General features: G+C 47.4%; 1 protein-coding gene across 2 annotated transcripts; it reads right to left on the bottom strand.

Annotated features, from left to right (window-relative positions):
• Window positions 1-33,717: 33,717 nt before the first annotated feature.
• Window positions 33,718-71,538, bottom strand: spop (speckle type BTB/POZ protein). 2 transcript variants are annotated; one of them, XM_028987412.1, is made up of 11 exons: window positions 71,355-71,532; window positions 59,123-59,228; window positions 51,087-51,271; window positions 50,732-50,853; window positions 50,507-50,658; window positions 42,812-42,939; window positions 36,814-36,991; window positions 35,508-35,563; window positions 34,875-34,997; window positions 34,545-34,687; window positions 33,718-34,441 (listed from the first exon to the last, which is right to left on the bottom strand). In XM_028987412.1, the coding sequence occupies exons 3-11, from the start codon at window positions 51,162-51,164 to the stop codon at window positions 34,297-34,299; spliced, it is 1,125 nt and encodes a 374-aa protein (XP_028843245.1). In that variant the 5' UTR covers window positions 51,165-51,271; window positions 59,123-59,228; window positions 71,355-71,532; the 3' UTR covers window positions 33,718-34,296. The 2 variants fall into 2 exon arrangements, with proteins under 2 accessions (XP_028843245.1, XP_028843246.1); XM_028987413.1 differs by lacking the exon at window positions 59,123-59,228 and having other exon boundaries at window positions 34,297-34,441; window positions 71,355-71,538.
• Window positions 71,539-72,089: the final 551 nt, after the last annotated feature.

Raw genomic sequence — 72,089 nt, 5'->3', positions numbered from 1 at the left:
ATCAACTAGCAGAAATACAACATCTCTACTACAGTCCAACACCAGCGTAGACATCAACTAGCAGGAATACGACATCTACTAAAGTCCAACACCAGCCGGTAGACATCACCTAGCATGAATACAACATCTCTACTACAGTCCAATACCAGCGTAGACATCAACTAGCAGAAATACAACATCTCTACTACAGTCCAATACCAGCGTAGACATCAACTAGCAGAAATACAACAACTCTACTACAGTCCAATACCAGCGTAGACAGCAACTAGCAGGAATACGACATCCTACTACAGTCCAACACCAGCGTAGACATCAACTAGCAGGAATACAACATCTCTACTACTGTCCAACACCAGTGTAGACATCAACTAGCAGAAATACAAACATCTCCTACTACAGTCCAGTACCAGCGTAGACATCAACTAGCAGAAATACAAACATCTCTACTACAGTCCCAGAGTACCAGCGTAGGACATCAACTAGCAGGAATACAACATCTCTACTACAGTCCAACACCAGCGTAGACATCAACTAGCAGGAATACAACATCTCTACTACAGTCCACTACCAGCGTAGACATCAACTAGCAGGAATACAACATCTCTATACAGTCCAATACCAGCGTAGACATCAACTAGCAGAAATACAACAACTCTACTACAGTCAATACCAGCGTAGACAGCAACTAGCAGAAATACAACATCTCTACTACAGTCCAGTACCAGCGTAGACAGCAACTAGCAGGAATACGACATCTACTACAGTCCAACACCAGCGTAGACATCAACTAGCAGGAATACAACCATCTCTACTACAGTCCAATACCAGCGTAGACATCAACTAGCAGAAATACAACATCTCTACTACAGTCCAATACCAGCGTAGACATCAACTAGCAGAAATACAACATCTCTACTACAGTCCAACACCAGCGTAGACATCAACTAGCAGGAATAACGACATCTACTACAGTCCAACACCAGCGTAGACATCAACTAGCATGAATACAACATCTCTACTACAGTCCAATACCAGCGTAGACATCAACTAGCAGAAATACAACATCTCTACTACAGTCCAATACCAGTGTAGACATCAACTAGCAGAAATACAACATCTCTGCTACAGTCCAACACCAGCGTAGACATTAACTAGCAGGAATACAACATCTCTACTACAGTCCAACACCAGCGTAGACATTAACTAGCATGAATACAACATCTCTACTACAGTCCATCCCCACAGAGAGCGGGTTGGATGTAAATAGATGAACGTTCCTTCTTTGTTGTCCCAGATGCAACCTAACAATAATCACTAGAGGCTATCATCTTCTACACCTCTTCAGCATGCATTTTCACATCTATCGCGATAATTAAAACGCATCACATGACAGCAGTGGCTGAGAAATGCGAATCACATTAACATTTAATTAGTAAAACAAATTTACATCATGCAAAACAATTTTCCTCTCACTAAACAAAGTTACAAGCAGCAAATCGTACGGAAAGAACCAGAAGTTTGTGTTTGCTGACCGCTCATTTACGTGCGAGTTAGAATGAGCCCATACTCGACCCCGAATCATGGGAATTTGCAATCTTAAACCAACATTTTGTGAAGTGTGCAGATCTTCATGCTGCATTCCTTCCCCAGAAACAATTTATTAAGACGATGTTTTTCTTTGTCTTAATCTGGTTTCAAAAATGATCTCCTCCCAATAAACTTAGAAACAGTGATGTGCTTCTCCGAGACCTAATATCTATTTGCCCCAGCAGAGCAAACATTGCCTCTGCTCACCAAGGGTGATGGTTAAATACAGAGGACCATTCATTCACCGTGTCACCATGTGCTGAGCTGCAGTGTTTCACAAAGACAATCACTTCACTTTCACTTCCCACTGAGGTCACCAGAGAGTGGAGAAGATGCTCAGGCTCCCAGGGTTATGATCAAGCATGTTGTGGTTCCCTCTACTCTCTTTGAAAGCAGGTGCTTCATTGCATGAGGAATGTGTGGATTCCAGTTGACATATAAAGGACCTGGGGATCTTTTTGAAGAATCTTTCCCAGATGCTCCCAAAACACCTCATTAAAGCAGAAACATTATTTACATTTGCAGAATATTAAAATACATGTTTCTTAAGAAATGCAAAAGAAGCACACCTCTTCACCACCGCCGCAGAACCGCCCTCCTCAGCGCTTTAGCATGGTGCCCCAGACTGGGCTCTGGGATTCCAATTCATTATGGAGGAGCTCAGGCTTATTGTGATTAATGGTGCAGTCCGCAGAGAGAGAGAAGTTCCAGGGACCCCCCGACCAATCAAACCTGCACAGCTCACTCCGCCTCAGTGACACAGGTGTGTGTGTGTGTGTGTCTGTTTGACTAAGCTGTTAATTACCCTGTGCATGTTGGTAAGAGTCACACACACACACACACACACACACCAGGGAAAGAAAGCCAGTCCACCATATGTTCTTTCACATATTGTCTACTCACACACACACATTTCAGATTCCTCACACTGGGACTGCCCACTGACTCAAAACAGACACACTCCAGTGAGGGGGATTAGGGATGATTTGCAACACACACACACACACACACACACTTTGACACAAACATCCTTCTTTTCTATCCACACCACTGCTATGGACTTCTCTCCAATTAAATAAGCTGTGGCTGACACTCATAGTAATTCACTATCTCACACACACACACACACAGCGCTGTGAGCTCCTCCGCATCGTCCTCTGCAGTCGCCGTCGCATCAGCGCGCTGCTGGATCTGGTCTCCTTGACCTCTGCTGACCACCAGCTTTGTGGGGATTGGCTAATAAAGAACGGAAAAAGGTCAAAGCAGCGATGCTCAGCTCAGCGGAGTACAGAAGCTCGTTCAGATTTTCATCAATTCATGGTGACACACACACACACACACACGCAGATTACAGTCGCCGACAGATCTCCATGGCTGTGCATGGTTTGCGTGTGTGTGTGTAGACAGACATCAGTCACAGGATGGAGGACGTAAAGGTGGAGATGGAAGATGGAGAGGGTATTAGACAGGGATGGAGGGATGCTGACAGGGTGGAGGGATGAATACTGGGGGGTGGGGTGTTTATGAGGCCCTTAACATTTACTCCAGCGTCTCTATTAAAGACAGCAGAGCGGCGTGCAGCAGAACATCCATCATCTGTCTGAGGAGCAGAGGACAAGAGAAAGATCAAAGAAGACAATCTCCCAGGTTTTAAGAAAAAATCCAATTTATTATTGAATTCTTTCCAGATCACTTAAACAGCGAAATGAAAGTCATGAAAGATTTCATACAGCCACACCCAATAACCACTCTCTCCTTCCGAATAAGGAACGTTTCGCGTGCACAATGATGACAGAACAGCGTTTCTAGTTAAAATGTAAAGATTTTACAAACTTTTGTAAAATTTCTACAATAGTGTTATTATCAATCAATTATTAGTGATTGAAGTTATGTAACCCAAGTTATCTTAAAACTTGTACCACCAGTGTGGGGCTCCTTATCCCACCCAACACCGGCGTCCCCATGAAGACAGGAACACAAGACACCTTCTATGGTGACTTCTAAATAAATATTACAGTTTTAAACACCATGTATTCTGCACCTCGAGTCACCCAAGTTTGCCAGTGGTGGCCTAGAGGGTAAGGAAGCCAAATCCTGAACCACTGAGGTCCCCTTGATCAAGGTACTGTTAACCAATCACGGTCCAAGGAGACGCACGGGGAAGCGCTGGACGTTCATCCCCATCATCTTCACCCATGATCCAGATCAGGGAGAGATTCGTATCTCCTCTCCTTTCATTTTTCTGACTCAAGTGTTGCATCTCTGCAGCCACCTGCCAGCCAATTACGTGTGTGTGTGTGACCAGGTGGAGCCTCCGACTAACAGCATGTCCTGCTAATGCTAATGACACACACACACACACACACACACACACACACAGCATCCAGACGCATACCTGCACACTCACAAAGAAATGCAGATGCTTCTCCACTAGCACACACCAGATGCATGACCACACACTAACATACACACAGAACAAATGCAGACACAACGTCAGACTTGTGGAGGACAGAAATGAGCACGGGGGACAGAGACGTAACGAGTAAACGAGGCCACTGGACACGTCCTGAGCAGAAAAGGCTTTATTATAAGAAAACAAAGATCAGACTCCATGGATCAATGGGAGATGGTTACTGAAAGCACTGAACGATCGTGTAAAAACCAGGATTATGTCCACGTTTTACCCTCTCTGTGTCTGTGTGTGTGTGAGTGTGTGTTTGAGTGTGAGTGCAGTTGTGTGAGTGTGCATGTGTTTGAGTGTGAGTGTGTATGTGTGTATGCGTGTGTGTACATGTGTTTGAGTGTGAGTGCAGTTGTGCATGTGTGCGTGTGCGCGTGTGTGCGCATGTGTTTGAGTGTGAGTGCAGTTGTGTATGTGTGTGTGCATGTGTTTGAGTGTGAGTGCAGTTGTGTATGTGTGTGTGCATGTGTTTGAGTGTGTGTGTGTGTGTGTGTGTGTAGACTGAGAGATAGATGTCCCTCTAATTCCCCCATATGTTGTATATCTCCCCGCCCGTCTCCACCGCTGCTGAGTAATTAGTTACGTCCTGTCACCCGCGCCGCCGCCGCCGTAAAGCCGCCGCCCTCTTTTACCAGCGCGGTAATACACGCTCTTATTTACGAGGCTGACAGATTTAATATTTTAATTCTGTTTTATGGCCCGAACATGCAGCGTGCCGCACACTTTTTATCGGCTACATCGCCACGGTTACCAAGTGATGGACGGGACGGGTCAAATGGGGCGAGAGACGCTGGGAGGGGCGACTGAGGAGGGACATCCATCTTTCCAGAGGGAGGCACACATTCCAAGACTGTGTGCCTCTCCCCCCACTTTCCCTCCTGTCACCATGTCCCCTCCCTCTGTCCCCTCCCTCGTTTAAAGCCCATAACTCTGGGCCAGACAGTCCAGGTCCGGTGGCCGGTGCGAGGTCAGGGAGGCGGGGTCAGGGTAAAGCCCCTCTGATTCATGGTGTACCGGATGGGTGAGCTGGTCGATTCTCACCTCGGGCCGATTCACTGACCAAGCCAAACGTGCCGAGACGGGCGTGGTCCGTGTTCACTGAGGTTACAGTCACCTGTCCATTCCGACTAGTGGGACAGTGGTGGCCTAGCGGTAAAGGAAGCGGCCCCGTAATCAGAAGGTTGCCGGTTCGAATCCCAATCCATCAAGGTGCCACTGAGGTGCCACTGAGCAAAGCACCGTCCCCACACACTGCTCCCCGGGCGCCTGTCATGGCTGCCCACTGCTCACTCAGGGTGATGGGTTAAATGCAGAGGACAAATTTCACTGTGTGCACTGTGTGCTGTGCTGCCATGTATCACATGTGACAAATCACTTCACTTTTTTTTTTTTTTTTTTTTTAGTAGCCACCAGGTTCCCAGGGTCTTCTGGTACAGGGATGGTTCCTGCTATGATCAACCTCACAATCACATTCTAATATCCCACAAAACAAGTCTGGTGGATCTTATTTATTATAGAATGTTGAGGTCTCTTAATCGTTTGGATATTCTGTATGTGACAAATAATAATCCTGAACCCACAAACCAGACTGTGAAGCAGGACGAGATGAATCAGACTCTGCAGAACTGAAAAAGGTCAACGTGGCCAGATCACGGCGAGGTGGTGAGACGAGCACACGTCCTCCCGTCCCCTGAAACCTCACACACGGCCCCATGGGAGGAGGAAGACTCTCCTGAGATCCCCTTTATCAGCGCGGCTTCACAGCCGTCCAATCGGCCCTGCAGGGGATTGTGGGTAGGATGCAGAGGTGGCTCTGTAGTGTCACATGCATCAGTCACCCGAGGCAGCGCAGCTCCGTTTAAAGCTGTTACTGTCACCGTCACTGAGCAGCAGGGTCCAGCAGGGGGGTGTACAGGTCAGGGGTCACACGTGCCAGTAGTAACTGGTTCAGCCCCCCTGCAGTAAGAGGGGTTTGAACCCACCAGACCTCCTGCCTCACAGCTGTGTACTTCCTGTGATTAATAACGCCTTTTATAACGCATTATAACCCTTGCTGAAGGTATCATTACTGCAGAATCAAATCATCTAATTATTCAATAATCTGACCCCATAATGAAGGCTTCTCATGCTGTGTCCTGTTTATTAAACTGAATATTATAATAGAACATAAAATAACAGAGTAGAGCACAGAAGCATGAGACTCCACAGCTGCTTTCTGAAGGGTGGAGTGCAGGAGAAGACGGCGCCGAGGCGGTGCGTGATGCTGCCTTCATTATTTGTTGATTTGGACGAGATGATTCGCCGCCGCCGCCCGCCCTGGAACTCTGTGCCGGGGTAAGAATAGCGCAGGAATATTACACTCATCAGGGAGCTGTGATTGAATCCGGGGACGCTGCCGTCCTCAGACATTAACACCTCGTCTATCCACCCAAAGGAACAAAGGAAGGAAGTGAAGGGAGGGAGAGAACGTGGATCTTTTCTCCTGAGATGGACGCCTGACCGCTACCATTCAGGGCCCCATGAATAATTAATCGGGCCTTAATTAAACCTGTAAATGAAGGACTGGCCCGTGCTGCAGGAGGTCAGAGGTCAGCAGTAAAAAACCTGAACAACAGGACTCATCTGGAGCGGCCATCATTTAGAGCCCCCCCCACAACCGCAGGACAGATTCTGTCCACACGTGACTATAAAGACTAGAACAGAGAAGAATTGCTGGAACACTTAGCACTTGGATGCAGAAGAAGGAAGAGATGAAGGAGTGAAAGTCATCTTTGATGTCCATTTCCTAATGCAGCAGCTCTTTCTGATGAGACGTGGAGAGACTCAGGGTCTTTTGGGAGACGGGAAAATGTCAAGATGTTGGTCTCTCAGAAAGGGGATAATATCACCACACGGAGGGGTCATCAGGATGACATTTTAATGAAGATGAATCATATTAAACACTGAAGCACATGCAGATTATACAGCAGAAGGTCAGGATTAGGACAATACATTAAGATCTAAAGTCTCAGGACATCATGTGAGATCTGAGTGCCTTTGATAAGGTTCTGATTGAGATGATTGATGTCTGGAGAACCTTGGCTCCTGTGTACGTGAAGTGAAGTGATACACAGCAGCACAGCACACATTTACATTTACGGCATTTACCAGACGGCCGTATCCACAGCGACTTACAACCTGCTTCCATGTCACCATGGATGAAGTGGTCTGGTTCTCTAGGACCCCCAACTATGAATATAATCTTTTTATTCACTCTGTTCTAGTCAGACAAGAAGAAGGTTACAAGTTCATCTAAATCTTCTCTAAAGAGGAAGGTGTTGAGCTGCCGTGTGAAGGTGCTCAGTGACTGAGCTGGAAGTTCATTCCACCACCGAGGGGCCAAGACGGAGAAGAGTCTAGATGAGCGTCTTCCTTTTACCTTCAGAGATGGAGGGACCAGGCGAGCAGTACTGGAGGCTCGGAGTATACGAGGTGCAGTGCGAGGTGTAATAAGGGCTGTGAGGTAGGATGGTGCTACTCCATGTTTGGCTTTGTAGGCCAGCATCAGTATTTAGAACCTGATGCGTGCAGCTACTGGGAGCCGGTGGAGGGAACGTAGCAGAGGGGCGGTGTGGGAGAATTTGTGCTGTGTGCACAGTGCACACGGTGAAACGTGTCCTCTGCATTTAGCCCATCACCCTTGGTGAGCAGTGGGCATGACAGGCGCCCGGGGAGCAGTGTGTGGGGACGGTGGTGGATCGGGATTCGAACCGGCAACCTTCTGATTACAGGGCCGCTTCCTTAACCGCTAGGCCACCACTGACCCAACCACGTGTACGTGGGACAGCTGTTGGCCTAGCGGGGAAGGACACAGACTTGTAATGGTCAGGATTTATACAGTTTACAGGATTTAAAGGATCTACTGCTGACAGCTTGGTACCAGATACCACAGCAGATAGCTTCAGAGTTGGAAGAACCTGCACATGAGGCAGCAGGTGGTGATAATGTTGCAGCGGATTCCTGTAATCCGACTTTTTAAAATCCACGTTATTGTCCAAAAGAAGCCGAGCCGAGCAGCATCTACTGCGCCTGGCAGCGCGTGCAGAACGTGTGTCACTGCGGTGCCAGGAACAATGCGCGCCCATCGAGGGGAACTGGCCACGCCCACCCGGACACGATAATAAACACCGAATACCACTGGGAATCTGCAACTTGAACTTTGACCCTCAAGTTTTAAAATGTCAACCCGCTTGTCCTTCAATATCCCTCATTTCACCCATGACCTTGTCCCCGGTATCGACCGTCTGCTGCATCTTCTCCCACCTGCACCAAACCGCGGCATCTGCGGAGGAAAATACCCAAATACGTTTACGAGGCTCATCTACCGAGACAGAAGTCAACCTTTCAAACGGGGACAGAAGCCGCATTTTAATACAAGCTGTTTATAAAACGCAGACGAACTCGGGCCAGACGAGGAGGGAAAAGACAGATGGGCGAGAGAGAGAGAGAGAGAGAGAGAGAGACGGGGGTGAGGGAGATGCGGGAGAGACGGAGAGAGAGACAGGGCGGGGGTGAGGGAGATGGGGAGTGAGACGGAGAGAGACGGGGCGGGGGTGAGGGAGATGGGGGGAGAGACAGAGAGAGAGACAGGGCGGGGGTGAGGGAGATGGGGAGAGAGAGTGAGAGAGAGTCAGGGCGGGGGTGAGGGAGATGGGGAGAGAGAGAGACGGGGCAAGCGTGAGGGAGATGGGGAGAGAGAGAGACGGGGCAAGGGTGAGGGAGATGGGGAGAGAGAGAGAGACGGGGCAAGGGTGAGGGAGATGGGGAGAGAGAGAGAGACACGGGGCAAGGGTGAGGGAGATGGGGAGAGAGAGAGAGACACGGGGCAAGGGTGAGGGAGATGGGGAGAGAGAGAGAGACGGGGCGGAGGTGAGGGAGATGGGGAGAGAGAGAGAGACGGGGCGGAGGTGAGGGAAATGGGGGAGAGAGAGAGAGGAAACAACGACTGCATCACCTGAACTTTTTAAGCAGATTTGATTACTACTGCAAACTCCTCGTTGTTTCACCTCTTCGAAGCCTGAAGGGTTAAGTAGACGGTGGTCATTCAACTGGCCTCAGAAGGCACCAATAGTTCATCCAGGACCATGTGGACTCAGGTCATGAACCTTACGAACATTCCCCCATAATTCTTCACAGTCTGTGCTGCTGGGGTGTATTGAGTGAGCAACAATTCAAGCATGTATTTGAGGTGATTTGAGGTGATGTTCAAATTCCTTCCACCATGTCAGACAGATAGAGCCTCCTCTTTTCATGGAGGCCACGGCATTCAGTCTCTGTCTTGTCTGACCATTAAACGTTCCTCCAGAACACGTATTAAGTTAAAAGACAGCACAGAACCTTCCTCCCCACTTATTTCAAGGTTTAAGAGAATCTATGTCCATATCTATGTCCTACATGACATAGTAAGTAAGTGTGGGCGATATATAGAATATATACACAAGCCCACTATGACGGCCGGAACAACAGGGAGAAAAGTTGGGAGTGATAAATGAGTGTATCCACACACGCTGTTTTGGATTATTTTTGTGAACAAAATTTTGTCTCGTATCTTGGAAACTTGATGTACATCCATTCCACCCCAGAAAGGAACAGTTCAAAGAACATCCACGTCCATGATTAGTGTATCTGAGTTTGTGTTTATCTTGTTCTCCAGGAACCTGACCTATTGGTGCCTGGATCAAAAAAAAAAAGTGATTGTCAATTGTGATACACAGCACAGCTCACGGTGCACACAGTGAAATTTGTCCTCTGCATTTAACCCCTCACCCTGAGTGAGCAGTGGGCACCATGACAGGCGCCCGGGGAGCAGTGTGTGGGGACAATGTTTTGCTCAGTGGCCCCTTGGCGGATCGGGATTAGAACCCACAACATTCTGATTACGGGGCCGGTTCCTTAACCGCTAGACCACCACTGACCCAGGAGAACCGTCCCCAGAACCATGAGTGGAGATTACTTCACCCTCATATCGTGGAGTGCCAACTAATTCCAATCGAACACAATTAACCTCCAATTAAGGCCATGTTCTGTACGTGGGTGTCAATTACCGCACCACTAATTGTTTTTTATTGCAATTGTGCTGTTTTGATTATGGCTGCATCATAAAGTAATAAACCGTCCTGCTGACTTACAGACCTTACGCAGGTTGCCATCATTCACTGAATTATCAAATACTTACTGACATATTATGGTTCGAACTATCAGGTTCCAAATAGCAGCAAGATGAAGACGCTGTTGTGACTGGCGTCCTGGGAAGCTGCATAATGAAGCATTTCACATGGATCTCCTAACACCTCGGACCTGGTGGGAAAAGCCCAACACTTCCTTCCTCAGGAAGCAGTCAAATGCAAACCGCAACTGGGTGGGTAAGACACAGGCCTATGAAACCAAAAGACCATAATGTCCCAGGTTCAAAGTGTCCCTGAGCAGGACACTTAACCCTGAGTGTCTCCAGGGGGGGGACTGTCCCTGTAACTACTGATTGTAAGTCGCTCTGGATAAGGGCGTCTGGTAAATGCTGTAAATGTAGATATAACTGAAACCTCGTGTCCTACAGCGTGTCCTCATGGTTGAAGGTTCTACACCATGTGCTGAATGCAGCTCAGTAAATGGTTGGGATGGACCTCTCAAAACTGGACATTATCCAGTTTGCTTTTATAGATGCATGTTTCCCCCTGCAAGTACCACACAAATTTCATTGGGACATTTTTAAAATCACACAAGCCAATAGTTTATTCACAGACAACATGACGAAAATTATGTTATGACTAAATATCTTCGTCAAAGAACCTTTTTGATGTGATGAAGACGAGATGCAATGCAACGTAAACGCTGGTCATGTGACGATAAATATAACGAAATGTATAATGTAGTAAGGTGGACAGATAGCGAGACTAAATATGATTTACAAAATAAAAACTAGACTAAAATGTCTTTTTACTGAAGAAAACAAGATGAGACAAGATCCCCTCATTTAATTGAGTTGTTGTTATTATAATTATTATTATTATGCAGTATTTTTGTTTCCTGTGTCTCCCAACCGCTCGCACAGATGACGTAGCTTGAGATGGCTGAGCAGACGACTGGGAGAAAAAGACGAAGCGAACTTTGGACACATTCTTTAGTGTGTGTGTGTGTGTGTGTGCGCATGCTTGTGTTTGTGAAACACTGTGGCACAGCACATGGTGACCAGGTGACACGTGTCCTCTGTATTTAACAGTCACCCTTGGTGAGCAGTGGGCACCATGACAGGCGCCCGGGGACCAGTGTGTGGGGACGGGACCTTCATCAAGGGGACCTCAGTGGCACCCTGGCAGCTCGGGATTCGAACCGATTCGAATTTGATGACCTGCTAGGCCACCACTGTGCTTTATTTTCATTTTTTTACATTTATTTATTTATTTTAAATTGAAAGTGAAGTGTGTGTGTGTGTGTGTGTGTGTGTGTGTGTGCGTATTTGTGTGTGTGTGTTTCAGGTGGGTTCTGACTGGGGCTGTTTACTGAGGGTCAGAGATGAGAGCAAAGCAATTTGGGGTTTGAAATGAGTGATGTCCTTTCTCATTTGGGTGCCACGGAAACCAGGCTTCAAGGACCCACAGTGTGTCAGACCTCATCCAGTCCTGGAGAACATCAGGAACCACCAGCGGAAGGCAGAAATGACTTTATTCTATTTCAGGCTTATTGCAAGAGAAGGAAAGAATCATGCATCAGCATCATGATCAGAATCCTGAATCAGCATCATGAAGACAGCTGGTCAAGAGAAGACAAAGACATCCAAAATAGGACTTTGTCTTCTACAGTCAGGAGGAAGGGGAATTAAAATGGCCTGATGTTCCGATCACCTGATGGTGACATGAACACACAGATTAGGCGGCTACGACTGGTAAAGACGAGAGAAGATGAACTGAGACCAGCTCTCCAGCTTGATTTAAATGTGATGCCACATTTCCCTCCACCAGCTCCCAGTAGCTGCACGCATCAGGTTCTAAATACTGATGCTGGCCTACAAAGCCAAACATGGAGTAGCACCATCCTACCTCACAGCCCTTATTACACCTCGCACTGCACCTCGTATACTCCGAGCCTCCAGTACTGCTCGCCTGGTCCCTCCATCTCTGAAGGTAAGAGGAAGACGCTCATCTAGACTCTTCTCCGTCTTGGCCCCTCGGTGGTGGAATGAACTTCCAGCTCAGTCACTGAGCACCTTCACACGGCAGCTCAAGACCTTCCTCTTTAGAGAAGATTTAGATGAACTTGTAACCTTCTTCTTGTCTGACTTCTGTATAGAAACTAGAACAGAGTGAATAAAAAGATTGTATTCATAGTTGGGGGTCCTAGTGAACCAGAACTGACCACTTCATCCATGGTGACATGGAAGCACGTTGTAAGTCGCTCTGGATACGGCCGTCTTGTAAATGCCGTAAAATGGAAATTAAATGTAAACATGACTGATCAGTCTGGATTACATGACCACACAGGATCAAATTTTATTCTGTCTTGACCAAAAACACACATTAACTGTCATAGACAGAGTCTCAATGTAGACACACACACACACACACACACACACACAATGTGTGGCAGCACAGTAGCAGAAAGGGCTACTGTTCTGCAGAGCACACACACACACACACACACACTCCCTTCTCCACGTGCTGTGAAGCCTTCACACACTGAAGGTCAGTGTTCCAAGACAGATGCCCCCTCACGTAACGAGTTAGTGACACACACACACACACACACACACACACACACACACACACACACACACTGGCCCATACAAACTGAGAATGATATTTTGTGTGTGTGTGTGTGTGTGTGTGTGTGTGAGCGAGCCTTTCTTTACTCTTTACATTTATGTAAAACCTGCACCACAGAAAAGAATGTTTAGCGGCTGTAATTTGATACAGGATATTAATATTTATTGTTTTCATGCGTAGTTGACGTGTGTCCACGGCCTGTCTCAGCCCGCCTCCATCCAACCCCACAAGGATGTCTGCACATGCGCCTCCTGGACCACATCCTGGACAATAACATCCCACACCAGATCTTCTTTTACTTAAAATCCTACTTCCTCTCTTCAGCTGCTTCAACTGGTCTGATAACAATAATGATAATAATATTACTAATAATAAAAAGCAAAATAAAAATTAAATTGTGCTGAGCCCTGTCAGTGTGTTGCCAGATACACATTGTCCAGAATGTCCCCAAAATGCACACACAACTGTAGAAACTATTTTACTGGGGATAACTCACTGGGGGAAATGGGTTCCTTGTTATCTATTTATCTCCATTCATCCACTCTGGACAGGGATGTTTGAGGCTGTTGTACTTATTAACACTTTACATTCTGCAGATCCATATTGTGTTCACAAGATCACAGGGTCTTTGACAATTCATCAAAAAACTAAACCAGCCCAAGTTTCCATTTACATGTGAAGAGAAAGTGACGTGATTGTCATTGTGATCCACTGCAGCACAGCACACGGTGACATGGTGAAACGTGTCCTCTGTATTCATCCGTCACCCTTGGTGAGCAGTGTTGGGGAGTAATGTAATACATGTAACGGCGTTACGTATTTAGAATACAAAATATGAGTAACTGTATTTTGTTACAGTTACTGTTTAAATGAGTGATAATCAGAATACAGTTACTTTGTTGAAACATGCTGCCTATCGAGTTGTGCTACCTAGCGGATCTGCGCATGCGCTCTGTTTCAGCGCCCATAAATCCATGCTACCCCTGAAATTGTAAATAAATATGATTTAACTCACTATTACACCATGATCTTTATACTCTTACAGTAGCACAACAGAGCCAGCAGTGGCCGGGCAGGAATGCATTTCTTACTTAGAAATTCCGACGCCACTTCACATTTAAAGGGATGGGCGAATCTGACCATGCGATGCAAACTCTGTTTACCAGCAACCAAGCTGCTCTCAGCATCAAAAGACTCCACATCCAACCTTTAGAAACATCTGGAAGTAAGTTCTTTTAAAAAATTGATTTTTTTTAACCTTTTTTGTCCAAATCAGGAAGACGGTCATTGAAAATGCTACTTTAACTAAGTCATGGAACATGTTGGTGACCATAGCAGTAAATACTTTTCAATGGCATATTTTATGTTCCACTTTTCAGCTTTATAAATAAAGAAATGGTTAAGGCCTTTTTTTATTATCTGTGATTGCTACATTCATGTAGTTGTAAGAAGCATGACAATATATTAAGTAAGCCAAAGTATTCAGAATACGTTACTCACATTGAGTAACTTAATGGAATACGTTACAAACTACATTTTGGGGTATGTATTCTGTAATCTGTAACGGAAGACATTTTAAAAGTAACCTTCCCAACACTGGCAGTGGGCACCATGACAGGCACCCGGGGAGAGGTGTGAGGACAGGACCCTCATCAAGGGGACCTCAGTGGCAACTTGGCGGTTTGGAATTTAAACTGGCAACCTTCTGATTACAACGCTGCTAACTTACCGGCTAGGCCACCACTGCCACTGTAGTATAATATAGAAAAAGGCAACAAAGGCATGTTTAGGATTATGTACATTTACAGCATTTACCAGACGTCCTTATCCAGAGCGACTTACAGTCAGTAGTGACAGGGACAGTCCCCCCCTGGAGACACTCAGGGTTAAGTGTCTTAAGTGAATAAATCATAATTGAGTAAATACAACACAAATGAAGCCATGTGAATGATTCAGCACAGCAATATTCTGACTATTATTTTCAACACAGAGAAGGTTGCACATAAGCTGTTGTGTTTCAGAATGAATTCTACTGTTTTCGAGACCACAACCAAGAACAATCATGTTTACCAAGTTCTCTGTATGAAAAGAGTCCTACATTACCTCCTGTCTACATTCAGGAGAAGCAGAAATCTACATTTATCAAAGGAGATGGTGTTCTGAGATGATCTCACACATGAACAGAAATGGAGACCAGATAAGTATGGTGACTTGTGAGGTAGGGTCAGATAAGGTTTTTATCAATTGCCTTGCTGAAGGAGCTCCAGTCAAGGTCCATCAAGTGAAAAGTCAGCTGAGCTTAAAGTGAAGCAAAGTTCTGTCAGAATAGAGGATGGAGAACTTCATTGTCAGCTATGAGAATTCACCTAGAACACTGGGTTGGAAAGTGCCAGTTCCCATAGATGTCCAGCTTCACATGGAGAAACTTCAGATAAACATAAAGAGATGTTGCTGAAATCAATATTCCAAATCCAGCCAAAATCCACAGTAGCTCCAAGATCCTGGAAAAAATAGGGAAATCAGTAGGAACTATGGGACTGATGTTGGGATTGCAGAGTACTGTTCGTGCCTTTGAACAAGGAAACATAAAAGAGGGAGTCATGGGAACAGACAGCCATCTACAACCTTGTAGAGGACTTTAAGAGAAAAGACTCACTGGGATATATTAATGCAGCCTTAGATACAACACTTTTGACTCTGGAGGATGCTGAAATGGTCCTACCAATTACAGTACCAATTACATCCTTAGCAATAAGCACAATAAGAATGGTTATGGATGATGTGTATATGAGCATCCAGAATGATAGAGCAAATCTGCCATCAAATGCTGGAACATGGGAAAAAATCTGACATTTTATAATAGGACTTTTTAGGGAATCTGTTTTTGTACTCATACTCTTACCAATGAAATGAAAAGGACACAGACTTGTGGAAAAAAATGCTGACTACCATAAATATTATCTCTTTCACGAAGTACAGGCTAGAAGAAAGGCTATAGACTTTTCATCAGGGGACAGTTCTTGGAATGGAAGGAGCATCAAATTCTGTCTTGTTTACGAAGGTTCTTCTGAATTTTGCATGGAGGAATTTGTATCCTCAGATGAAAGCATTGGAAGAAAATGTTGAAATTTGAGAATTAAGAAACAAATGGCATTGATAATGAGGTGTGAACTTGATGTTCAAGACTCAGGAACAGTTTCATTGAGAATTATTCTCATAATGATGAAACTGATGTGCTGGTTTTGGAAAAAAAATAAACTACATGATCCGAGAACATGTGTACAAGGAGAAGATTTGATTCTCATTACATTAAATGAGACTTTAAATGTCAGATTGATAAACTGCAGACTGATGACGTCTGATGACGTTCACCATCTCTAAGGACAGAAAAACAACCCAGACCTTCGATTCCAGGAGATCAGAAAGTCCCCTCGACATAGACAAGTGAAGATGCATCACAAAGTGTAACCTTCATCTATGGGTCAGATTTAGATATCTCAATCATAGGACATTCAAAACCCAACCGCACTGTTTCAGGACAGGGAAGAGATAACCTGAAGGGAGTCGGAGGGCATGACTGGTATGTTGTGACTCCTGGCCATGATTTAAAGATCATTGACCACTACTCACCAGACCTTCTCATTGACACACTTTTCTCGCATTGTTTACAGATGTTTTCACATCCACCTTTTCATGCAGGCCAGACAAGTATCAACATCACAGCACTTTCAAATCCATGGCAACAGGTCAGAACATGCAGATGGATGAACACGATGGACGACACTGTGGTGGAAATGCATGGATCTTCCAATTTTTCCATTGGATGATGTGCTGTTTGGTGCAGAATTTATCTCTGGCCAGATCACTGTTCGGTCTGATGGAAGTGATGTTCTGGTGAGTGCTGTTACAAAAGGACTGAAAAGGACCAGAAATTCAGTCCAACCCTCACCGAGAACAGCGATGTCCATGCAATGTCAACCATGACAGCCCTACAACATCCATAGCCATGAGACACCCAGGATGGATCTCATCCACCCCCGGGGCTCCGCCGCTGTGAAGCTGTTTGACTATCTCAGCAACTTCTGCCCCTGAGATTGGACAGTCCACGCCCAATCACAGCGTTGAAAATATGCAGGGTTTGGAAATTCCAATATCATCAAAAATCTATAGGATGATTTAAAGATGGCTGTTCATGCTGAGATCAAATTTAACTGAACTCAAGAGATTTTGTATGGAAGAACATCCAGAATCAAGAATCAAATAGTAAAGGAGGCATCTAGAAGGTGTAATATTTACAAAAGGAGGATCGACTTAGTATTGATGAGATGTTTCTGTTATTGTTGTGGTCTGTCATGTTCCTAAGTCTAGGGGTCTCAGAAACGCAACAAGGGTGTGGAGAGGAGGAGGTCCACTGTTACACATGCAACCAAACAAACCATACAAACAGTGCTTTTATTCACAGTGAGCTAACAGGTACAATCAGGACAGCTAACCAACATTAAAACAGCCTAAAGGAAGGGACGGTCCAGCAGGGACAATCAAACACACACAAGTCAACAAAAAGGGCACATAACAGGCTAACCGCTAACAGGCTAACAACAAAGGGATCTATCACACAAAGCAACAAGACATACGAATGAGATCCCCAACGGAGCTCCATGCAGATCTCCGTGGACCCTGGGGACCTCCCAAAAGCATAAGGGCCTAGAAGACCCTGGGGACCTCCCGAACACAATCCAAAGTCTCTTAATATAGGTGGAGGTGACCAATGGCAGATGGTAGGTGGAGCTGAAAGGCTTCAACTCCTCCCATGAAGTCAACATAAAAGACACAGGATGCAAAAACACAGCCAGACACACAGAACACGTGGGAGCATACGTCCAGGGACGTAACAGGTCCATATTACATATTTTCTTTTAATCCAATAAATTTAGCATCATTGCTGAAATAAAAGTGTTTATGGAAAAAAAAGTGTAAGGGAAAGTGTTTCCATATAAGGCATGACATATATTAGAAGGAAGTTGCTCAGCTGATCATAAATAAAAAAAAAAAAATGAATAGGGTTTTTTTCATATGATTTCCCCCCCCCCCAAAACTGCTTAAGGACCTCAGTTATCCATCTCTATCTTTTTCAGATCTAAACAAGCAAAAACTAAGAAGTCCATATTGTTCTGGATCTCTTTGGTACCTTCACGATCATCTGACAACTCTTTGTCTTGTTGCTATGAGCCTCGCTCCTGTTGCCTCTCTTTCTTGTTTGTACAGATCTAGATGATTTCAGGTCCTCTTCATTTACTGCATATTTCCACAGTTCATTCTGGCAAACACATCCCATAATATCAACACCACCATTCACACATTCAGCAGATTCACTTTCATACAACTATCTGGTCTTGTTAAGTTGTCTCTGAGGGGATCCCAGATTGGGGCAGTGGTGGCCTAGCAGTTAAGGAAGTGGCCCCGTAATCAGAAGGTTGCCGGTTCTAATCCCGATCCGCCAAGGTGCCACTGAGGTGCCACTGAGCAAAGCACCGTCCCCACACACAGCTCCCCGGGCGCCTGTCATGGTGCCCACTGCTCACTCAGGGTGATGGTTAAATGCAGAGGACAAATTTCACTGTGTGCATTGTGTGCTATGCTGCTTTATTATTATTAGATAGAAGTAGATGGTGATGCAGCACCCAAAGGTTCAGTAAATTGTGGATACAGATGGTCAGACAGGGACAATATAAATTGTCTTTAGTTAAAAATAAATTCTCTTCCTCACAGAGAAAGGAAGAGGGACGTTGTCAGCATGGTCCAGGCCCATTAGGTTGCTGTACAGTCTGGACAGACTCCCAGGTTAGAGGACGTCTCCCCCCGATCCCATCCACCATCTGCTCTGTGCAGAAGGCCGGCCCGGGCGGGGCAGGTGGAGGTGGAGGTGGGGGAGAGGGGCGGAGGAAGACGGCCAGGGCAGGACCAGCGTGGTCAGGTGGGACATGGAGTTGTCTGGTATCCCTCCACCTCCAACCTTCAGCACCTGCCACCGGGACAGAGGGAGAAGAGATTAAAAAAGAGGGGGGATCAGGGGGCGGGGCTAACTTTAATTTTATGCTGTACATGATCATTCATGTTCATTAGAAAAGTTTGTTTGACCATCTGCTTTAGAGACCATGATGCACTGAATCGCTGGGGCAGATGTGAACATCACACACATACACAGAAAAACTCCATAAATTCATATAAGGGGGTGACTGGTCTGCATGACTTGGAACTTATCATGTAGATATAATGGCTGGTTCATGGAGAACATCCTGCAGCATACCAAGCATGAAAACAGAGACTACTTGTGACGTCATCATATTTCCTCATATGATGTCACATTAAAGAGCATCTCCAGGATCTGAATCCAGGGGGATCTGAAGGTCTGACAACTTCACCACTATTAATCACTGTTTCAGAAACCCTGGACATGGTTCCACTGGGTCATCAGAAAGGTTTCAATGCACAGACGAGGCTTTTAAAGGCTTGGGTCAGAGGAAAGGATGGAGCGATTAGAAGATAAAGGGATTTAACAGTAAATTTACTAAAAGAATTATTCATTTATCAAAGGAGGAATGAGCTGGAAATCAGAGAGAACCAGATCCTGGAGATCAGGGATCAATAAATGTCCAGAATTGGTTCAGAATTAGTCTTCTTTCCTTCTTCCCACCTGCACATGGACCTGCAGAGGAAAATCCAGGCTAATAACCAACCACAACTCTCCATATGCAGGAAAATAGTATTAACAAGGAACAGTTTATGCAGCCAAGGTCCTCAAGGTCCTGTGGGTCCACACATTTACCTCCATTAAAAAAAGGCTTTACAAATATTAATGATTTTTTAGGTTTATTAAGTTTAATCTAAAGTCACCAGAGTTACAATTTTCTCAGCAGCATCCAGAGACACAGAACCTGAAGAGAACCACAGAACCTATAATAACAGACTGAAATGATGAGCAGTTCTATAAACTGATCGGACTTTTAGAACAAAGGAGGCATATCATCATACATCATGTTTCATGTTATTGTATTATTCAAAAACTCAATCTGCTTCAGATATTAATCATGTTTACATTTACAGCATTTACCAGACGCCCGTATCCAGAGCGACTTACAGTCAGTAGTTACAGGGACAGTCCCCCCCCTGGAGACACTCAGGGTTAAGTGTCCTGCTCAGGGACACGATGGTAGTAAGTGGGGTTTGAACCTGGGTCTTCTGGTTCACAGTCGAGTGTGTTACCCGCTAGGCTATTACCGCCCATGTTTAATATGTTACACTATAATAGTTAACGTAATTTAAGTAATAACAGCGTAATATATGGATCTACATGTAGCTACAGTATACCAGCTGTTTATGTTCAGAAACTCTTTTATTAAATACGTCCGTATATGAATATTTTTCATTTTGGATTTTGATTATTCATTTTTATTTCTGATGCCTGTGGAGTTCTGCTCTGTTTCAGCGTGAAATTTGAACACAGAACCAGAAAACCAGCAGGTGGATTAACGGTGAAACAATCGGCGGCAGATTTAACTCTGAGGCCTGATAACCGGCGCACACGACGAGATGAAGAGGAGGACGAGATGAAGAGGAGGACGAGGGAAGCAGCCCGCCCGGCGGCGCTGGCGATTAGGCGGCTGTCGGCGGTCCCCTGCAGAGCGGCAATTAGCACTCATTAGCAGCCTGAGCGAGGGAGCGAGAGAGAGAGAGAGAGAGAGAGAGAGAGAGAGAGAGAGAGAGAGAGAGAGAGAGAGCAATAAACACATGAAGAGGAGGAGGAGTGCAGCGAGTTTGGGGACGACGCCCCGCAGGGTCAGTAACCGCAGCTGGGTACGGGTGGGGACGAGTGGGCGCTCTTTTTACCGCTGCTCGGCGCGGATGATTGACAGCCCGCCGGCGGGTGGGTGGCGTGTCCTCGGCCGTGTTCCGGCGTCATATCTCCCCTGGTGATTTGTGTTGTCTCACTTACTGGGACAGCGGAGGCGCGGTGAGGGTGGCGCTGGCGCATGTCGTCGTCGTCCCCCCCCCTCCTTAATAAACAGAATCGATTTTCAACCAGGGCCATGTGGTCCATCTGAGCGAGTGAGACATCAATAACCACGACAGACAACCTTTACAAGACCGCTGCTCCACCAGCCACTGGGCCGACCAATCAGCATCCAGCACCGAGCCGCCCCCCCCAGCCAATCACGTCCGACCAACAAGCTGCGCCCAGAAGAGCGGCCGAGGAACCAAACTACAAGCGACGGAACACCGTGGAAAAAAAAGTTCTCAAGGCCCAAACACTTACCATGTCCATCCGAACAGTCACACATCTCCACCCACAGGTCAACTTCACATGGACTCCAAACATGGTGATTTATGCATACACTGACCCCCCAAACCACCAGGCGCTGCTGTTTGGATCAGATCTGAACTGGCTTCTGCCTCGCCACCTGCTGATGGGAGGGGGGAAAAACGTGCAAATTTTCTCATTAATATGCAAATGCAGGCAATCAGATTTTCAGGTTGGATTGAATTAATCTCCGCCACCCCATTCGCTGGTGCTGTAATCACAAATTACGTGCAGGCGCCCGACAGGCGGCTACGGCCCCGCACCTCGGGGGGAATAACCCAATCAAGACGAGTGTTTATCCACGCCTTCGCACCCTCGACTCCGAGCACTCATTTATCACCGCGCACCACGCCGTCGTTACAGCCAATCACGGTCCGCCGGAGCCAGCGAGCCAGCGACGCGCAATACGAGCGAGGAAACAAATAAAGATGTGGAGGGGCTCAATTACGCTGTAATAACTGCGTAGTAACCCTGGCAGAAGGTTCCGGGCTGTTGATGAACAGGAAATGGGATCACAGCCGAGCGCCAATGTCACCTACGTGGGTGAAAGAATGTTTCTCAAGGCGGGGCGGGGCACCTGTCGCGCAGGAGCGAGGGATTGTGGGACACGGGAAGGTTCCCTGTAGAACCGACTGGAACAATAAAACAAAATTTTACATTTACGCCATTTACCAGACGCCCTCATCCAGAGTAGTTACAGGGACAGTCCCCTCTGGAGACACTCAGGGTTACGTGTCCTGCTCAGGGACACGATGGTAGTAAGCGGGGTTTTTCTAAAAAGGGGCGGGGTCTCACCAGGTGTTTTTTTATATTTAATGAAGAAAACTGGGACCAGTGGCGAGCAGAGGAAATAAATCGTGAACATTAGCGCGATGCTTCCTGAAAGCAGATCTTCCGGTTCTTCACCGGAGAACGCCAGCGGTCCAGCCGTCCAGGCAACTGTCGCTTGGCAACATGTTTAAGCCTCTAAACATATTTCCAGAGCGAAGTGAAATATGGGCTCACGCGGCCGCCGGTTTCATTAAGCGGGCAGAACGAGAAGGTCTGACAAACGGCCCCTCGCTGTTCGTCTCCCGATGCCCCTTCATTTCCACACTTTGCTGCTCTCCACCCGTCTGCGGCGGGAATATTAACCAGTCGTCTGTCGCTCGCTTCTGATATTATATCATAATTAGCAGGGGTTCCGGGCTGGCACGCTGGCCACGAACAGATGGCGCGCTAATTCTATTAGCACGCGTGGGAACGACCGAACAGCTTTTAGAGCTGGCCGAGCAGTGCGACCTTCAAGCCACAGGAAAGCCAAGCACCCCGCCCCGCTCCCGTCCTTCTCCAACCTTAACCGGCCAAAAACACCACCAGCACCACTCAGGAACACGCGTGGAGATTTAGCATGAAGATGTAGCGCTCAATATAACTCCAAAACAGCAGCAGCACTCCATGTGTTCTCCACCATCCAGCCATGACTCCTGTAACATCGACGTTCCTCTCCAAAGATCAGCTTTTATTAAACTGTGAGAAGACCCTGATGTTCTCCACCATCCAGCCATGACTCTCCTGTAACATCGACGTTCCTCTCCAAAGATCAGCTTTTATTAAACTGTGAGAAGACCCTGATGTTCTCCACCATCCAGCCATGACTCTCCTGTAACATCAGAGGTTCCTCTCCAAAGATCAGCTTTTATTAAACTGTGAGAAGACCCTGATGTTCTCCACCATCCAGCCATGACTCCTGTAACATCGACGTTCCTCTCCAAAGATCAGCTTTTATTAAACTGTGAGAAGACCCTGATGTTCTCCACCATCCAGCCATGACTCTCCTGTAACATCGACGTTCCTCTCCAAAGATCAGCTTTTATTAAACTGTGAGAAGAGCCTGATGTTCTCCACCATCCAGCCATGACTCTCCTGTAACATCAACGTTCCTCTCCAAACATCAGCTTTTATTAAACTGTGAGAAGAGCCTGATGTTCTCCACCATCCAGCCATGACTCTCCTGTAACATCAACGTTCCTCTCCAAACATCAGCTTTTATTAAACTGTGAGAAGAGCCTGATGTTCTCCACCATCCAACCATGACTCTCCTGTAACATCGAGGTTCCTCTCCAAAGATCAGCTTTTATTAAACTGTGAGAAGACCCTGATGTTCTCCACCATCCAGCCATGACTCTCCTGTAAAACCGACGTTCCTCTCCGAACATCAGCTTTTATTAAACTGTGAGACGAGCCTAATTTTCTCCACCATCCAACCATGACTCTCCTGTAAAACCGACGTTCCTCTCCAAAGATCAGCTTTTATTAAACTGTGAGAAGAGCCTGGTGTTCTCCACGATCCAGCCATGACTCTCCTGTTAAACCAACGTTCCTCTCCAAAGATCAGCTTTTATTAAACTGTGAGAAGAGCCTAATTTTCTCCACCATCCAGCCATGACTCTCCTGTAAAACCGACGTTCCTCTCCAAAGATCAGCTTTTATTAAACTGTGAGAAGAGCCTGATGTTCTCCACCATCCAATCATGACTCTCCTGTAACATCGACGTTCCTCTCCAAAGATCAGCTTTTATTAAACTAAGAGCCTGGTGTTCTCCACCATCCAGCCATGACTCTCCTGTAACATCGACGTTCCTCTCCAAAGATCAGCTTTTATTAAACTGTGAGAAGAGCCTGATGTTCTCCACCATCCAGCCATGACTCTCCTGTAACATCGACGTTCCTCTCCAAAGATCAGCTTTTATTAAACTAAGAGCCTGGTGTTCTCCACCATCCAGCCATGACTCTCCTGTAACATCAACGTTCCTCTCCAAACATCAGCTTTTATTAAACTGTGAGACGAGCCTGGTGTTCTCCACCATCCAACCATGACTCTCCTGTAACATCGACGTTCCTCTCCGAACATCAGCTTTTATTAAACTGTGAGACGAGCCTGATGTTCTCCACCATCCAGCCATGACTCTCCTGTAACATCGACGTTCCTCTCCAAAGATCAGCTTTTATTAAACTGTGAGAAGAGCCTGATGTTCTCCACCATCCAGCCATGACTCTCCTGTAAAACCGACGTTCCTCTCCAAACATCAGCTTTTATTAAACTGTGAGACGAGCCTGGTGTTCTCCACCATCCAACCATGACTCTCCTGTAACATCGACGTTCCTCTCCGAACATCAGCTTTCATTAAACTGTGACAAGAGCCTGATGTTCTCCACGATCCAGCCATGACTCTCCTGTTAAATTAACGTTCCTCTCCAAAGATCAGCTTTTATTAAACTGTGAGAAGAGCCTGGTGTTCTCCACGATCCAGCCATGACTCTCCTGTAACATCGACGTTCCTCTCCAAATATCAGCTTTTATTAAACTGTTAGACGAGCCTGGTGTTCTCCACGATCCAGCCATGACTCTCCTGTTAAACCAACGTTCCTCTCCAAAGATCAGCTTTTATTAAACTGTGAGAAGAGCCTGATGTTCTCCACCATCCAACCATGACTCTCCTGTAACATCGAGGTTCCTCTCCAAAGATCAGCTTTTATTAAACTGTGAGACGAGCCTGATGTTCTCCACCATCCAACCATGACTCTCCTGTAACATCGAGGTTCCTCTCCAAAGATCAGCTTTTATTAAACTGTGAGACAAGCCTGATGTTCTCCACCATCCAACCATGACTCTCCTGTAACATCGAGGTTCCTCTCCAAAGATCAGCTTTTATTAAACTGTGAGAAGAGCCTGATGTTCTCCACCATCCAGCCATGACTCTCCTGTTAAACCAACGTTCCTCTCCAAAGATCAGCTTTTATTAAACTGTGAGAAGAGCCTGGTGTTCTCCACCATCCAGCCATGACTCTCCTGTAACATCGACGTTCCTCTCCAAAGATCAGCTTTTATTAAACTGTGAGACAAGCCTGGTGTTCTCCACGATCCAGCCATGACTCTCTTGTTAAACCAACGTTCCTCTCCAAAGATCAGCTTTTATTAAACTGTGAGAAGAGCCTGATGTTCTCCACCATCCAACCATGACTCTCCTGTAACATCGAGGTTCCTCTCCAAAGATCAGCTTTTATTAAACTGTGAGACGAGCCTGATGTTCTCCACCATCCAACCATGACTCTCCTGTAACATCGAGGTTCCTCTCCAAAGATCAGCTTTTATTAAACTGTGAGACAAGCCTGATGTTCTCCACCATCCAACCATGACTCTCCTGTAACATCGAGGTTCCTCTCCAAAGATCAGCTTTTATTAAACTGTGAGAAGAGCCTGATGTTCTCCACCATCCAGCCATGACTCTCCTGTTAAACCAACGTTCCTCTCCAAAGATCAGCTTTTATTAAACTGTGAGACGAGCCTGGTGTTCTCCTCCATCCAGCCATGATTCTCCTGTTAAACCAACGTTCCTCTCCAAAGATCAGCTTTTATTAAACGGTGAGACGGGCCTGGTGTTCTCCACCTTCCAGCCATGACTCCTGTAACATCGAGGTTCCTCTCCAAAGATCAGCTTTTATTAAACTGTGAGAAGAGCCTGATGTTCTCCACCATCCAGCCATGACTCTCCTGTTAAACCAACGTTCTTCTCCAAAGATCAGCTTTTATTAAACTATGAGACGAGCCTGGTGTTCTCCACCATCCAGCCATGACTCTCCTGTTAAACCAACGTTCTTCTCCAAAGATCAGCTTTTATTAAACTGTGAGAAGAGCCTGATGTTCTCCACCATCCAGCCATGACTCTCCTGTTAAACCAACGTTCCTCTCCAAAGATCAGCTTTTATTAAACTGTGAGACGAGCCTGGTGTTCTTCACCATCCAACCATGACTCTCCTGTAACATCGATGTTCCTCTCCAAAGATCAGCTTTTATTAAACTGTGAGAAGACCCTGATGTTCTCCACAGTTCCTCACCACATTTTGTGTCTGATATCTTGCATATCTTCTATTTACATGAGTGCAGGGTGGAGGCGGGAGAAGAGCTTGCGCTAAACGCGCCCATTTTAATATCTCAGCCCCGCCCTCTCAGCGGCGAGCAAACAGACAGGGCGTCGTTCCGCAAATATCAGCACAGCGCCACCTCTATTTTTATCACTGAATATTACCTGCAAGCCACCACCACACCCGAGGGAACGCAGATCCCTGTCACCATCATCTCCGAATATTTATTAATACGCCACACAAGATTCAATTCAGAAGAGTAGAACCATCTTAAATGTTCTCTTGCACTGGGTCATCTGCAGAACACATCATGAGGTTCTATGGAGGAAGAACCTGATCGAGCAGAACCTAATTCTTGAGCTCCTGCACGTCGACAGAGAAGCAGCCATCACTGGATAATAGACTCATCAAGTCTAATAGGAACTGTCTGATCCACACACACACACACACACACACACACACACACACACAGAAGAAGGAGAAGAAGAAGGTTACATGGGACTTTCATGAAATGGATCTGAACAAATGAAAAGGAAGCAGGGTGAGGCTTGGAAGGCCAGTTAAGCACGGGTTCCTGCGGTCTGGAGAACAGAGGAACGTTGTGTGATTATGGGAGCTCTGAAACACTCGTGTCCAGAGAGACTCAATGAACAAACCTGCATACAGCAGAGAAACAGCTGCACGCACACACACACACACACACACACACACACACACACACAGCTGCATCTGTACTTGGAATAAGCCACGCCCACTGATGCTCATTAGCAGCCCCAGTTCTGAAATAGAAAAATCATCCATTTTCTAAAGCCGCTCCTTCAGTTCAGGGTTGTGGAACCTGGAGCCAATCCCAGAAATCTGAAATCTCTGGGCACCAGGCAGGAATAACGTTAGCAGTGCCAGCAACACACACACACACACACACACACACACACACACACACACACACACACACCAGGGCTAATTTGGACAGTGGGAGCAAAGTGGAACAAACTTTTCTACCGGTGGACAACATTTATAAGATTGTCTATTGTAACATTGTAAGTCTAGTGTAACCTTGTCCGTCTAGTGTAACCTTGTCCGTCTAGTGTAACCTTGTCCGTCTAGCGTAACATTGTCCGTCTAGCGTAACCTTGTCTAGTGTAACCTTGTCCGTCTAGCGTAACCTTGTCCGTCTAGCGTAACCTTGTCCGTCTAGCGTAACCTTGTCCGTCTAGCGTAACCTTGTCTAGTGTAACATTGTACGTCTAGTGTAACCTTGTCTGTCTAGCGTAACCTTGTCCGTCTAGCGTAACCTTGTCCGTCTAGCGTAACCTTGTCCGTCTAGCGTAACCTTGTCCGTCTAGCGTAACCTTGTCTAGTGTAACATTGTACGTCTAGTGTAACCTTGTCCATCTAGTGTAACCTTGTCCATCTAGTGTAACCTTGTCCGTCTAGTGTAACCTTGTCTAGTGTAACATTGTCCGTCTAGCGTAACCTTGTCCGTCTAGCGTAACCTTGTCTAGTGTAACATTGTACGTCTAGTGTAACCTTGTCTAGTGTAACATTGTACGTCTAGTGTAACCTTGTCCGTCTAGTGTAACCTTGTCTAGTGTAACATTGTACGTCTAGTGTAACCTTGTCTAGTGTAACATTGTACGTCTAGTGTAACCTTGTCCGTCTAGTGTAACCTTGTCCGTCTAGTGTAACCTTGTCCGTCTAGTGTAACCTTGTCTATTGTAACATTGTCCGTCTAGCGTAACCTTGTCCGTCTAGCGTAACCTTGTCTAGTGTAACATTGTACGTCTAGTGTAACCTTGTCTAGTGTAACATTGTACGTCTAGTGTAACCTTGTCCGTCTAGTGTAACCTTGTCTAGTGTAACCTTGTCCGTCTAGTGTAACCTTGTCTAGAGTAACATTGTACGTCTAGTGTAACCTTGTCTAGTGTAACCTTGTCTAGTGTAACCTTGTCCGTCTAGTGTAACCTTGTCCGTCTAGTGTAACCTTGTCCGTCTAGTGTAACCTTGTCCGTCTAGTGTAACCTTGTCTAGTGTAACATTGTCCGTCTAGCGTAACCTTGTCCGTCTAGTGTAACCTTGTCTAGTGTTACATTGTCCGTCTAGCGTAACATTGTCCATCTAGTGTAACATTGTACGTCTAGTGTAACCTTGTCCGTCTAGTGTAACCTTGTCCGTCTAGTGTAACCTTGTCTAGAGTAACATTGTACGTCTAGTGTAACCTTGTCCGTCTAGTGTAACCTTGTCCGTCTAGTGTAACCTTGTCCGTCTAGTGTAACCTTGTCAGTCTAGTGTAACCTTGTCCGTCTAGTGTAACCTTGTCCGTCTAGTGTAACCTTGTCCATCTAGTGTAACCTTGTCCATCTAGTGTAACCTTGTCTAGTGTAACATTGTCCGTCTAGCGTAACCTTGTCCATCTAGTGTAACCTTGTCCATCTAGTGTAACCTTGTCCGTCTAGCGTAACATTGTACGTCTAGTGTAACATTGTATGTCTAGTGTAACATTGTAGGTCTAGTGTAACATTGTAGGTCTAGTGATCGTGTGTGTGTGTGTGGTGTTTCTACACTGAACTGCATGTTACATCCAACCCCTCCCTGCTCTCCTCTGTGAAGCTGCTGCTCACCTGGAAACTGGACTCCATCCCGGCTCTACAGACAGGAAGTGGGACTCCACCCACCACGCGCGAATTCAGCCAGAGCCCCGCCCGGACATGATGCTTCTGCAGCTCGGCCATGTGAACATCAGCCAGGCCCATTAGTGTCATTAGTGGAAGAAACGAAGCAGCAGCAGCGACAATGAGGAGGAGGAGGAAGATCTCACACCTCTCTGTTTGTGATTTGGTGATGCTGCAGTTAATTAAACGCGGAGCAGCTTCATGATGTTCAACCACAACACCCAGTAGTCTCACACACACACACACACACACACACACACACACACACACACACAGGAGGAGGCGAAGTTCTGTGTTTGACGAACAGACAAAAATTCCATCAAACCCAGAAGCTGCTGCTGTTTTGCTGCCTTATTTATGTTTCACCTCCTTGTTCTTTTTTTCTTGTGATTTGCATTCAGTGTAAAGTTTTCATTAAAATGCAAAGTAACTTACCCCCCAGCCCCGCCCCACCCTGCCCCGCCCATTAACTTCACCCCCCCCGATCGTGACGCTCCCTGCTGCTCCACAGCGATCAGACTTAAAGCTTTGTTCTCTTACACTCGTCCCAGAACACCGCAGCTTTTCTCTCCTTCACATGGTTCCTGCTGACAAGAACCTGGTTCCCGAGTGGATCGTGTTGTTCTGCTCTGTTTAAACCCACCTGCCCCTTCCTGCGTGTTTATACCACTGTTCTCCATGCTGTGCTGTGGGCGGAGTTTACATGCTCTCCCCGTGTTGGTCCCCAAGTTTCCTCCCACCGGAATTCTACGCGAGGAGGACTGGCCACACAGGTGGAAATTTCCGTCTCACCATAACAGCTCCACTACCAGACTGTGATTAATGAATTCATCAAGCCACTAATTATTCTCTCAAATATCCGACTGGTGACCAGCTCATCACACCACATTAATGAGGGTAAACAGATGATTACAGGAACCCAACAGAACCAATGAGGAGCCTCAAAACAAACCAGCTGACATGCTGGAGAACTGCAGCAGGCCATCGTGGAGAAAGATGCATGGAGAACATCAAGACCATGCTTCCAATCAAATGATTAACATAAACACCGAATCACATGGAACTGAAAGCTCCGCCCACCACTACTTATTTTCAGTTAATAAGGGGGAGGAGTTAAATCTCCTGAAAACATCATATTACAGTGATGATTCCGACTCTCCACTCATCTTCAGCTCCTGCTGAATGTCTCCATCACAGAGCTTCTTCTCCACCGGCTCACACTCCTCAACCAACAGCTCACCAACAACACCGCCGGCACCAACACTGCCAACACAACGGCGCCACCAACAACAACGCCACCAACAGCGCCAGACTGCGACTGAGATCAGGCCTTTTAAGCAGGGGTCTGATGACTGCTACCTTGAAAGAACTTGGTACGTGGCCGGTGTTAAGCAATGAATGAATCATTTTAGGGACAGGATTTATAAGTAATATCGATGGAGCTGTTTGTATTGTTTCAAATCTTATCCCTAACAATTTTAGAATTAAAGAAGATGAAAAGAACATAATACTATGATTACTATACAGTATACCACCAACATCAGCACCACCATCAACATTTCCTTCTTGTTCTAAAGCTGTTCTACAGCAGCTCCGTCTGAACACCACACAGGTTCCGTGAGAGGATCTATTAGAAGATCGTACACAGAGCTGTGTGTTTTTGGGTGTTCGGTCATCTCAACACTGTGTGAGTGTACTGCTTCAGTTTGCATGGATGTGTCTCCTGTTTCTATGTGTGTATGTGTATGTGTGTATGTATGTATGTTTATGTATGTATGTATATGTAGGTGTATGTGTGTATGTGTGAATATATATGTTTATTTATGTATGTATGTATGTGTGTGTGTTTGTGTGTGAATATGTATGTGTGTATGTATGTGTGTGTATATATATGTGTGTGTGTGTGTGTGTGTGTGTGTGAGAATATGTACGTGTATGTATGTGTGAGTGTATGTTTATGTATGTGTGTGCGTATGTATATATGTGTGTATGTGTGAATATGTATGTGTGTGTATATATGTATGTGTATGTGTGTGTGTATGTATGTGTATATGTGTGAATATGTGTGTTTATGTATGTGTGTGTGTGTGTGTGTGTGTGTGTGAATATGTACGTGTATGTGTGAGTGTATATATATGTGTGTGTGTGTGTGTGTGTGTGTGTATGTGTGAATATGTGTGTGTGTGTGTATGTGTGAATATGTACGTGTATGTGTGAGTGTATATGTGTGTGTGTGTGTGTGTGTATATGTGTGTGTGTGTGTGTGTGTGTGTATATGTGTGAATATGTACATGTATGTGTGAGTGTATATGTGTGTGTGTGTGTGTGTGTGTGAATATGTACGTGTATGTATGTGTGTGCATATGTGTGTGTGTGTATGAGTGATTATCTATGTTTATGTATGTATGTGTGTGTGTATATGTTTGTGTATATGTGTGTGTATATATGTATGTGTATGTGTGCATGTATGTATGTGTATATGTGTGAATATGTGTGTTTATGTATGTGTGTGTGTGTGTGTGTGTGTGTGTATGTGTGAATATGTACGTGTATGTGTGAGTGTATATGTGTATGTGTAAAATCCCTGCGCATCTCCTGCTGCCTCCATCTTTCAGGTTGAATTGTGAGCGAGGTTTCAGATTAAAGCTCCTCTCTCCACCACAACAGGAGCCCGGCAGCCACCAATTACAGCCCCACCTGCAGCAGGGGGTGGAGGAAGATGCACCTGACACCATGACTGGAAAAGAGGGGCGAAGCGAACCCTGAGACGACACGGAGAGAAGAGGCAGCGAGGATGTGGTGACAGGAGGAGATCTGAGGAGTTAAATGGATGATGGAGGGAATAAAAGGGGGGGGGGTCTCAGCCCTCGGGGATCAAACAGGCTGTCAGCCGCCCCACAGCATGCTGGGGAAGAAAACCGTAGACAGCAAGACGCTCTCAAGAATGACAGATCAGACATCCCATAACCAACCACCCCATAAGGTTTCTGTTCTTGATGATTTGACCCTCCACCCAGGGGAGCCACGCCCACCCTGCAGACCTCCTGATTGGATCCTCAGGTGGAGGGAGGTGAACATCTCCTCCTCACTTCCTCCTCCTTCGTGTTTAACAGGCGATTATGCCGCTGCGTTTCTATCAAAGAGCGTGATGGTGCGCCGAAGATTAAAGGACCTCCGTCCTCCTCCGCCTTTCAGGTCTCGAGCAGGTACAGCGTCGCGATGGAGCTGGAGCGGAGGATGGAGGTGTGTGTGTGTGTGTGTGTGTGTGTGTGCTAAATCTCTGCTAAACACCAACTATGCAGACAACATTAAAGGTCCCCTGACATGAAGATGTGACATTGTGAGATGATTGAACATTAATACGAGTCCCCCTGGTCTGTCTCTGGTCCTGCGGTGGCTAGAAATGGCGGTCGGTGAAAAGAGCTGCTTCACCGTTCAGAGAGCAGCAGCTCAGAGGGTCGGATCTGGAATTTGTCCCCTTATGATGTCATAATGTCATTAATAAATACACGTGAACATTTATTTGTTGTATTTTATGTCAGCGTGTTTTTTTTTTCACGACTTCCTGTCTGTGTTTGGTGGACGGTGTTGATAACGGCGTAATTTTCGCGAATGTCCCCTCAACTTCTATTGGCCACTCTCTTCCTGGTCCCGCCCCTCTCGTCCTCATTAGCATTTAAAGCTACAGACGGTGGAACGGCGCGTCCTGGGACATCTCACTGTGGGACTGGATCAACGTGGCTGGAATTCTGCACCACGAGACTTCAGATGCGGAATTATTCTACCAACAAGACTGAAATAAAAAGGAAACAATTCAGAATATGGAACCTTATAAACAAACTGGAGTAGATCAGCATCCGTTCCAGGTGTCTATTTCAGAATGTTCATCACGTGGAGCTCCACAGGCCGCTCCTTCTCGTTCATCTCCGCCTCCACCTCCACCTCCACCTCCACCGCGCAGCAGCTCTTCATTAAAGTCGAATCTCGGTGTCGGTGATCAGTTTATCAGCCGAGCGCGGCCCCAACTCGCCGGGGAAATAAACTCCACCTCCTCCTCCACCCGCAGCTTCTCCAGAGGCCACGCAGCATCACACACCACACACCACACAATTAGCTGCTCCTCACACAACGTGTGTGTTAACGTGCGTGCTGAGTGTTTAGAACAGGTTGGGGGTTCTGAAACTGGTGACCAGACACCATCATGAAGTTTGGTCCGGATAGCCTCATCCGGCACAGAAATGTTCAAATGACTGTGTGTGTGTGTGTGTGTGTGTGTGTGTGTGTGTGTGAGACTTACTAATATGATCAGATCTGACTGGGCTCCTTGTCTCCCATTGTTCTTCCTTCCTCCACTCGTCTCCTCCTGAAGACCAGAAGAGCAGCAGAGCAGGATATCAATCATCGTCCTGCAGCCTTGACTGTGATATGGAGACACACAAACACACACACACACACACACACACACACACACACACACACACACATGCAGTTATAAAGATTCACTTTCATCAACCTAAAATTATCTGTGAAGCCTTGAGTGAGACGTGAACAACCAACCAGAGTCCATCAATAAACTAACAACCAAACATCCCAAGGTCCACGCCCCCACCCCCACCCCCCCCCACCCACACACCCCAATACCGTTACACACACACACATACCCCCCAACACCACTACAAACACACACACCGCTACACACACACACACACACACACCCCAATACCGTTACACACACACACACATACCCCCCAACACCACTACCAACACACACACACCACTACACACACACACACACAAACACCGTTACACACACACACATACAGATACACCAACACTTTACTTTACAGATGCTTTTGTCCAAAGCGACTTACAAGGAGAAGACACCAGCAATTCTCATTCGGTTTCCAACACTGCCACACACACAATAATGAGACGAGTGTGTTTTTTGTACTTTTTAATATTTTTGTTTGCTTTTTGGTTTTCATACAGAAAGTTCAGGTTTTAAATACACAAGTGCTACAAGGAGAAATTCTCAAATAAACTGTCACAAAAACAAAACTGCTATTTACATTTATTTCCCCATTTGAAGCTCTTCTCTCCAATTCCTCATCACTTCCATTTCCTGAAGAAGAGGGGATAAACAGGAAGCCTACAAGTTCACTTCCTCTACTGCTCTGCAATCGTCCAACCAGAAGTCAGTCCACAGGTCTCCTGTATAAAAATGGTCGGCGGTGCTGACATCTAAGGAGGGTCTGAGGGACACGTCAGGACGTCACGGAGGAGCAGGAATCTGCAGGAGCATGGGTGGTGACAGCGCCCCCGTCTGGCTGGACGCTCCCTTCTCGCTGATGGAGAGATGACCGGTAACAGCTGAAACTCCAGATCTCTTTTGGGCTGGGTCCACGAGAGGGTGTGGCGTGGGGGCGGGGTCAGGACCTCCAGGCGACGTGGCAGAGCGGAGATTCCTGGCAGAGGGAGGGCGGGGTCAGGGTGGGAGTGGCAGGGAGGGGCGCGGGAACTAGGACTGTTTGAGGCGTTTGCGTGGAGGTCCCAGAAATGGACACTGGGCGGAGGCCAGAGAACGGTACGCCTCCGCAACCAGGTGGGGATGAGACGCCACCATGGACTTCCATCCGGACGTCTCCATCACGTCAGACGCGTGGCTGGAACACAAACAGGGAGGTGGGGGAGGATCAACATAACGAGAGCACAGACAGGAAGTGAAGGGTGCGGTAGCCGCGGGGGCGGGGCCTGGGCACCACTCACTAGTTGATGAAGTCGACCGCTTGTGTTTTGAGCTGGTCGGCGCTGTGAAGGTCGGCGAGGATGAGGATCTCGGCGGCATTTTCCACCGACAGGCTGGTGCATAAAGCATCTTCACACATCACCTTGAGACGCTCCAGAGCATACTGCGCCGGGGGCGGAGCCGCACACGCAGGAGGAGACCGGGACAAGAGGAGAGGACAAGAGAATTAGAGATCCTGCTTAAAACACACACACACACACACACACACAGGGGTTCGAATCCCAAACCGCCGAGGTGCCACTGAGGTCCCCGTGATCACCGTGTGTTGTGTATCACACACACCTACTTACCTTGTCCGCTGCTGCCAGCAGGTCGTCGGCCATCTTGTCCAGGTTGGGGGCCTTCCCCGTGTAGATGAAGCCCATCATCTCTTTGAACACCTCGGGTTCCACGTCGTTTATCTCCACACGGTTCTATAGTGGAGATCAGAACTGAGGTGAGAACCGCAGCAGCAGCTGGAGTTCCTTTAAAACCCACTTCTGACACGGAGAGAAATAAAAATGGTTCCGGGGTCCGGCGTTCCGGCGTTCCGGCGTCCCGCCCGCAGGCCGCCCTGCGATCACTCATCAATACACACGTCTCACGAGGAGAAACTACAACGCAAGCACATCTGGCCACAGAATATGCATGATGCAATCTGAGGAAAGAGACCAGAGTTCTGTTCGAGCCCCAGACACACACACACACAATGTGCTCCAGATAAAGACATTGTCCCCTGGGACGTGTCCCTTCAGGGACGACAGCAGACCCACAGCGAGGAGAGATGAACGGATTCTGAGATCACAGCAGCGATGTAAATAATGTTTATAATAAAACCATCGTTGTCAGAAATAATTACACGCCAGAAAGGGCGGGGCGGGTAGTTAGTCCCACATAACTTCCTGTTTCTTTTTCTATTATAAAGTGTGAGAAGTGAAACTCACCTTTTTACTCTCTTCCATCTCGTGCTCGAACATGGCGCTGAAGACAGGAGACCGTGCTACACACACACACACACACACACACAATGCTCAGTGTATTGACATCTGCTGCACACCATAAAATCACCATAAAAATGAAGCAGTAAGGGGTCGGGGTTCTTCCTCTTTCACAAACGTTGAAAATTGCTGTGTGTGTACAGGTGTGAAAAATGCTGTAAACTAAGAATGTTTTTTAAAAAATTATTAATAACCGTTCATTAACAAAATGCTAATTGCACGCAAACAAAAGGAAAATCTAAACAATTACTTGCTGTTGTTGTTATCGGAACCTCGAAAATGGAACCTCGAAAAAGTGGCGGTGAAATTCGTGACAATATCTTCATAACGTGACTGAACAGAGATGAGACACGATGTAAATGCAGGTCATGTGATGATAATGCTTGTGGGGGCTCATAATCATACGGTGTTGGGAGGACGTGTCAAAAAACACGGGAGAAAAGCGACCACTGGAACGAATGTCGAGTATTCTTCAGTCTATAACGTAACAAGAATAATATAATAATAGGATAACCTTGTTTTAATTATGAAATGGCTTTGAGTAAAATATGTTTTTCTGTCTGTTCTGCAGCTTTAAGGAAGCCAAATACTCTGGAAGTATATTCATGTTCAGATGCACATTGCCGGTACTGCAGCAAGCCACTAGGGGGCAACTGCAATTGTTTTGGTTTCTTATTTCAGGGCTGCCTGAAATAAGAAACCAAGTCACATTGTGATTACTGAGATCAATTTTGTGATATGATAAACGCCACATACAATTACAATTACTAAATCTTTACATCACTGCAAATGTTATTTTCCCAATACTGCAGCCTCCTAAAATCAATCATAATAAATCAACAAGAATTTTTGGATAAACAGGAATATTGCTGTGTGTGTGCGTGCGTGCGTGCGTGTGTATGTGTGTGCATGTGTGTATGTGTGTATGTGTGTGTGTGTGTGTGTGTGTGTGTATGTGTGTGTGCGTGTGTGTGTGTGTATGTGTGTGTGTGTGTGTGTATATATGTGTGCATGTGTGTATGTGTGTGTGTATGTGTGTGTGTGCATGTGTGTATGTGCGTGTGTGTGTGTGTGTGTGCGTGCGTGCGTGCGTATGTGTGTGCATGTGTGTATGTGTGTATGTGTGTGTGTGTGTGTATGTGTGTGTGCGTGTGCGTGTGTGTGTGTATATATGTGTGTGTGTGTTGTGTGTATGTGTGTGTGTGCATGTGTGTATGTGCGTGTGTGTGTGTGTGTGTGTGAGTGCATGTACCTGCTAGGATGGCTTTGTGGGCCTGGAACTCCTGCCCGGCGACGCACAGTGAACAGTCGGTGAAACGTGACTGTTCCCACAGACCCCCCAACTCGTCCGCCAGCCTGCAGTCTGGAACCTTCACCATGTTCATGGTGTTCTGGCCAGAGATGTTCACAGAGTCCTGCACCACGCTCACCTGAACACACACACACACATACACACACACAGTCAAACACTAAAGACCACACACACTAAAACACACACATACACCGTATCACACAAAATACCTACAATATCGGAGCTAAACGTTGTATTTCCTCACTGTTCGAATCAAAAAGCAACTTTACCTACAAGCACACTGAACAAAAATCCCATTAACGCGGAATATGGAGGCGTGGCGTATGGAGGCGTATGGAGGCGTATGGAGGCGTGGCGTATGGAGGCGTGGCGTATGGAGGCGTATGGAGGCGTATGGAGGCGTATGGAGGCGTATGGAGGCGTATGGAGGCGCAGCGTATGGAGGCGTATGGAGGCGTATGGAGGCGTGGCGTATGGAGGCGTATGGAGGCGCGGCGTATGGAGGCGCGGCGTATGGAGGCGTATGGAGGCGTGGCGTATGGAGGCGCGGCGTATGGAGGCGCGGCGTATGGAGGCGTATGGAGGCGAGGCGTATGGAGGCGCGGCGTATGGAGGCGTATGGAGGCGTGGCGTATGGAGGCGTGGCGTATGGAGGCGCGGCGTATGGAGGCGTATGGAGGCGTATGGAGGCGTGGCGTATGGAGGCGTATGGAGGCGTGGCGTATGGAGGCGTGGCGTATGGAGGCGTATGGAGGCGTATGGAGGCGTATGGAGGCGCGGCGTATGGAGGCGTATGGAGGCGTATGGAGGCGTGGCGTATGGAGGCGTATGGAGGCGTGGCGTATGGAGGCGTGGCGTATGGAGGCGTATGGAGGCGTATGGAGGCGTATGGAGGCGTGGCGTATGGAGGCGTATGGAGGCGTATGGAGGCGCGGTGTATGGAGGCGTATGGAGGCGTGGCGTATGGAGGCGTATGGAGGCGTGGCGTATGGAGGCGCGGCGTATGGAGGCGTATGGAGGCGTGGCGTATGGAGGCGTATGGAGGCGTATGGAGGCGTGGCGTATGGAGGCGTATGGAGGCGTGGCGTATGGAGGCGTATGGAGGTGCTCTGAAAGGTGCTATTGGCCTGCTTCTCGACCATAAGACGTCTCCAAAGGCAACAAATTTACATCCTCTTTACATCCAACCGTGTAACCACGGCAGCCCAGGACCTCCACATCCAGCATGTTCACCTCCATGATCTTCTGGGACCAGCCGCTCGGACAATCAGTCGGCATAAAACCGTGAGAACTGTCTCAGGGAGGCTGATCTGCATCTCTGGACCTGCCTGCAGTTAGTCACCGTATCCGATATACCCGGTTCTGTTCGGTTCTGGCCGTGTGGATCGAGTGGCCCATGGCGTCTTATTGGTGGAATTTTACCGTGTGGAGATCGTGAGATCACCTCATGTTGCCGCATGATAATCCATATTGGAAGCATCTGTACACGCTTCCTGGAGGACGAAAACGTCCCAGTTCTGGCATGGCCACCAGACTCACCGGACCTGCTCTGGATCGGCGTACACGACAGCGCGTGAAGAGGACTGGACCAACATTCCACCGGAATTCCACACCGGATACCGACCGGTTTTATGGAGACAAAACCACAGTGGAGCGTTTATATTTCTGCTGAGTGTAGAACATCGGTCAGGACTCGAGAACCGGTGACGTGTGAGGAGCTGGATTTCTATTATTGTGCTGGTATCGGTCCAATACTGATACCAACATGGTATCGAGCATATTGATATTTCGGATTGATCCGCACATCCCTCCTACCCAAGATCCCTGGCGGCACTTTTTAACCAGAAAACCACCAAAAAACGCTATTCTAACGTAATCCACGCAGAATCGTCCACGTCCGCATCACGATGCATCGATTATGAGATTCATTTCCAAACTCCTATTTAGAACCACGTTGGTGGTACTGGTGGTTTCCAGAGAGAGAGATGAGGGGTGGGTTGTGTGTGTGTGTGTGTGTGTGTGTGTGTGTGTGTGTTCGTCTCACAGCAGTTCTCCACCATGCTGGTTTTGCCACCTGTTCCAGTCAACAGTGAACACATCCATTTATCTCACTGCAGGACGCTCGCGTTCACACACACACACACACACACACACACACACACACACATCACCATTTGTGGTGGACAGAGGAACCTGCCGCAGGATCTAATCAAACATATGAAGTTTCTTCTTAACCCACAAACAGGCAATTACCACAACCCTGCCCCACCCAGTCCCCTTCACTACCCACACTGCACCTGGGTTCCTCTTCTTGTGACTGTGGGGAGCAGGACAGGAACATGTGGAACTAGAACTAGAACCAAACCCAGCAGGAGGGAGGGAGGGAGGGAGAGCGAGACAGAGCGAGGGCAAGCAAGAGACAGAGGGAGAGCGACCAAGAGACAGAGGGAGAGCAAGAGAGAGACAGAGGGAGAGTGAGAGAGAGACAGTGGGACAGAGAGCGAGAGAGAGGGATAGCGAGCGAGAGACAGCGGCACAGAGAGAGAAAGAGACAGAGGGAGAGAAAGTGAGGGAGAACGACAAAGGAAGAACGAGAGAGAGAGAGAGAGAGAGAGAGAGAGAGAAACAGACAGTGGGAGAGAGAGAGACAGAGGGGGAGAGAGAGAGAGAGAGAGAGAGAGAGAGAGAGAGAGAATCAAGTCAATCAAGCCCCCCTGGAGAGTGATTAATGAAACCAGCTGTAAGGAACCAGGCTGTGCAACATACGCAGGACCCCACACACACACACACACACACACACAGAGCATTAATCACTCTTAATAGGCAGCCTTGCCATAACAAGAGAAAAGTGAGGAGGAAGAAGAGCATGTACACGACTAACTAAGTAAGAAATGAATTATTCATGTGAATTATTACACCCTCTACCCTAAACTTGTCCTCAGTGACGCCCCTTTAATGTAAATCATGCCCACCATGTTCGTAATGAGGAGGGTTTAAAAGTTCCTCCACAGACAGGTCCATTTACAGGCTCGGTGTTCTAGAACACACACACACTGACCACCAGTCTATGAATGTAGAACCCCAGGGTCAGAACCGCAGAAATAGAACCAGAATCATTTCAGCATCAACACATCAATCATAATGAACAAGAGATTCTACAGAAAGGGTGACTATTCATGCAGATGAGGTCAAAGGTCAAGTTTGTGACAGGTTCTGATGTTCTGAAGAGAAGTGGCTTCCTCCAGACATCTTCTCCTCACTGTGGAGGCAGGTGCCCTCACACCTGCCTGCTGCCGTTCCTGAGCAAGCTCTGCACTGGTGGCACCCCGATCCCACAGCTGGATCATCTTTAGGGGACGTCCTGGCGCTTATTGGACTTTCTTGATCACCCTGAAGCCTTCTTCACAACACTTGAACTTCTCTCCTTTGAGTTTTTGATGATCTGATAAATGGTTGATTAAGGTGCAATCTTAGTAAAAAGTGAAAGTGAAGTGATTGTCACACGTGATACACAGCAGCACAGCACACAGTGCACACAGTGAAATTTGTCCTCTGCATTTAACCATCACCCTGAGTGAGCAGTGGGCACCATGACAGGCGCCCGGGGAGCAGTGTGTGGGGATGGTGCTTTGCTCAGTGGCACCTCAGTGGTACCTTGGCAGATCGGGATTCTGATTACGGGGCCGCTTCCTTAACCGCTAGGCCACCACTGCCCCAAAGTAGCAGCAAGTTCCTTGGCCGTGAAGAACTTTTTGCAGGTAACCATGGTTAACAGAGGAAGAACAATGATTTCATGCATCACCGTCCTTTTAAAGAATCCAGTCTGACAGAATCATCTCCAGCCTTGTGCTCCTCAACCCTCTCATCTGTGTTAATAAGAGGAGCACTGAAATGATCTCAGCAGGTCCTTTTGTGGCAGGATGAAATGCAGTGGAAGTGTTATATGCAAATTACAATCATAAAAAACGATAGCAGCAAACTTGTGTTTGTGCTTACATTTACACGAATGTACAACTGTGTGTGTGTGTGTGTGTGTGTGTGTGTGTGTGTGTGTGTGTCGGTAACAAACTGCTGGCCCTTTGGTCTTCTGAATGAAGACCAAAAGAGAACACAACGTCTTTCCTTCCACCAGATGGACTCTGATCATCAGGACGGTTTTCCCGACTGAGAGCGCATACACACCAACACCACGTTACTGTAATGACACACACACACACACACACACACACACACACACACACACACACATTCAGAAACATTCCTAAATCTCTGCATCTCCCACTGCTTTTGTCTCGTTTCCTCCACCTCTTTAATGGCGTGTGAGTGTGCTGTTACAGTAACGTGGTGGTGCTGGTGGTGTTACACCGAGTCTCACCACAGCTGCTACACCTGGAGAGACTTGTGACTCAGTCGAGTGGCATATGGCTGCGCTGGGTGACGAACGAGGGCCGTCACCCACAGGAGAGAGAGGGGGAGAGAGAGACTCCACCCAGCTCTTCATCCTCCTCTCTCGGCGGCATGAGACCATCTGGAGGGGAGTCGAGCCAAACACTCCAACACAACAACTGTAAACAGTGTTTTCCTGCGCACACACACACACACACACACACACACACACAGAAGAGAAGCTGAGGACACCAGTAGCTCTCCGCTTTGGAAGGAGTTTAAACAGACTTGCATCCAACAATCCCCTCTACACCCAGCCTGGCTCTGCATGTGAAACGGGGAAATAAATTTACTCCAGTAGGAGCAGCAAAAACATCCAAAATGAAGAGTAAAAGTAGTCCTCCAAAACAGCACAAAAGTACGTAGTGATAAAACTCCTCAAGTGCTGAGTAACTGAATATCTCATTTATTTTTACAAATACACAAATACAGTATTTCCTAATAGCAATATTATTATTAACTTATCAAAGTAATTAATGGACTAAATCTAGAAGTTTTTACAATCTTATATATGCCAATTATGTGTGTTAGCATTGATATATTAAATTTAACAGCTAAATGCTAATTACTTACATTTACATTTACATTTACGGCATTTGGCAGACGCCCTTATCCAGAGCGACTTACAACGTGCTTTCAAGTTACCATCAATGAAGAAGTGACTTCCCCCCTCCTTACATTTTCTAACAAAACGCTGAAAGAGTCGATACGAAAGGCTGGAATTCTGTATTCTTACTGTAACCTTTTATCTCTGGAAATGTCACATCTGACATTTTTCATTCCTGTCAGAGCTGTAGGACTAGTTTTGTGCCGCTATGGCCCCCCGGTTTGTGCGGTCATGTGACTGCATGGCTACGTCTGATTGGTGAAACGGCGTCATGTCATGGTCATAGTCTGTCTGGCCAAAATAAAGCATTTAAATGGTTTTAAAAAGTAAAGCGTAGAGTGTAGTGAAGTAACGAGTAGAGTTTCTAATTCACACATGTACTCAAGTGGGGGCAGTGGTGGCCTAGGTGGGGGCAGTGGTGGCCTAGCGGTTAAGGAAGCGGCCCCGTAATCAGAAGGTTGCAGGTTCGATTCACGATCCGCCAAGGTGCCACTGAGCAAAGCACCGTCCCCACACACTGCTCCCCGGGCGCTTGTCATGGCCGCCCACTGCTCACTCAGGGTGATGGGTTAAATGCAGAGGACAAATTTCACTGTGTGCATCGTGTGCTGTGCAGCTGTGTATCACATGTGACAATCACTTCACTTTAAACTTTAAGTATGGAGTTACCCTCAACAGACCCACCAGATCCACTGATCAGAACCCAGTCCAGTCCAGTCCTGCTCCACATCAGAATTCACAATGATGCATCTTACAGCCAATCATCGTCCCTCAATCTGAACAGGACCTCAGCAACAGAACCAGAACCAGACTGAAGAGCCGGCCTCCAGACTCTGTGGGGTGGGTCAGATGGTCCCTTGTGATGAGGCCGCCAATCAGACTCACCTCGCAGAAAAGGGTGAGTTTGTCGTCGGGAAGAAGCCCATTGGCCTCGTCCAGCAGGAAGTCCCGCCGAATGAACTTCTTAAAGCCCCAGTCCTTCCCCTGTACGAAGCGGTAGGCCCTCTGGGACTCTGTAGAGACACACACACATGGAGTGATGAACATCACACATTCAAACATACTATATATATATGTGTGTGTGTGTGTGTGTGTGTGTGTGTGTAGGACAAAAAACAAATATGACCAAAAGAGGTGAACTGCCAAATAGGTTTTCCCAACTGGGTGCAACCACGCAAACACAGCAGAATGACGGGAAACAAATCCCCCATGACTGCAGCCAGAGGGCCTCCAGAAGCTGGTGAGAAGAAGAGGAACAGAAATCTGGACACAACGTTTGGTCCATCGTCACCTTGTCTCCTCCCACGTAGTACATTACTGTTTGTACAGGAATCAATATTGTCTGGTTGAAATTGATGATAATGACCTTCTGGTTCTGAAACACAACATCAGAGGTCATACATGGTCAGTGGGTGAGAAAAGGTGACTTCATTATTCTCCTCCTGGTTAACGTTCTAAGCAAAACGCACAAGTCGTTTGGAGTGGTGGTGAACTAGCTGCTATTTATGACTGATTTCACGGTCTTGCAGCCACATGAGTTTGATTATGATTCCTCTACAATATTGATTATTGAGTCAGATGGCCAACTGACCTTTGGTTTTATCTATAAACCCTCAGCACCATACTCTGCTTTTCAAGATGATTTCTTTGATTTCCTCTCCAAAATTGTGGTGGACACATCTAACTTGGTGACTAATGTTCATGTGGACAATCTAGATGATCCCTTAATCTGAGATTTTACTTCCATCTTGATTCCTTTCGAGCCACTCAAAGTGTAATAGGTCCTTCCCATAACTGTGGACACACTCCTGTATTGCAATTAAGAACCTGATTGTCCATCCTCATGTTCCATTTACATTTACATTTACATTTACGGCATTTGGCAGACGCCCTTATCCAGAGCGACTTACAACGTGCTTTCAAGTTACCATCGATGAAGAGATCAATTCCGGTTCACTAGGACCCCAACTATGAATACATCTATTTAGTTCACTCTGTTGTAGATTCTGTACACAAAGTTCGACAACAAGAAAATTACAATTTAATCTAAATATTCTTTAAAGAGGAAGGTCTTGAGCTGTCGTTTGAAGGTGCTCAGTGACTGAGCTGTTCTGACCTCGAGGGGAAGTTCATTCCACCACCGAGGGGCCAAGATGGAGAAAAGTCTGGATGAATGTTTTCCTTTTACCTTCAGAGATGGAGGGACCAGGCGAGCAGTACTGGAGGCTCGGAGTAAACGAGGTGCAGTGCGGGGTGTAATAAGAGCTGTGAGGTAAGATGGTGCTGCTCCATGTTTGGCTTTGTAGGCCAGCATCAGTATTTTGAACCTGATGCGTGCAGCTACTGGGAGCCAGTGAAGGGAACGTAGCAGAGGGGTGGTATGGGAGAATTTGGGAAGGTTGAAGATTAGTCGTGCTGCTGCATTTTGTATGAGTTGTAGAGGTCGGATGGTACATAGTGGTAGACCAGCTAGAAGGGAGTTACAGTAGTCCAGTCGTGAGATTACTAAGGACTGAACCAGTAGTTGGGTGGCCTGGGTTGACAGATAAGGGCGAATTCGTCTGATATTGTAGAGAAGGAATCTACATGAGCGGGAAAGATTGCTGATGTGAGTTGAGAAGGAGAGTTGGTTGTCTATTGTTACCCCAAGGTTGCGGGCTGTTGCAGAAGGAGAGACCTGCGAGTTGTCTAGGTAAATAGCAAGATCCTGATGTGGTGAAGAATCTGCTGGAATGAATATTAGTTCAGTTTTGGTGGGATTGAGTTCAGGACAACTTCTAGTTCCAGTTCAGGACAACTTCTTGGTTACATTTAATGTGCAGTTAGGATCCTGCAGGATCCTCCAAGACCCACAAGATACCGGGAGAAGTGCACTTCACAATTCACTCAACTTCTTTGTCCATCCCTGTGGCCACCAGATTTAACAGATTCTGTAGAATACTTACAACAAGTAACAGTCAACATGGTCCCACTAATGACATGGTCCTGTTTTACTGTCTCTGCGGAGCTATCGGTTAGCGCGCTTGGCTGTTAACCGAAAGGTTGGTGGTGCAAGCCCACCCAGGGATGAAAAATGTCTTTTGGGCCAGCGGTGGCCTAGCGGTTAAAGAAGCGGCCCCGTAATCACAAGGTTGCAGGTTCGAATCCCGAGCTGCCAAGGTGCCACTGAGGTCCCCTCAATGTCTCACAATGACAATCACGTCACTTTCACTACATGGTCACTCCAGTAAACATGAAATGCATTAGTGTTCAAAAGAACAACAACCACACCAATCAACTCAAACAGGAGTAATGCGGATTGGAACGGAAATGGCGTTCCTCAAATCTGGAACTGTTCAGACTAGACTGGAAAGACAGTCTCATTAAAAAAAGGGACATTAAACTCTTTCTCGTTCATCTTTTGAAGAAAACAAGAACAATCCTTGATTCTTATTTGACACCATTGCTAGACTATCAAGAGCTAATGATAACTCCATAGAGCCAACAACTGCAATAAGCAGCAGCCGTTTTAAGGATTACTTTGACAGTAAGATAAAGCAGATGAGACAGAACATCTTAGGTAATAATCCTGTGGATGAGCAAGGACATATGCATGTTCCTGAGGACCTCACAGATCAGTCTGCACGTACACTTGATTTCTTGCCCCAATTACACTCTCTGAACTTTTTGTCTTGGTCTCCTCAAGTAAGCAATCAACCTGTATCCTCGACCCAATCCCTGCTAGACTACTGATGGAGCTACCAGCTACGTTAGGTTAATCACTCCTGGGCTTAATCAACTCATCCATTGGTCTTGGCGATGTTCCTTTATGTCTAAAGACAGCTGTTATAAAACCACTGCTTAAGAAACCTACTCTTAATCCTGGGGTTTAATCAAATTACAGACCAATTCCTAACATTCCATTCATGTCCAAAGTTTTAGGAAAGGTGGTAGCACAACAACATTGTGCTTTTTTAATACAAATAACATATTAGAATTTTTTCAGTCAGGTTTTAGACAGAACCATAGTAGAGAAACTTCCCCACTGAAGGTATTGAATGACCTTCAGAGATAAGATTTGACCAGGATCTTGTCTCTGTGCTAGTGCTCTTAGACCTTAGTGCAGCCTTTGACCCCATAGAACATAACATTGAACTAACATCAGCTTGAAATGTTAGTTGGAACACGTAGGACAGCTATCTCCTGGTTCCACAGGGCTCAGTACTGGGCCCTTTGTTATTTTCATTGTACACGCTGCTACTCTGTCAGTTAATCTGTAGACAAGTAAATTGTTGGGTAAATTGTTCTTTTTTTCATCTTGGTCCAGCCAGATGAAGTTCACCACCTCCCTAAACTAGAAAATTGTCTGAAAGACATCAGAGATTCGGTGCTCAGCATGGATAGGTGTTGGTGATTGGACAGAATATAGATTGGAGTGTGCTGTTTTTTCCAACTGGTTCTCTGTAAAGAATTTGGTTGATTGTCACATTCAAAATATTTCCAGGACGGTCTACTTCCACCTAAGAAACATTGCTAGAGTTAGGAAGTTTCTCTCCATCTCTGGAGAGAACTAGGAGGTATCATCACATTACGCCTGTATAGTCTTCTTTGCATTGGCTTCCAGTTAAGTCCCATACTGACTTCAAGATTCAGGCTTATCACCTATAAAGCTTGCAAGTTCTTGCTCTAGTTTATCTTAGTAGTAACCTACTAGTCCCTCATAACCCACCACACTCCCGTTGTTCTCTGTTAGAAGGCTTACTGGCTGTCCCCCGTGTAAGCAAAGTCTCTGCTGAAAATAGAGCGTTTACCCCGAACCCTCAGCCACAGTATCAGTATTAAAATCCAGACTTACACAGTCTAGCCTGTAACAACGCTCCCCGCACCGTTAGTAACTCACCGGAAAGGTCTAGTTCTCTGTTCAGTTACTGTCATTTGTCACTAACTCACTCTTGTCTTCTCTCCATCCTTCATCATCCACTCTGCTGTTTATGGAGAGTTTAATGTAAAGTACGTTTAAACTGCATTTCCCAGTGTTCATTGCGGCAGGAAGAGGAACTTTATATGAGATCCAGGGAAAACTCAGAAAGGGGGATCTGGGGAACCAAGACATCTTCACGTCTGGTTACAGGTGGTGTGAAGAACCTACAGCAGCTGCCAGAACCAGAACTGCAGCTGGACGCTGTTCCTGACAGACAGAGAGACAAGGAAACAGGTCACATGACCCAGGAGACATGACCCAGGAGACATGACCAGGTCTCTAAATCAAGCTGGGTCACCGGTCAGAACAACCAGACTTCCAGCTCCACCGGGAGAACCACCAACCGACCACAAGATCAGAGACAGAGACAGAATAAGTGTGGAAGATCAAGACAGGCTAGCAGAGACAGCGAGCAGCTTGTTTCCAGTCAGCAGAAGTTGGAGGAGATACAACACACATATGCCAGATTCTATCAGTGGCACAGCGGGTACGTTCAGACTGGCACAGGTCTCTACACAACAGCTGAACAGCTGTCTAACACACACACACACACACACACACACACACACACACTAGGGTGTGACGCAGGTTATTTTCTGGTTTTATCAGAAGAAGGTTATGAAAGTTGTGTTATATGGTGGGTGGAGCGAGTGACTCGGTATTGTTTCATGTTCTTAACTGTATTTAGTAAAGTAGTAAAGTTAATAAATCGCGTCACTTCCAGCTCAGCTCCAATTACAACAGAGGGGTGAGTGGGTGGAGCCACATTAACTCGAGGGGAGGGGCTTTCATCCCATTGGTGTTTGCAGTTTAACAGGTGCTGGTGCTACGGTGACGTCCGCTGTTCCTGGACCACAGAAGAAGTCTTGATCTCCACAGCGAAAGCCCCTCCCCCCAAGTTAGCGCCCAATCACTGGACACTTCTGGACCAATTTCAAAAGCGGGGAGTATTGCACCATGCAGAGTAACGAGAACCTTGTCACCCCTAAAACACAGACACTCTTTTAAATGACAAAAGAAATGTTCCTGGAATAAACTTCCAGCAGAAACGCAGTATCGACATCCTTTCCAGGAGCATCAATACGGTCCAGTCCTAACGTCCAACTGAGACACACACACAGAGGATTAAGTGTCCCAACCTGGACCAACCCGTTCAGCTTCACAACCAGACAGAGATCACCATGGACACTAGCAGGTCCGATCAGGTGATTATTGATAATCAGATATGTTGGGGTCCAGTGTTATGGACTGAGTGAAATTCACAGGAGACAAATTAAAAGTCATCTGAACACGGTCCCCATCACAACCTCCCGCCTGAGGCTGCCGCCAGAAACACGTCCAGCACACAACCGCCATCCAAGACCAGCAGCACCTTCACCGCAGCCAAGAACCACCAGAAGCTCCACCTGCCAGCTACCGCAGCAGCATCATCATCAGACCCGGCGTCCCGCGGCGTCTCGCGGCGTCCCACACGCAGCGAAACACTAAATAAACCGTCCCGCTCTGCAGCCCACTTCTCTTAATTAAAGCGCTTTACTTTCTCTTTATTTCTCCCTCCCGTCCCCCTGAGGAGGCGCAGATTAAATTGGATTCGAAATGATCCAGAACTGATGGACTCACTTCTGTCCCCGTATTTCCTCACCACCAAATATGGCCGTCGGAGGCTCATTTAGAGCGCGAGCGGCGGGCGCGGGTCTCCGGGGAGACGGGCTTGTTCGCTTTCTCTTTACAACCTCTCCTCTCCTCTCATATCTCCACAGGTCCTTCAGCGAGATGGGCCGCGCCCGGTTCCACCGCCTGTCTGACACAAAGGCCGGATTCAGCGACGGAGCCCCGGATTTGCGGAACGGAGAGAATTCCGTTCAGCACATGGAGGATTTATGCTCCAATTTACAGCGGAACCCAGGCGGAGAACGCTGCATTCTAGATCTGGATCAAGAAGAATTCATTACCAGATCATTAACATTACAGAAAAACAATAAAACTCATTCATGTTCACATTATGTATTCACAAAAAACACAAATGTCAAAATTCAAGATTATTGATTATTATTCCATAAATCAAGAGCTCCATTAGGCTTCTATTCTGCTCCAGCCCAGGCCAATTAGAAGACGGCGTGGAACATGAACACAGCGAAGAACCAGCGCTTGCAGGCAGGATTCAAGCGGAACATTAACGAGGTCCAGGGAGACGGGAGGGAGGAGACGTCACGAACTTGGGACAGTGGGTACATGTTAGAACATGTTTCATCGATGCTGAATTGCGATTCTGCATTTACGCAGCGAAGAACGTAATTGATTATATCAGAAGAACGTTAGAAATGAACGGCGCATGGACGGCATACATGTTCGCTTGGCGTTCGTTGCTGTGTAACGTCTGTGTAACGTCGCCGTGTAACGTCTGTGTAATGTCGCCGTGTAACGGCGGCGTGTAACGCCTGTGTACCGTCGGCGTGTAACGTCTGTGTAACATCTGTGTAACGTCACTGTGTAATGTCGCCGTGTAATGTCGGCGTGTAACACCTTCGTGTAACGTTGCAGTGTAACGTATGTGTAACTTTGGCGTGTATCGTCGCCATGTAACATAGGCGTGTACCATCTGTGTAATGCTGCTGTGTAACGTCGCTGTGTAATGCCGTCGTGTAACGACATTGTGTAACGTCGCTGTGTACCGTATGTGTACCGTTGGCGTGTACCGTTGGCGTGTACCGTTGGCGTGTACCGTTGGCGTGTACCGTCGGCGTGTACCGTCGGCGTGTAACATCTGGGTAACGTTGCTGTGTAACGTTGCTGTGTACCGTTGGCGTGTACCGTTGGCGTGTACCGTTGGCGTGTACCGTCGCCGTGTACCGTCGCCGTGTACCGTCGCCGTGTACCGTCGCCGTGTACCGTCGCCGTGTACCGTCGCCGTGTAACATCTGTGTAACGTCACTGTGTAATGTCGCCGTGTAATGTCGGCGTGTAACACCTTCGTGTAACGTTGCAGTGTAACGTATGTGTAACTTTGGCGTGTATCGTCACCATGAAACATAGGCGTGTAACATCTGTGTAATGCTGCTGTGTAACGTCGCTGTATAATGCCGTCGTGTAACGACATTGTGTAACGACATTGTGTAACGTCGCCGTGTACCGTATGTGTACCGTCGCCATGTACCGTTGGCGTGTACCGTCGCCGTGTACCGTTGGCGTGTACCGTCGCCGTGTACCGTTGGCGTGTACCGTCGCCGTGTACCGTTGGCGTGTACCGTCGCCGTGTACCGTTGGCGTGTAACATCTGTGTAACGTTGCTGTGTAACGTTGCTGTGTAACGTCTCTGTGTAACGTCGCTGTGTAACGTATGTGTACCGTTGGCGTGTACCGTCGGCTGTACCGTCGCCGTGTAACATCTGTGTAACATCTGTGTAACGTCTGTGTAACGTCGCTGTAACATCGCTGTGTAATGCTGCCGTGTAACACCATCGTGTAACGTTGCCGTGTGACATCTGTGTTACGTCGGCGTGTAACGTCGGCGTGTAACGTCGCTGTGTACCTTCGCTGTGTAACGTCGGCGTGTAACATCTGTGTAACGTTGCTGTGTGGTTATAAATGTATGGCGTGTGTATGCAGGCCCCGCCTCTCACCCATGGCTTTAGTCTCCTCCCCCTTGGCATTGAGGATGGAGAATTTGAACTTGGCGCGCACTTCGCTCTTCGGACAGCTGACCAGCAGGAGGTAAAGGGACAGGTAGTCCTTACTCTCCTCATCTAGTCCTTTAGGGTTCACACGTAAACACCTGAAAAATACACACACACAGTCACACACACACACAACCAATTCCTCTTCTACATGGCCCCTCCCACACATACCATTTCAGCTTGTCATTGGCTCCAGAGGAGAAAGTGGAGCTTTTGATGACCTCACCCATCTCCTCCCGACAGAAGCTGAAGTTGTTGATGGTCCACATGTAGGAGAACTTTACCACTTTGATCTGAGGAGGGGTCACAGGAACCCACGTTTACTTCTTTATTTTTAACATCTTTATTTTAAGATCTGTACGGTAAGTGTTGGACAGACATCAAAAAAGCGAACATCAAAAACAGCTTTCATCTTAATAAAGTCCAACAACAAAGACGCTGAGAGAGAGAGAGAGAGAGAGAAGATAATAAAAGCCCAGAGAGAAACAAAGCACCATCACCACCCGCAACAGGACCCATTTCTCACCTGAGTGTAACACCAGCTTTCGGCCACAGGGCCGCTGGACATTTCGGCAGGGGGGGGTGGACTCGGGACCCTGGACATTGCCAGCTTTGAGGGTGGGGTAGTGGGGCCACAGCAACAGATGGTAGAGGAACCCTGACCACACACACTAAAGCTCTCCTCTCCTCTCGTCTTCTCCTGGCTTCAGCCTGAAAGAGAGAATAAAGTATAAACAATAGACACAGCAGCACAGCACACAGTGAAACGTGTCCTCTGTATTTAACCATCACCCTTGGCGGATCAGGATTCAAACCAGCAACCTTCTGATTGCGGGGCCACTTCCTTAACCGCTAGGCCACCACTGGCCCAGAAACACAGATGGTTCTCATCATCATCATCATCATCCCAACCACAGCAAAACTTCTACACCAGTGTGGGTTAGTGTCAAGCAGGGCTGTTCGAACCGACTGGCTCTAAACCCACGTTCTGCTTCCGTACACCAGGAACTACATCAACATCAGCAGACTAAGAGAAGTTCTGTCAGAGTGGAACCGAGCCGCGCTCCGCTGTCTAAATACGGAGGGGATCAGGAAGGAATTTTTAAAAAGGCGCCCAGCAGAACTTCACCCTTTTCCACCGTTCTTCTTCCTGTGCCAGATCCCAGGTTTGCGAAATTAAAGCGCTTCTAGCTTTTACAGCAACAAACAGATTTTTTTAATATATGAAGAAATAAGAGAAGAACTTAAAGTCGCAGGGGTCACACAAACTGACAAAACCGTAAATAAGACGAAAACAAACTGAAGAAAGAAAGAAAACCGGAAAAAAAGAGGGAAATGTGAAGAGCGATCAGATGAATTGCAATGTCCCTCTATGCCATAAAACCGAACTTAATCCTCCCCCCCAAAAAATATTCCCACTGCACGTCATCCCTGCCACAGGAGGACTTGCTGAGATGATCCTCCGGTGATCCAGCTGAGGAGCACAAGGCTGGAGATGATTCTGACAGTTAGAATAGCAGACTGGAGGCTTTAAATCATCGTTCTTCTTCTGATAACCATGGTTACCTGCCAGGAAACACGTGCAGTCGTCATTGGAGCTCACCAAAAGTACAGAGATTGGACGGTGGAGGACTGGGGGGAAGTCCGTTTCTCTGATCAAGCCCCTTTCTGATTGTTTTGAGCGTCTGGACAAATGATTGTCCGGAGAAGAAGAATGGCTGCTTCTCATCCACTCACAATGAAGAATGGTACAGAAGCGTCCTCCTACAGCAACCCTCGGTGAGCAGTGGGCACCATGACAGGCGCCCGGGGAGCAGTGTGTGGGGACGGTACCGAGATCAAGGGGACCTCAGTGGCACCTTGGCGGATCGGGTTTCGAACCAGCAACCTTCTGATTACGGGGCCACTTCCTTAACCGCCAGGCCCCCGCTGCCCCCCGCTTCTTGTTCTTCACCAACAACAGCTTGGAAACTCCCCGAAACTTAATCCAATTGAGGACTTGTGGTCAATCCTTAAATTTGAGCCCTGATTATGAAGGAACGTGGCACCGTCAGTCAGGATTTGGCCCAGAAGTTGATTGACAGCTTGTCAGGGTGAAGTGCAGAGGTATTGAATAAAAAAAATATTGCAAATATTGCTGCAAATATTGGTTCTTTACATAAATCGTATAAATAAAAAAGCTTTTGAAACGTCAATAAACCACAGAAACAACGAACAAGATGATGTAAAAACACTAAAGCAGCGAACTTGGTGAAAACCAGCATGTATTGGGATTGGTGCTAAGTGGGCGTGGCCCGTGAAAATGCGGTGGGTGTCAATGCGGACGGCTTCTCGGTTGGTCCCCAGTTCAGCAGGTATCAGAGCAGAACTCCATCACCTCCACCCTTTCTCTCTCTCTCTCGCTCTCTCTCTCTCTCTCTATAATGATCAGTGATTGGTTTTTAAACCCCCTTCCTCCCTAACGAGGATCTTCTCCTGCTCTTCCACGTAATTGGCCTGTGATTGGAAGGGAGAGTCATGGCCGGAGCGCCTCAGACCCGCCGAGCAGTGGGAGAGAGAGACAGGAGGCGTGGAGGACGAGCGACAGATCAGATCAGGGGACAGAAGAAGAAAAACGTCACCGTCAGTCTAGACGTTAGGGAGGGGGACAGCAAAAAAAAAAAAAAAAGAACATCTCCTCACTGGTCTCCACAAGCACGGCTTCATTAGACTCGTGTGTGTGTGTGTGTGTGCGTGTGCATCAGCTCACACGCTTCCTCTCCTCTGTGATTAGAGTTTGGATCTGATGAGAAACACTGGTGGCATTTTTCACTCCGTAAAAACAATAAAATATTCATCATGAAAGTTGGCCAACAAGTCAGCGCTCATTAGCAATTTAAATTACCTGAGACTTCCTAGCAATTAATTTCTCTGTGTGTGTGTGTGTGTGTGTGTGTAGTCATCAGAGTACTTATCAGTTGTTCTTGACACACTTCATTCTGCATCAACCAGCCAAGCAACCTTCCAGTCTGCTGAACACACACGGTTCATCCCGCCTTTCACCCCCATTGCTCATGTCACAATATAGGACTTTCGGTGACAAACACATCAGCGAGTGGCTCGTCCTGATAACATAACTCTCTCTCTCTCTCTCACACACACACACACACACACACACACACACTGCACAACTGTGGTCAACTGCTGAAAATAGAACTTCTGCTGGTTGACTACAGTACAGCAGTACAGCTTACAGGAGAGGATATCTGCTGCCATGGCAACAAGTAGCCATGGGGATCATCAGCCATGTGGGCGGGGCTTCCTCCACTGTAAGGTAACGTGTTATTATTGCCATTCGCCCTGCCACACCCCGCCACGCCCACAATTCATGTAAACTGGAGGGAAGCAGGTGACGTGACTGAATACAGTGACAGGGAGGTTACCACGGTTACACACCGTTCAGGTGACAGTGTCGGGGTTGCTCTGATCAATGTTAGCACCTCCTCCTCTTAATAATAATAATTACTAATAAAAGCTCCACCTCTCTTTATACCCGACTTCCCCCACAATCCACCAGACAACACAGCAGGCGACAATTATCCACGACACTCTCACACACACACACACACACACACACACACACACGTTAGGGACATACAGAAAAATATATATAGGTATAAAAATGGAAGTGATCAAAGATCTCCTCTAGAACGAGGTGGAGCTCCCAGTTCTCGATCTTCCTCCTCGCTCTGAGTTTACCCCTGACACACCACCAGGGAGATCAATTAAACGCTGACACACACACACACACACACACACACACACACCATACTACATGATATGCTTAATCCGATTAGTATTTGGAATTGATTTCATGGAGAAATAGGCAAACCCAATAAATTGCACACACACACACACACACACACACACACACACACACACACACACACACACACTCTTATTGAAACAAACACAATGAAGAGTGTTCATGTGTACTGCCAAACCAGGAAAGTTCTGGAAATCTCTCACACACACACACACACACACACACGTCCTTGAACGCGTATGGACTTTCCTGAAGCTCTTGTTGAATAATAAGACCACAGCTCCACCAACCACACTCCAGACAAAAAAGGTGTCCTACTTTCTAACTGTCCCAATCCCACAATGCACTTCAATGACAGGGTTCAAGACCAATTGGAGGGAGGCGATCACATGATCACTCATCCAATCACAGGCGTAATAACTAATAACGAAACATACGTACAATTCGCCCCAGTAGGTACGACACAACTAGCTCATCTGAAGACCAGGAACTTGTCCAGGTCACTCACATCAGTCCTGCAGAATGACAACTTTAAGAATGTCTCAGAGGTTACATTTCTGAGCCAAATGTGGAGCATGAAGACGGAGAGAAGAAATTCGGTGGAAGGCGGCTCCGGTTCACTCGTTCCTTCCAATTATACATCTTATAATTAAAATGCAAATTCACCGCTTTCCACTCTCCCCAACCCTCCGAGTCCAGACGATGGTGTTTTCACGGTCTACGTGTGGCGAGAGGAACCGGCCCAGACGAGGCCACCTCTACACCAGGCCACATCCCGTGGAGTCCAGCAACGAGAATGTTCCGCTTTCATATCATACACGATTCTTTAGTGTTGTGTTTGCCCAAATATCTTCAACCACGAAGCTTTATGATGTGATGAAAACAAGACAAGAGGGTGAATTCTGGTCATGTGACTACAACTATAACGGAATAGATCACGTAATATTGATGAAGAATAAGAACAAGACTAAACGTAGTTTACTAAATAAAAACTAAACTGAAAGAAAACCAAGACGTTATAATTATGCCGGAGATAAAGAAGCAGTAATCTTTGGACACGTTCTTTACAATAAAGTAGGAAAGAAAAGAGAAGGTGCGTCCAAAAACCCGGGGAGAAATGCGGCCACTGGAATGGATGTTGAAAATAACAATAATATATTAATAAGATTTATGTTTTTGAAAATTATGAAATTGGTTTGACTAAAACAAAATATTTGTACTATATTGTGTTGGTTAAATAGAATTGCATTAATACAAATAAAATTTCATTTAATAAAACTAGACTCAAATATACATGGATAATTCTGACTAAAATGCTTACATTGTGTCAACTGAGACTTGACCAAGACTAATAAAGACTAAAATGACAGCTGGACGCAACGACTCGACTAAAACTAAAATTACGACAGGCCGCCGAAAAGACTTATTCTATTCAGACAGCGGTCAATAACACGATTCTAGAATTCAGCATTAGTAAATGTGGTTTTATTTTCCCCCTTGTGACTGTCCTCCAGCGTGACTTTGCAGGTGAATTATCGCTCTCAGGGGGATTTCAGGCGTGTTTACAGAGCGCCATAATAAGCGCGAGTCCTGGGTGGAGGAGACAAAGCCACTTCAACCACCCCCCTCCCTGCCGTTGGTAGTAATCTCTTCTGATCCTGCCGCCATGGCCAAATCGGCCCGACAGTAGCGCTGGCGCGCAACCCATGTGCCACCACACCTCCCTTTTATCCGTCCCCCTGCTGCATCGTGATGACAGGAATCGTTCCAGCATCTCCACCAGGTCACCAAGATGTAACACCCCGTCCTAGAGGTCAAAAAAAGTAGGATCCCAAAACGAGCCAGAACGGCGTCTTTCCAATTAGAGACCAATCTGAATCAAGGCGCAGGGCGTGGCCCTCACGCACCTCTCATCTTCTCCACCCCTCCCTCCTGCCTCATTCTTTCCCAAACAATTACAGCAGGTGCTCCAGCAGCATCTGCACCTCCTCAAGCAGAGAGCCAGCAGCAGGGGGGCGGGGTTAAGGAAGCAGCCCCATAATCAGGAGGTTGCCGGTTCGAGTCCCGATCCGCCAAGGTGCCACCGAGGTCCCCTTGATGAAGGTCCCGTCCCCACACACTACTCCCCGGGCGCCTGTCATGGTGCCCACTGCTCACCAAAGGTGATGGTTAAATACAGAGGACACGTTTCACTGTGTGCACCGTGTGCTGTGCTGCTGTGTATCTCCGAATTCCAGTCACCTTCATTAACGCCTCTAATTGTAAGTGGAATCAGGAAATATTAACTCAGCATAAAGCATAAACTGGTAAACAACTGAAGCTCCAGTCCAGCAGTGTTCTACAGACTGAACACCATGGAGGAAGATCTGCAGAGGACAGTGACGTCATGGGGACAAAGGTCACATCTGCCAGTTTTTGTAAAAAGGAGCCAGCGATGGAGAAATGAAAGGTCCTCGAGTCCAGAGACGCCACCGTGGGCCTCTAATGAAGGAACGCACACACCAAACCCCAGCACGCCCCGCCCGAGACCGCCTGGAGAACGCGGAAGAAAGGACGGAGACGGGTGAGGTGTTGCTCTTTTCATGAGACGAGAGCTGGAGAGGAGGGGCAATACGCTGCTCTTTTCTGCTCTTTTCAGGAAGGTACCGGCGTTAATAAGTTCAGCTCCATCTGTCTGATGATCCCACCACGACAGAGGAGATACCAGCTCCAGCACAGACACCCAATTACCAAATTTACACACACACACAAAATATTGTGATGAACTGTGGGTAATATGCACAACAATAATGCACAAAAGGGGGCACTATAACACAAGACCTCAACCCCACAGAACCAATGTCACATAAGGAAGCACCACCAGATGGAGCTGTGATGGGACCGTAGTTCATGACGTGATTGTGTGTCGTTTTCAAGGCTTGAGATGTACAGCCTGCATCCATGATCAGAACAGAGTATAAAAACCACGCCTTGATTCCGCTGGGTTCCAGGTGATAGTCACGGTCAGGCTGAACTCGCTGATGATTGGCTGTTGCTCTACATCTCCAGGAACCACCATCTCCATGATGAAGTCATGCCAGGGTGGGCAGAGGACACCTGATCCTGGAAGCGCTACACTCTGGAAGATCTCCAGATGGTGAGGTCAGGTGTTCTAACGCTGCTCCACACCATTCTTCTTTCTTCATTACGAGTCATCAGACCACACACACACACACACACACATGCTGAAGAGGGATGAAAACACTGCAGAAGTTTGAGTAAAAGTAAGGAGAAGCCGCCCATTAAAGAAGAGCGGCTCTGTGGAGCAGCACGAGCGCGTCATTCCAGACGGACACGTTCCTGCCACCTCCACCCAATCACAGTCACCCCGGAAACCAGACAACAGGACAAAGGGAACGAGGTGACGGTGAAAATGAAGAGGCTGCTGAAACCTGGAGAAGGGGGGAGGCGGCTGGAACGAGGATCACGAGGAGATGAAAAGAGTGAGAGACCAAAGAGAACGGAGAGAAAGAGATGGAGAGCAGAGACTCCATTCAGATAATCATTTTAAACAGGACCGATCCCAACACCGCCGTTACCCCAGCAACCACAACAACAGAAAGAGCCCGCGAGAGGGGACGTGATGAGGACGGGCGAGGTGCAGATGAAGATGGACTGGGTTCCACTGGGAACCTCCGGAAAGAACGAGCAGCTGATACCGAGGTCCAGTACCTAATTAAAGTACATGTAGAACATCCGTACGTATACACAACAGGTTCATCAATGTGAACACAACACACCGATAATCATCATCATCGTCAGGCTGAGACTGCTTGAAATACAGAAACACTCAGGTCATACTGAACGTCCCACATCATCAAATACTGAGACACGTGTAGAGTCCCGCTTGAGAGTCCACGCAGGGAAAACCACCCTCAACTAGAACAGCAGTGGAATGAGATGCTAACGTTGGACAGCTAATCGTGAAGGTGTGGACCTTCAGGCTGCATCACTCACTCACGTCCTTCCTTTCACACATTTCAACACAGGGCCGGTGGTGGCCTGGCGGGTGAGGAAGTGGACCCGCAATCAGGAGGTTGTGGGTTCGAGTGCCGATGGTGCCACTGAGGTCCCCTTGATAAAGGTCCCGTCCCCACACGCTGCTCCCCGGGCGCCTGTCATGGTGCCCACTGGTTAAATACAGAGGACACGTTTCACCGTGTCACCGTGTGCTGTGCTGCAGTGTTTCACAATGACCATCACGTCACTTTCACTAATCATGCTGAGGTATAATTGTATTCTTTGTGAATATTGTCTCTACATTTTAAATTCCTCATCATCATCATCCTCATTTTTCATGTACATTTGTGAGTAAAATTGGTGAATGTGGCAGATTTTCTTGATTTATAATCAGAAACTTTAATCAAACTTTATTAATCCCGAAGGAAATTGTGTATGTATGGCCTAGGGGGCGGTATCTATAGAAACCGATTACGTGGTGGGATTGTGAGGGTGGTGAACCACGCCCCGGGTTCTGCTGAACGTCTGGTACTTCACTCGCCCCCCTCGTTCAATTCTTTCAGTCATTGTTGTCCTTTGTCCCAAACTCCGCTCGGCCTCGCCATTTTACTGTATCTGTAGGCGTGCTGTGCGGTTTAAAACCAGAATTACGTCAGACTTGATCAGCCGATCGCCGATCCGTTTGATCATGCTGTCCCAATGAGTGACAGAGAATAATTTGTCCCCTCCTCCAGTGCCACAGCGCAGGTGCTACTCACCGAGTCAAGATCAAAGTCCGTCACACATCTGCGAGGGCTGGATCTGCCATGGCAGGGCCAGCTGCTGCGTCCGTCCGTCCGTCTGCCCACCACCGACAGCGTGGAACTGAGAACAAAGAAGAGGAACCGCACACGGCTCACTTTTAATAACACTGATCTGGGGCCTGTTCCGCCTGGGTTCTGCTTACTTTCACTTGTGCTGATTGGAAGAGTTTAATGAAGTTGGGCTCATTTCATCTGAGACGTGTGATGAGGCGAAGGAGGGAACGTTCATTACCGCGAGTCACATTAAAGAACCATCAGAATCAGTGGTTACTCCATCTGCACCACGATTGACCATGTTCTCTTTCACAAGCCTCAGCCAGTTCTGAAGCAGGTCATGAGCTCTAAAGTAAAGTGAAGTGATCGTCACAGCACACGATGCACACAGTGAAATGTGTCCTCTGCATTTAACCCATCACCCTGAGTGAGCAGTGGGCGGCCATGACAGGCGCCCGGGGAGCAGTGTGTGGGGACGGTGCTTTGCTCAGTGGCACCTCAGTGGCACCTTGGCGGATCGGCAACCTTCTGATTACGGGGCCGCTTCCTTAACCGCTAGGCCACCACTGCCCCAAAAAGAACATACAGAACATACAGCGAGTCCAGAAGTGGCCATACAGCCCGTCTCTCGTCATAATTCACAACCAGAAGCATCGACTGGGACATCTCCACTCCTCCGTCCTCACACCATCACTACTAAACAGGATGTTCTGTTCCGAACAGGTGTGTCCATTCCAGGCGAAATGTTAAATACCGGAAATGTGCAGATGCCAACAGAGAAAAAACCCAAAGCCCCCAAAGGCCAGATTCGAGGTCAAATGTCGGGCAGGTCTCAGAACAACAAAGCAAAGACCAGGTCCTCCAAGGAATGTGGACTTCAACGAAGGAGAAAAGCAGCAAAAGTAATACTAGTTGAGATTCTAGGTCTCACATGAAACCGGTGACGGGCTCATAGAACAACTCGGAATATTCTGTGAGGACCAACCAAGAACTGATCATGGACCCAGAACGTGTTAGACCGTAACTCAATGCTCATGTTTGTTGATCCAGTCAACACAAAGAGACCGAAATGAAAGGAGAAGGTCAGAGAACCAAGAGGAGAGCACCTTCAGAGGTCCATCTGAGAGCATTCCTCCACTTTGACACCCTGTTGGAAGAGAACCTGTAATTAGCCAGGACGAGACGTTCCACATCAATAAATCAATACATGTAGGAAGCACACCAGCAATACGCAGGGCATTCTGGGATCTTACTGCTTCATTATGTAAGAAATAATAAATACGTAGAACCTTGACGGGTCATGAGTGGATCATATAAATAGCTTCAGGCCTCATGTGCATAATAACCTCATAACTGGAAATGAAAACAGTATCAGAACATCGAGTTCTCATCTGAGGGAACAAGTTCACATGGAACATTAATGGTGTTTAAGGCACAGAACCCAAAGATGAAGGCAGGGCCCTCAGGAGTAAAGTGAAAGTGGTAGTAGCCTAGCGGGTAACACACTCACCTATGAACTAGAAGACCCGGGTTCAAACCCCACTTACTACCATTGTGTCCCTGAGCAAGACACTTAACCCTGAGTGTCTCCAGGGGGGGACTGTCCCTGTAACTACTGACTTAGTTGCTCTGGATAAGGGCGTCTCATAAATGCCGTAAATGTAAAAATGTGACAATCACTTCACTTTAACCAGTGGCCCCTCAGTGGAACCTCGGCAGATCGGGATTCGAACCTTCTGATTACGGGGCCACTTCCTTAACCGCCAGGCCACCACTGGCCCTTCAGCGAAGTAGAAAAGAAGACACAACATGGGACAGAACTGTTCCTGCTGCTGCATGGAACATACAGAACAGCGCAGCATTCTAAACTGATCTAAATATGACCAGAGCATCCACACACACACACACACACACACACACACACACACACACACACACACAGCAGCGGGAGGAGAATTATAAAGAAACGCATACAGAAGCAAGAAAAAGGGAATCATTCCGAGTGAAACCATGTAACAGATGGAAACGACAAGAGAACAGCAGAGTCAAGTGTGTGTGTGTGTGTGTGTGTGTGTGTGTGTTTCCTGCCATAACACCACACAAACTAATCCAGCAGCCAATTTAAATGTGAATTCAAATCCACCTCTGACAGGAACCTGATCCAACCAGCTGACTGTGTGTGTGTGACACTCGACACTCTGTAAAGATGTTTTATTTCAGACACACACAAGCACACACACACACGCACACTTTAACTTGAATTGATTTATCATTAAACCCAGCGGAACCACAATGGTGACACAGGTGCTGTAGACGTGGAGGAGGAGCGGTGGAGATGGACACCGACTGATACGTGACTTTGGTGTGGAGGTGTTGATGTCGTTATAAAACCACGTGTGTGTGTGTGTGTGTGTGTGTGTGTGTGTTCAGTCGTTCATACACGTCGGTGAAATCTCTCACAACTCCAGTACAAATCCAGACCGGGTTTTCACTTCTACCCAGTTTAATGATGCCAAACCACAGGACAGCACCCTGGATCAGGCGCACTGAGGGTGACATCACATCTGACATGTGGTCACAAGGCAACCTGCCAACAGCGCCACCTAGTGGTGCTTTCTGACCCGAATTCCAGCAGACTTATACTGATATATACGAATCATCTGGGAACCCGTTCCGATTATTGATGCTTGACAAGTAGATCTTCTAAGAAATTATACCAACATACAAACCTGCAGAAGCTGCACAACCCCAATCTCCAGCCTCATTAGACATTAGAGGCGTTAACCGCCACCGTCTCATGATTCTCGATCTGTTCCTTTCTGTACATGACTTCACACGATGTTCTGAAATACGTAATCAGTGATTACGGTATTCACACGTACGTCTGAACCAGGCGATTTTAGGGCGTTCGCTGAGTCAGGGGAGCATTTTTAAAGCGTCCACATGGCCGTTCAGCACAAGCGTCTGCGTTAAAAGTGCCCAACTTACTGTGTTGTGTATCTGTACGTCGGGTCGATGGCCAACTTTCAGTAGTACTTGGACTTTGTTGCAGCGGGCGTTCAACAGTGGTGGCCTAGCGGTTAAGGAAGCGGCCCCGTAACCAGAAGGTTGCCGGCTCAAATCCCGATCTGCCAAGGTACCACTGAGGTGCCCCTGAGCAAAGCACCGTCCCCACACACTGCTCCCCGGGCGCCTGTCATGGTGCCCACTGCTCACTCAGGGTGATGGGTTAAATGCAGAGGACAAATTTCACTGTGTGCACCGTGTGCTGTGCATCACATGTGACAATCACTTCACTTTATTTTACTTTATTAATTTCGAACTAGAAAATCACCAAGCAACGTCATTATGATGTCATCCATCATGTTCTGTATAGCATCGGATGATTCTGCATCGCAACGTATTGATAATGAAGTGAATTTTCAACACTTTATTAGCTATTTGAGATATTTTACAGGGAAAAAAATATTATTTTCTGGTGTAGACCGCAGCACCATCACACACCAAACTGTCCTATTAAACTGCGCCTGAAGAACATCTGAAGATCATCTCAGCATCTCCTGCACTCTGATCTTCTGTTCGCATGGATGCGTGGAGTGGAAGCGCCGGTCAAATAATCTATTTAGTGAGCGCGGCAGGTCTTCTCCGTCGTCCCTACAGTCCATTCTGTTCAAACTGCTCGTATTTTATACTCTTTTATTCCCCGTTCTTGTCTATAAAATTATTATAATAAGATACAAATACAGAAAATGACAGAAAGTACAGCAGCTCTTAATCCAGGACTGGAATTTAGGGTGGGGTTTTTTGTTGCTGTTTTGCATAGAATTTGCATACAAATTAAAGGAGCGCCAGTGGCAAAACTGAACTCATTTATTTTATGAAGAAACCTGCGACCATTATTCCCTCCATTATGTTACATCCGGTGATCTGTTCTCTCTCTCTCTCTCTCACACACACACACAAACACACACATGCACACACAAACGTTTTAACAGAACGTTGAATCCTGAACACTACACAAAAGCAGAATCAGATGACTAATATAATCAATTAGATTAAAGATGGTTCATTTATAAGAATAAACCCCACAAAATGAATACAGATTTATCTTGTTTCTGTTTATCTGTTCATTTAATGGAAGAAAAAAAATAAGCGCACACACACACACAAACGTAACAAACGTAACAGGTTCACAATATACCACAATATACTTTCCCATACTGAACATTCAATTTGCTCATAATTATTCTGATATTATTCTAATATTAGCAGTGCCATTTATTTTTTAAATGGTTTGGTTCTGGCCAACGTCATGTTCCCCGTTCCTGTTGTAATAACGTGAGTGGAAATGGCGCGGAGGAGGGCCGCGAATTTCCAGCCGTTTCGCTCTTTGCTAGTTTTACGTTACTTGGCTATCGTGATCATAAAAAATGATCCCAAGTTGATCCCTGAACGACATTGTATAATTGATTTTTCTGCTGTACCTTCATGATCCAGCCAGAGCAGGTTATGATTCTACAGAAGGTTAAACTGCAGCATCCAAAACACCGTTATTTTCACGTATCCTGCATCATACAGAAGAGTCCAGAATGGCTGCAGTTCCAGAACAATCACAGTTAATAAATGAGTCCGTACGGCACCGTACTTTGTTGTGTAACAGGGACGCGGTTGCCGTGACGGCGCTCAGGGGCTGTAATTGGAAGCGAAGTCCGATCGATACGCACTGGGCTGTTCGGACAATCAGGCCGCCGAGTTTCATATTCCAGCCGCCATCACCGCGCCGGAGAACCAGCCCATTTCAGCCTGGTATCGATTCCAGCGTCACCGTACCGCTCGCCACTTTTCTCATTAGCCGGAGCGCCGTTCTACTGTTCCACATCTCCACCAACCTGAGACCTTCATCATCCTCACTGGTTCAGCCGGAGCGCCGTTCTACTGTTCCACATCTCCACCAACCTGAGACCTTCATCATCCTCACTGGTTCAGCCGGAGCGCCGTTCTACTGTTCCACATCTCCACCAACCTGAGACCTTCATCATCCTCACTGGTTCAGCCGGATCGCCAGTGTACTGTTCCACATCTCCACCAACCTGAGACCTTCATCATCACCATCACTGGTTCAGCCGGAGCGCCGTTCTACTGTTCCACATCTCCACCAACCTGAGACCTTCATCACCATCACTGGTTCAGCCGGAGCGCCGTTCTACTGTTCCACATCTCCACCAACCTGAGACCTTCATCACCATCACTGGTTCAGCCGGAGGGCAGTTCTACTGTTCCACATCTCCACCAGCCTGAGACCTTCCATCATCACCATCACTGGTTCAGCCGGAGGGCAGTTCTACTGTTCCACATCTCCACCAACCTGAGACCTTCATCATCACCATCACTGGTTCAGCCGGAGCGCCGTTCTACTGTTCCACATCTCCACCAACCTGAGACCTTCATCATCACCATCACTGGTTCAGCCGGAGCGCCGTTCTACTGTTCCTCCTACAACTACCACATCTCCACCAACCTGAGACCTTCATCATCCTCACTGGTTCAGCCGGAGTGCCATTCTACTGTTCCACATCTCCACCAACCTGAGACCTTCATCATCCTCACTGGTTCAGCCGGATCGCCAGTGTACTGTTCCACATCTCCACCAACCTGAGACCTTCATCATCCTCACTGGTTCAGCCGGAGCGCCGTTCTACTGTTCCACATCTCCACCAACCTGAGACCTTCATCATCACTATCACTGGTTCAGCCGGAGCGCCGTTCTACTGTTCCACATCTCCACCAACCTGAGACATTCATCATCACCATCACTGGTTCAGCCGGAGCGCCGTTCTACTGTTCCACATCTCCACCAACCTGAGACCTTCATCATCACCATCACTGGTTCAGCCGGAGCGCCGTTCTACTGTTCCTCCTACAACTACCACATCTCCACCAGCCTGAGACCTTCATCATACTCACTGGTTCAGCCGGAGCACCGTTCTACTGTTCCACATCTCAAACAACCTGAGACCTTCATCATCCTCACTGGTTCAGCCGGAGCGCCGTTCTACTGTTCCACATCTCCACCAACCTGAGACCTTCATCATCCTCACTGGTTCAGCCGGAGCGCCGTTCTACTGTTCCACATCTCCACCAACCTGAGACAATCATCATCCTCACTGGTTCAGCCGGAGCGCCAGTGTACTGTTCCACATCTCAAACAACCTGAGACCTTCATCATCCTCACTGGTTCAGCCGGAGCGCTGTTCTACTGTTCCTCCTACAACTACCACATCACCGCCAACCTGAGACCTCCATCATAATCACTGGTTCAGCCGGAGCGCCGTTCTACTGTTCCACATCTCCACCAACCTGAGACCTTCATCATCCTCACTGGTTCAGCCGGAGCGCCGTTCTACTGTTCCACATCTCCACCAACCTGAGACCATCATCATCCTCACTGGTTCAGCCGGAGCGCCAGTGTACTGTTCCACATCTCAAACAACCTGAGACCTTCATCATCCTCACTGGTTCAGCCGGAGCGCCGTTCTACTGTTCCACATCTCCACCAACCTGAGACCTTCATCATCCTCACTGGTTCAGCCGGAGCGCCGTTCTACTGTTCCACATCTCCACCACCTGAGACCATCATCATCCTCACTGGTTCAGCCGGAGCGCCAGTGTACTGTTCCACATCTCAAACAACCTGAGACCTTCATCATCCTCACTGGTTCAGCCGGAGCGCCATTCTACTGTTCCACATCTCCACCAACCTGAGACCATCATCATCCTCACTGGTTCAGCCGGAGCGCCAGTGTACTGTTCCACATCTCAAACAACCTGAGACCTTCATCATCCTCACTGGTTCAGCCGGAGCGCTGTTCTACTGTTCCTCCTACAACTACCACATCACCGCCAACCTGAGACCTCCATCATAATCACTGGTTCAGCCGGAGCGCCGTTCTACTGTTCCACATCTCCACCAACCTGAGACCTTCATCATCCTCACTGGTTCAGCCGGAGCGGCGTTCTACTGTTCCACATCTCCACCAACCTGAGACCTTCATCATCACCATCACTGGTTCAGCCGGAGCGCCAGTGTACTGTTCGACATCTCCACCAACCTGAGACCTTCATCATCACCATCACTGGTTCAGCCGGAGCGCCGTTCTACTGTTCCACATCTCCACCAACCTGAGACCTTCATCATCACCATCACTGGTTCAGCCGGAGCGCCTTTCTACTGTTCCACATCACCACCAACCTGAGACCTTCATCATCCTCACTGGTTCAGCCTGAGTGCCGTTCTACTGTTCCACATCTCCACCAACCTGAGACCATCATCATCCTCACTGGTTCAGCCGGAGCGCCATTCTACAGTTCCACATCACCACCAACCTGAGACCTTCATCATCCTCACTGGTTCAGCCGGAGCGCCAGTGTACTGTTCCACATCTCCACCAACCTGAGACCATCATCATCCTCACTGGTTCAGCCGGAGCACCATTCTACTGTTCCACATCACCACCAACCTGAGACCTTCATCATCCTCACTGGTTCAGCCGGAGCGCTGTTCTACTGTTCCTCCTACAACTACCACATCACCACCAACCTGAGACCTTCATCATCACCATCACTGGTTCAGCCGGAGTGCCAGTGTACTGTTCCACATCTCCACCAACCTGAGACCATCATCATCCTCACTGGTTCAGCCGGAGCACCATTCTACTGTTCCACATCACCACCAACCTGAGACCATCATCATCCTCACTGGTTCAGCCGGAGCACCATTCTACTGTTCCACATCACCACCAACCTGAGACCTTCATCATCCTCACTGGTTCAGCCGGAGTGCCAGTGTACTGTTCCACATCTCCACCAACCTGAGACCATCATCATCCTCACTGGTTCAGCCGGAGCACCATTCTACTGTTCCACATCACCACCAACCTGAGACCATCATCATCCTCACTGGTTCAGCCGGAGCGGCAGTGTACTGTTCCACATCACCACCAACCTGAGACCTTCATCATCCTCACTGGTTCAGCCGGAGCGCTGTTCTACTGTTCCTCCTACAACTATCACATCACCACCAACCTGAGACCTCCATCATCTTCGCTGGTTCATCCGGAGTGCCAGTGTACTGTTCCACATCACCACCAACCTGAGACCTTCATCATCCTCACTGGTTCAGCCGGAGCGCCAGTGTACTGTTCCACATCTCCACCAACCTGAGACCATCATCATCCTCACTGGTTCAGCCGGAGCGCTGTTCTACTGTTCCTCCTACAACTACCACATCACCACCAACCTGAGACCTCCATCATCTTCACTGGTTCAGCCGGAGCGCCAGTGTACTGTTCCACATCACCACCAACCTGAGACCTTCATCATCCTCACTGGTTCAGCCGGAGCGCTGTTCTACTGTTCCTCCTACAACTATCACATCACCACCAACCTGAGACCTCCATCATCTTCGCTGGTTCATCCGGAGTGCCAGTGTACTGTTCCACATCACCACCAACCTGAGACCTTCATCATCCTCACTGGTTCAGCCGGAGCGCTGTTCTACTGTTCCTCCTACAACTACCACATCACCACCAACCTGAGACCTCCATCATCTTCACTGGTTCAGCCGGAGCGCCATTCTACTGTTCCACATCACCACCAACCTGAGACCATCATCATCCTCACTGGTTCAGCCGGAGCGCCAGTGTACTGTTCCACATCACCACCAACCTGAGACCATCATCATCCTCACTGGTTCAGCCGGAGCACCATTCTACTGTTCCACATCACCACCAACCTGAGACCTTCATCATCCTCACTGGTTCAGCCGGAGTGCCAGTGTACTGTTCCACATCTCCACCAACCTGAGACCATCATCATCCTCACTGGTTCAGCCGGAGCACCATTCTACTGTTCCACATCACCACCAACCTGAGACCATCATCATCCTCACTGGTTCAGCCGGAGCGCCAGTGTACTGTTCCACATCTCCACCAACCTGAGACCATCATCATCCTCACTGGTTCAGCCGGAGCGCTGTTCTACTGTTCCACATCACCACCAACCTGAGACCATCATCATCCTCACTGGTTCAGCCGGAGCGCTGTTCTACTGTTCCTCCTACAACTACCACATCACCACCAACCTGAGACCTTCATCATCCTCACTGGTTCAGCCGGAGCGCTGTTCTACTGTTCCTCCTACAACTACCACATCACCACCAACCTGAGACCTCCATCATCTTCACTGGTTCAGCCGGAGCGCCAGTGTACTGTTCGACATCTCCACCAACCTGTGTGTTTGTGTGTGTATGTATGGTGTATGTGTTAGTGTGTGTGTGTGTGTATAGTGTATGGTGTGTGTGTGTGTGTGTGTGTGTGTATAGTGTATGGTGTGTGGGTGTGTGTGTGTGTGTGTGTATAGTGTGTGTGTGTGTGTGTGTATGGTATGTGTGTGTGTGTGTGTGTGTGTCTGTATGTGTGTGTTGTGTGTGTGTGTGTGTATGTATGGTATGTGTTAGTGTGTGTGTGTGTGTGTGTGTGTGTGTGTGTGTGTGTATGTATGGTATGTGTTAGTGTGTGTGTGTATAGTGTATGGTGTGTGTGTGTGTGTGTGTGTGTGTGTGTGTGTGTGTGTGTGTAAGAGAATCAGAAAACTTTATTCATCCCAGAGAAAATTGCTTAACAGTTTGGAAAAAGCTGGAATACTGGCGATGTCTCTGTCTCGCTCTCTCGCTCTCTCACTCACACACACACACACACACACACACACACACACACACACACACACACACACATTCAACAGCAGCAAGAGAAAGAAATAAAATATTTCATCCAGGATCTGTGGAGCAGGCAGCCATTTGTGAGGCGCGATCCATATTCCAATTTCCCCCACAAACAAATTCAATCCCTCAACAGCGGCAATCAGCGGCATGAAAAACGAGCCGATTCTCGTCCACACACACACACACACACACACACACACACACAGACCATATACACACACACACACACACCATCCATACACACACAGACCATATACACACACACACACACACCATCCATACACACACAGACCATATACACACACGCACCATATACACGCACACACACACAGACATTACACACACACCACACACACCCATATACACGCACCATATACACACACACACACACACACACCATATACACACACACACACCATATACACGCACCATATACACACGCACACGCACACACACCATATACACACACGCACCATATACACACACACACACACACACCTTATACACACACACATCATACACATGCACCATATACACACACACGCACACACGCACACACCATACACACACACACATCATACACATGCACCATATACACACACACACACACACACCATACACACACACACACCATACACACACCATACACACGCACCATATACACACCATACACACGCACCATATACACACACAGGATCCCCATCCTGAAGGGTGAGGGGCTGAACGTGGTAAAACATCTCGGACATCAGAAGATGAGAGAGGAACGCCCCGGGCCTTCCGCTAAATTTAGAAATCCGCTTCTCCGCAATCCTCCAAACAATCAGCACGAATCGCACGCACGTCGGAATGACTAATGAAGGAATCCGACCAGGAATCCCGTTCCCATTTTTCCACCTGGAATTCTTTCATGTTTTTCCAAACACGCTGCTCCACCCTCTCCTGGCTTGGACGTTACATCTTCAGAAAATGACACACGGCACGGAACGTTATTAAAAACCGCCATTATGTAGAGAACATTTATCATCGGAGAAATGAGAACCGGAAAAAATAAATTTCTGCCTTTCCATCCAGCGAAGGAAAATCCGCCAAGAGTGGCGAACAATTAAAGATGGAGCCAAAGTTTTCCCAATGAAACCGCCATTCCACCGTTTCACATTCCGGATAATTTCCCAGGGAAGTTTTAGCTCCGGAGCGTCGTGTGAAGTATGATGAGCAAATTACAGACTCATAATCATTAACAACATCACGGCCAGGAAGACAAGAACTTTCCACATTTATTACGACCCAAACTATAAAAGTCACTGGTTTCATGGGAATCGGTTTATAACACAACACACATTTATTGGGAAGTAATACTAATATAATTACATCATATTACAATTCAACTATATAGCAAAGCAATAACTTCCATTGACGTGAATGTCGAAACACTGCAGCACAGCACACGGTGACACAGTGAAACGTGTCCTCTGTATTTAACCGTCACCCTTGGTTACAGTGGGCACCATGACAGGCAGTGCGTGGGGACGGTTCTGAGATCAAGGGGACCTCAGTGGGACCTTCGCAGGTCGGCTTGCAAACCCACAACCTTCTGATTGCGGGACCACTAGGCCACCACTGCCCCAATAATATTCTAACAAACTGGAAGATTAATTGATAATCCTTTATAAAAGAATAAAATAATGCAGTAAGAGCTGTTTGTGGGTCTTCTGTGCAGTAATGGGCTGTTTACGTGCTGGTGTTGGAATAATGATTAAACATCATGACGCTATCGAGCCCTGAATACTAGTATTGGATTAGAAGAAAGCGGGTCACAACGCAGGGAAAGCAGCAGAACCTGCCGCATCAGGGAGGTTTCACGGACGGGTAACGGGTGCCGGGGAGGAACGTGTTCTGACAACATGTCCATGTAAACCTCCTAATCACATCTTCTGCACTGCAGCAACAGCAGCCTCCACTTCTGGAGCTCCAGCTCACTTTCTGGCAACATCACCCCGCAGCGCCTCACTGCGCATGCGCGTCACAGGAAAACACGGTAAATACCACTATTTGGCAGGATACGCAAGAACGGCACACTGCGCAAGCGCGTAGAATATCGCGCACGTTGGATCACTATTTGGCAGGGGTGAATTGACGCACAGGCCCCATCTCCCAAGCTACAATAAATAAAGGCGAAATCGCAGAAGATCCGGTAACCGCGCAGTCCCGAGGCCGCCAGCCGCTCCGACCCCCGGCGGGGACGCGGCGGGGACCCAGCGCCGTCACTGCCGCACGGGTGTCGCATGTCGCCTCCTCGGGCACCAGCTAGCCTAGCCGCTTAGCTAACCGTGCAGCCTGAATAAAGGGGGTGAAAGCGGAGAACCGGGACCCGCCTGCGGAATTAAACCCGCTCCCCGCAGACAGAGGGAGGCTTACCGGCTGCGGGTCCTCGGGCTCTCGGCGGCGGCGGATCCAGCTCTTTCCACCCGAACACACGGGGCGACCGGAGCGGACCTTCTCCAGGCGGCGCTTCACGTCCGGGTTACGCCGGTGACGAGAGCGCAGAGGCGGCGCTCGTTTACCGCGGAGCTGCGGCGGGGAAGGACGGGCCTGGCGGCGGGACTCTGCAACTTCTCACAGGAGACAGAGCAAAGTTCTCCTGAAATTCTCATTAAATCCTCATTGTACGACATGTAGAGTGATGAAAGTTGTCATTACGAATAAAAAGAGGTGTTATAATACGCTTCTTAATACCTGGAAAGTGGGAATATTCCTTAATGTTCCTGAATGAATATTGTAATAGTGTGAAATGAAACGCAGAGCAGGCTGGTTGGCTGCAGGACAGGTGTAGCTCCGCCCATCACCGCCCTCCTGGAGAAACGTGTGGGGAGAACAACCAGGATGGACCATGTTCTCACTTCAAGTTCAAGTTCAAGTGACCTTTATTGTCATCTCTTCTATATATTGTACAGAGAGACGAGAAGACCTGGCTCCAGTTTACACAGTGCAACATAAAAGTAGACAACAAAAAAACAGATGCGTCACATGAAATACAATATATAAATAAATAAGATACAAAATATACATTTTAGCTAAAAATGTAGTGTTAAAAAGTGTCCATCGAGACCTGATGCTGTGGTAGCGTCTGCCGGATGGAAGGAGTGTAAAAAG

The sequence above is a fragment of the Denticeps clupeoides genome, chromosome 7 (genome assembly GCF_900700375.1).
Source record: "Denticeps clupeoides chromosome 7, fDenClu1.1, whole genome shotgun sequence".
Classification (NCBI taxonomy): domain Eukaryota; kingdom Metazoa; phylum Chordata; class Actinopteri; order Clupeiformes; family Denticipitidae; genus Denticeps; species Denticeps clupeoides.
This window is presented reverse-complemented; position numbering and strand designations above follow the sequence as displayed.

Coding starts and splice junctions, on each gene's coding strand:
- spop (XM_028987413.1), bottom strand. CDS start 51,164: ATGTCCAGGGTCCCGAGTCCACCCCCCCCTGCCGAAATGTCCAGCGGC. Junction 34,688..34,874: donor TGCTGGCAGCAGCGGACAAG/GTAAGTAGGTGT, acceptor CCCCCGGCGCAG/TATGCTCTGGAGCGTCTCAA. Junction 34,442..34,544: donor GCGGTCGACTTCATCAACTA/GTGAGTGGTGCC, acceptor TTTGTGTTCCAG/CCACGCGTCTGACGTGATGG.